At 41.0% G+C, this 72,089-nt stretch overlaps 1 protein-coding gene across 1 annotated transcript; it reads left to right on the top strand.

Annotated features, from left to right (window-relative positions):
* The first annotated feature begins 24,328 nt into the window (after positions 1–24,328).
* On the top strand, positions 24,329–46,261 carry LOC138107062 (hormonally up-regulated neu tumor-associated kinase-like). The gene is made up of 8 exons (XM_069008395.1): positions 24,329–24,580; positions 25,537–25,829; positions 30,234–30,289; positions 31,406–31,544; positions 35,463–35,590; positions 37,709–37,844; positions 39,355–39,532; positions 46,025–46,261. Exons 1-8 carry the CDS (start codon positions 24,329–24,331, stop codon positions 46,259–46,261), a joined length of 1,419 nt encoding a protein of 472 aa, XP_068864496.1.
* Positions 46,262–72,089: the final 25,828 nt, after the last annotated feature.

The following is a 72,089-nucleotide window of genomic DNA, read 5'->3' as shown; positions in this document are numbered from 1 at the left end:
CCAATAATAACCAGTAATGACCACTTGACTTCTTTTTTTCTTCCCACCATAAAACACTCAGAAAGAAACAAAGAAAAAAAAATACATATGAGTTCATGTTGTCAAAAGTCTGTAAGAGTTTCTGCCTGTCAGACCAGTGCTTTGTTGGCTTTCCCTTGAAATGCTAGACCCCTTGGCATAACCAGACTTGCAACTACTCCTAGAGCAACAAGTTCAGGAGATATTGAAGGGTACTGCCACTGACAACTATATAAACAACACACTTGAAAGTGAAACAGACCTGAGGTGGCTTGGGAGGGAGAAGCCATTGGTGAAATCTGTCTTTCTGTTTGGGTTTTGTTACTATGGTTTTAGGACTAGTTATAGTAGTTGGCCATCTAATACCTTCCACAGAAAGTGCTTATTTTCCAGTTATATTTTCCCTTTGATTTTCTTGTAAACCATCCTCAGCCCTCCCGATCACACCCCAATAATCTTGCATCATATGCACATTAATCCTTCTTTCTCTACTTATTCCACAGATTTTTCATTTGAAATTAGAAGTGATTCTTTTGTTGCTCTTTGTCATTTTTCACCTGAAATAAACCTATATGAATTTTCTATATGCTATAAATAGCAAAATATATTCTCAGATTGAATAACACGGTTATAATTCAATCTTGGAGCTTTTCTTCCGTTCGTAAAACCTCAAGTTGTACCCTCGTGGCTCCCCATGTCAGTAGAAGACCATGATTGAATTCTACCCGTGCAGTCAATCAGGGACCACATATTACACAGGGTGTTTCTATAACCAACAGGTTTTGAATGCCCTGAAATATAAGGCAGTGACAGAGGAAGTAGGATGTTGGTCATTATGAATATGGTTATTTTTTAATATATTTAATGAGGCTGGCATGGCTTGTGGTTTTTCTTTTTTCCTTTTCTTTTTGGGGAAGTAAATCATGACCTGCACATACAGAAATCATATATTGTAGATAAGCAAATGCTTTTCAGTTCACTATCAAGAGAGGAATTAGCAGAGGAAGGAAGGAAGGAAGGAAGGAAGGAAGGAAGGAAGGAAGGAAGGAAGGAAGGAAGGAAGGAAGGAAGGAAGGAAGGAAGGAAGGAAGGAAGGAAGGAAGGAAGGAAGGAAGGAAGGAAGGAAGGAAGGAAGGAAGGAAGGAAGGAAGGAAGGAAGGTTGGCTAGCAATTGAGATGTTTAATTAAGTTCTAGTTTTCTGTTACAAAAAAGTCTCAGTAGAGTTACAAACAGGAGGGCCCTGAGATGCCTGTTTGTTGTTCAAGGTAAGAAACATTTTTGCACATCTTTCTAGTTTTCAATGGCTGCACTGTGTTGAGTCCCCATGTCAGCAGGCAGATTTCAGGGGGACAATATCTGTAATGGGCTCTCGTAGGGGCAACTAGTCAAGCACTGTCAGATATTTCACAGAATCACAGGAAATGCTGAATTGGAAGGGACCCACAAGGATCATTGAATCCAACTCCTGGCCCTGCACAGCACCATGCCCAAGAGTCACCATGTGCCCGAGAACATTGTCCAAATGCTTCTTGAACTCTGCCAGGCTTGGTGCTGTGACCACCACTCTGGGGACCCTGTTCCAGTGCCCAACCACTCTCTGGGTGAAGAACCTTTTGCTAAAATCCAACCTAAGCCTCCCCTGACACAACTTCAGGCCATTCCCTTGGGTCCTGTCACTGGGCACCAAGGACAAGAGATCAGTGCCTGCCCCTGCTCTTCCCCTCACGAGGAAGTTGCAACTGCAATGAGGTCTCCCCTCAGTCTTTTGAAAGCATGGACATGCCCTGTGATGCACAAGTGGGTCCATCACTGAAACTTCAAATGTCAGGGCCTTTATAGAAGCACCTCAGTGATTCACAAGCCACATGGGTTTTCATTTGAAAGCCCTCCTTATTTTTATAGTGACAAAGAAGATTCACAGTTGTGTTGGGGCAGGGCTGTTTTTAAGAGATTCACTGGAAGATTGTCAGATGATTCTTTGAAATATAATCTGAGGCGTGTTTCTGGGAGCAGAACTATTGCACTCTTAGTACTTAGCAACCTAACTTCAATTTGGTATTGTGATATGAAGAAACATTCCTTTGTTTTTTGTTAGTTTGCTCAGGGAAAAAAAATCATACTCTTTCTGTGGCCTTCAGAAGTGACCTAGTCCTTTTTCAGGATATAATAAAGGAAATAATTAAAGTCCTGGGAAAGGTTTGTTATGGAATCACTGTTTCTCTAGAGCCAGATCAAGTAATAAAGTATTTTACTAGGATACAAAAGGCCCTGGTAATTTAAGAGAGGAGCAAACTTTTTTCCAATATAGTTTCAGATTATATCATCTCTCAGGAATCCTTTGTGACTGGTCTTCTATTTAAAGAGAAATAGCCCCAAACTAATAGGATACTTGACCCCCAATTATAAATTGTTCTACTGTCATAGACAGTACTATTTTTTATTACTGCTCATGTTTTTTTAATTTCTCTTTCAAATAAATCTAGTCTTTCCACTGTTTTCACCAAACATGGGCCAAAAGAATCATTTTTTGATTCCAAATTCCGAAAACCTGATGTCTCAGGAGCTGGTTCCACAAACTCTTCCTCTGTGTTATTTTTAATCTTGGGAAAAAGGATCTGCGGCAACAGCCAAATCTTCTGTTTCCTGGGGTAAGTATCCTCCCTCAATAGATCCCTACCCCTGCAGAGAACATTCAGTTACTTTTCTGTGTTTATGAAAAGCATTGTGGCAGATTTTTTTGTTTATTTCTGAGAGCTTTGTCAAACCTGTAAGGTATGGCCCGAGGCATAGCTCTACTATCACATGGATACATGTATTTATTTGTCTGACATTGCTGACCGTATTTATGAGACAGGTAGCAAGAATAATGTCACAAGAAGTTTGTGAGAGCTTTTTGCCTGAGGCCACCCATCCCCTGTAGCTCCCTCCCAGTCTCCCAGTTACACTCACTTTCCGTATGGCACACAGATCCAGGCCTTAAAACAGGTATTTGGGGGGAGGGAGGTTGCCTTAAATGTAGTGATTTTTCCTAGCTCTTTGGCTTAGTTCTTTGCAGCATTAACAGTTCAAATCATCCATTTGTTAGATGTCTGAACCAATGATGGTATGAAAGTTGTAATCATGATGTGCACCTAAACCTAACATAGCAGCATGGTCTAAATACCAGACCATCTTCAGCTGCTGAATAGGATGAATTCAGTACAGCACAGTATTAATGCAACAATTATTGCTTGTGGTCCAGGCATTATTCTATGTAATTCCCATATTCAACAGCATAATTGTGCGTCCTGCATCATGGACCAGCTGCTTCTGTTTCTGCAATACCCATAAAATGTCAAGGAATTTCCTGATGTAAAAGATACACATTTACTTTTTTCCCCAAATCTTTTATGTTATAAAATAATAATATTTACTTAATTTTACCTATGGTTGCTTTCTTCACCAGCAGAAGAAGAGATGTATGTTTCTGTTCTCAGGTCTAAGCAGAGGGCTGAATCAAGGCCTGTCCCCAAGCAGCTGGGGAAATGCTCATGTTGGGAAAAACACGCGTTGGGCCTCCTCAAGAAAGATCAGAGAGTAAATCCTGTGTCCTGTAAACCAATTCTGAACCTTGACATCACCAAGTAAAGCAGCTCAGAGCATGCTGCGTTTCAAGATGAAAAATCGTGGATTCTCATATTTAGTTGCCTTTATAAACCTAAATTTGACTGTTTTAATCCCATCTTCCTACTTCAACCCATTTGAGCCACTTTGGAGGTTGTTTTTTAAGGATTAACTCACTAGAGTCTCTGCTATATTACAAAAATACGAGGTGGCATCTCACAGTCCCTATGAAGGGAATTGACAGGCCTGTCAAGGATTTTTTTCTGCTGGGCTAAAAAGCTTGCAATCTGAGAATTAGTCAGTGCAGAACTATTATATACCAAGAGTCTCATATTTTATTTTTAAGTTGAATTGGTTTCAGTGGTAGCTAAGGAGACTCACAGCTATGCAAGAATAGGTGCTAAATCTACTTTGCCTACAGAAATTTTATTTTGCTTTGGAAAGCCCCAGTTGAATTTTGAAATTACTTTACAAGTTCACAGGCTGCATCTGTCAGTCTAATGTCTGCAGTGCTTTGCAGAAAAGTCTGTTTCTTGTTTCTTGTGTGAGTTTTCTGCAATTGCAATCTCATCTCCTGTAGCACGGCTTAAGCACTGGGTATTAGCTATAACAAGTGAAGTAGTAGCTACAGCTGCACCTCATCCCCATTGTACTTCACACTGGCTCACTTTACCTAGGAGAACCCTCCAGAGCTTTCACATGAAAAATTTGGGTAAAATGTTTCAAAAAAAAAAAAAAAAAAAAAAAAAAAAAAAGACTATTTAAAACCAACCTCGTGTTGTTGTACCATGTCCAAAACTGAGAACAGTCACTGGCTGGCCTGTCAACCAGAGCTTTGTTTGGGCTGGGTTGGTCTGGACAGTCTGCAGTGCTCCTCTGATAAATTTGCTTGTCAGTATCTTTGATTACACCTCTGTCTTGTCCACAGAAGGTATTTGAGGTAAGGTATTCAAAACTGCAGTTAAGACTGCATGTTCTTATTCATATTTATAGAGCTGTGCAGATTTTAAATGAACTTATCAATGTCTATGTCAGCTGGGAAAAGATCCTTGTATTACCATCAGCATTTCAGAGGTGACGGACGTGAAGTCAGAGGTGCTAAGACCTGTATTTCTAACTGTCTGAAGTTGCAGAACAAGACACACAACCAGAATTTTTAACAACCTTATATGTAAATGGCAAAATATTCAATGTTGCCGTTCTGTATCTCCCCTAATTTCAACAAGCATTTGGATAATGTCTGTGAGATTAAGGACTGTCTCTGCATCTGGCATTTGTTATAAATAATAAAAATACATTTGCAAGGAGCTATTAGAAATGATCAAGAAATATCCCAAATCTCTCTCTAAATAAGAAAAATAAAGTTGTAATATTAAAACTTTTTAAGGAGACACAAATGTTTCAATGAAAAAGTTGTCAAGAAAATTTTTGTTCTCTGGGATAGAATTACTCGGTGGAGAAACCACCTTTTTAAAGCCAAGATCCCCCACCTCACCTTGGATGGGGAGATGTCAGGTCAAGTTCCTCATCTGAACCATTGCCCTATCCTACTAGACTACTAAGCTCTTTTTTTAATATGCCTATTGTTTTATTTTCTCCTCTCACCCTTGAAAAAGAAAAAAAGGAAGAAAGATCTCATATTCTTTCTGCATTGGAATGAAAACAAATTTTGGAACCGCAACATTTTTCACAAAACAGAATTCTTGTTTTCTGGCCAGCCCTATTACTTATTATTATTGACCTTCCAGAGACTCCAGTTTGAAATTTTTAGCTAAGTTTCAGAGGGAATCAGTGCCAGAGCTGCAGTCAGCTCTTCAAAATCCCCAACTGCCCATTCTGCTAGCTCTCTCACACCAAAGATGCCTCCACTCCCCAAAAACAGCCCAGGAAGAAAACCACTAATGATCTTCACCCTTGCAAAGAAAACCATCTGAGTTTTGCATTTGGGCAGCAAGAACTTCTTCTGTCCTTTCCCATAATAACCTGCTCAGATATTTTTTAAACAGCTGTAACCGATGCCGTCCTCAATAAGGCAAATGAAAGAGAGGAAAAACACACACTGCGGTACATTGGACAGTCAGACACCTAGAAGAGAAGCTGGTTCAGGCCCCAGGGGACACAGCATCCGTGCTCCACTGCTTGAAACTCCCCACTCTGACTAAAGTTGGAAAGTGTCATGTTTTTTACACCTTTCTCTCAGAAATGCTCCTCTGAGGCAGATGCTGCTGCAATTAACATTAGGGAAGCTCAGGATGAGCATGACATCATTGTGATGTCATTTCTGCTGTCCCTGGGGTACCTGGGAAGCAGAGTTTCCACATGCACTGCAGCACCCACAAGCGCCTTCTTAAGTCAGTGATGCTTTTAAAGTCTGTCTCTCATCCTCTCACATCCCCAAGGTTGGCATGAGCATCCTATCCAGATTTACACTCCCATTTTATTAGCACTTCGGGCTGGGACATACCCTCTGGCAGAGACGTATGGAATGTAAGTGACTGTGTTACTTGGCAAAAGAAAAGTTCTCTGAGAAGCTAAAGATCTAAGGGTTTTTACAGAAAGTACTTTCTCCCCTCCCCCCCCCCCCCCCCCCCCCCCCCCGAAGAAAGGTCAGAACTGAAGCTTTTGGAACAGTCTAACCTTTCCCAGATCTGTCCAACATGCAGTCCTGTTCCCATCCTGCTAACCACTAGTCCTCCTCCACCTTATCCTTCGTTGGAAGCTTAAGGACATCTTGTGCATGTATACATAGCTACAAAGATGCTGAAGCCTTCAAAATTGTCTGTTGACTTGGAAAGGAATAGAGCAGGCAGAGCTTTTTTTCTTGGATCCTCTCCATAATGAGCATTTGATTAAAATGTTCTTGGCACCTCCCTTCATTTCATCCAGCAAATAAAGCCTCTTTGGAAAAGTGTAGTTTTCCTGTATCGAAACTCAGCATCTTTGAGGGAAAATTTTATTTGGTCCACCTAAATAGGTCAGGATGATGAAGCACACTAAGGATTTAGTGATAAGTGAAATTAGGGGTCATGCCCATTCCTGATGCAATAAAATTACCTATACCAACAGTCAGGGGCTGAATTCAACCTCTTAAAACATATAGGACTAGATCACTCTTGAGCAAGAGCCCAGAAAACTTATACCCTGCCAGCTGAAAGCAAATCTGGAGCAAAATTGTTCTTACTGCATATAGCTAAGCAACCAATGAAAAATAGTTGGGGCCCTCTTGAGCTGGCCCCAGGGAAGATAGATGTGGTGGGGTTTTTATAACTTTTAAGAGAAGTATTTTGTGAACAACAACAACAACCAAAAAAAAAACAACTAGAGAACCTGCCTGCAGACACTCTCAAGGAAGCTGAATCCTGGGCATCCATAACCAAATACAGATCATGCGTACCTGACCAGAACTCCACTGATGTCCATCATTTACCATGGGTCTGTCTCTCTGTAGGATCCTTGCAAGTAAACGTGGGGCTCAAGACCTGGATGGTTTTAAGAGATTTGTCACTTCCATAAATTATATAGTCCGAAAGAGAGATTTCTTCTTTCTGACAAAGTGGCTTTCATATCAAAGGGCTACTTTTGCTGTGTCATGCTTTTTAGTCAACTCAGAGGAGACACAACATCCCTGGCTTATATTTGGCAAAAGAAAGGTAATTCCCTGTGACTCACCGTAGCTGTTTAGAAAAGACAAAACATTTCAGTGAGCAATGGTCTGTTAAAAAGACTTGCCCTCTAGAGAATAGCTTTTCCATAAAGAGAAGATGGCCACTAGAGAGAAAAAGTAGGAGGAGAGGTGCTGAGAACTGTCAGATGTTGAAACCACACACTGGTTATAATTCACAGAGATATCCTTGGCTGTGATGAGGCTTGGACTCAGAACAATTCCCAACAAGGGGTTCTAGATGCATGTTATTTCAGGATCTTATCTTGATGAATGGATGATGGCACTTCAGTGGATATTGCATTAGCCATTCTGCACTTTTACTGCTAATTGGCTGTAGGGTGAAGACAAATTGTCTCCTTTCCCCTCTGAACAGTGTCAAGATTAAACAGTGAAAGGACATGGAAAGAATAATTGCTTAAGGCTCTGGCGTGATGTTTTCTCCTGTACAAACATACAATTAGGCTGTCTTAACCTCCCAATGTAGCAATAAACACCACTTCACAAACTAATTTACAGGCAAAAGTCAGAGACGGGGCTGGAGCTGTGCTCTGCAAGGCGAGGGCCCTGTCATTCAGCCAAAGGGGCAGTTCCACTAATTTAAGCCAGCAAAAATCCTTGTATGCTTTCCTCCAACTCAAATGAGGCTGAAATAAAGTCTATTCAATGATTTGAATCATTGAGCAAACCAGCTAATAAAAACCGCTTTTCTGACTGGTCATAAAAAAAGAATGTAATTGGTCATACTCAAGAAACTACTCAGAACAGGGAAGCAAGGGGAGCAAGGTCTTAATAATATTGACTTTTCTGACACTGACATTTTTCTGCCTCCATCACTATCTGTCAGTCAGTAACACACATGGACAGGAGCTGCCAGCACACATTTCTTCAGCTGGGCTGGTGGCAGGCCCAGGCTCGCACGAGATCCACTGCACTTTGCCTGTGCCCACACTGCTCTCCTCTCACTGAGGGGTCCCTCGAACCATATTCAGCGCTCTCTTTGCAAAGGCAAGACCAGCTTTTATTTCCTAAACTCAAAGAGCAGTGCAAACTGCGAAATATGAATGGACAAATCTTGGCATGGGTTCAGAAGGAAAGCTACTTCAGGTACTCTCCCGACTGGATGGAGTCCCACATCCATCCCTGTGTCACACTGGGCACCTCTTGCAGCTATAGGCACTGCCTTGACTGTATGGCCACTGAGCCACATACAGCTCTGTAAACAACAGAATTCTGAAGAGATCTGACAAGTTTTCTTGTCCCTAGAGATTTCTGTTCCATTTTACCTGACTTAGGTGAAAAGAGTCCAAAAGCCACCACAGTCTGAGCGAGCTGCTCCAGTCTCCTGTATAAACCTGGTGTTAAGACACAGGCATTGCTAAAACCCTAGTCATGTTGTTTTCCCAGTGAAATCAGATTGAAAGGGCAAAGTTGGGTTATCTAACCAGAGGTAGGAATGTACTTTATTTGGCAGTGCTAGACCAAATCTGTGCTAGACCAAGAAAACCACGGTGTAAACTTTGAAAACATAAATCATTCCAGTTGTTACCTGTGAACCCTGTGGCACAGATCCTCTGTGAACCTGACTAGAATCAGTGTCACTGGTTACACTAGAAGGAATCCAGTGCATCGAGTCCTTTGGATTCTGACTTGAGTGTGTTATAGTTTCAGGTTTTGGTCCTTGTCCCAGGGAGCGGATGGAGCTCCATTCGTCCCCACTGCATCTCCGTGCTTGGACTCCGCCAAGACCTGAGGTGGAGCTGAGGCTCTTCTCCAATCCCCTCTGAGTCACAACAGACTTCTGGGATGGTGTGAGGGGGCAGATGAGCATCCCCTTCCCAGAACTGGTATTTCTGGCCACCAACATTCATTGCTCCAAGATCCTTCAGGCTCAGGAGGAGAGAACCTAAGGAATTTAGTTTCCTGTGAAGTTGGAAAAGTGGCTGGACTAAACTCATTAGGTATTAGGTTCTCTATTTAGGAGAAACAAATCATACACTGTATAAAGAAACAACTCAAAAATATTCCCTTCCTCAAGGGGATCTGCTCACTGGCTTAGGCAATGTGCATCACGTGTTACACACCACGTTCATCACTGACTATTCACTGCAGTATCATCTCTTTTTTCATACACTCAGCCTGCACAATAGGTGTTTGCACTTTCCATGACAAGGCAGGACAATCGATAGTTTTGCCATTTACAAAGCCGTAAAGTACTGACCTTTGTCAGCTCTCTTTGTGTCAGCTTCACAAAAGCATGGGAAGCTTTATTTCTTTCATTTATTTCCTCCCATAAGCTGTCAGTGTGGCCCACTGTCCATTGTCTTTTCTAATGTGTCCCCTAAGGGTAAATATGACTCCGGTTGAAAATAACATTTTGCTGAGGCTCCTAACTCACCCTTTCTGTAAGGCTGTGCCTGGTTTTGTCAAAAACAGTATCACTTTCTTCAGTAAAGTATTTTTGAAAAGCAACAGCACCTCTGTATTTTCAAAGGTGAGCCAGCTCTAGCTGTGCCGCTGAGAAACTACAGTCTTTCCATTCTTCCACAGCCTCCAACAGTATAACAAATAATAAGGTTACCAGAGGGTATGCAGCTTAGTGTGTAAAAAAAACCCTAATCAGATATCTTTATTTCCCATAAACACTTACAGCTGCAACTTCTCTGCCAAAAATAAAGGGTGGTTTTTCCAATGGGGTTGCTAAATTCAGTATCTCACTGGGAAATTTCAGGGAAGGGAGGGCAAAAGATCATATGACTAATGAAGGCAAATCCCAGGAGGAGTGAAAGACCTATCTCAAAGTGAAAGCTACCTGTGCTGCTCTGAATTGGGGTTTTACCATGGGGTAAGCAAGCACTCATCCAGCAGCAAAGACATAACCTAAGAACAATTTTTTTTCCAAGAATTATAAAACTGATGCAGAGATCTTTTTCTCTGAAATGTAAGTAAAGGTCATAGGTGATGTCACATCATCAAAGTGGGACAGCTTACCGGTTTTCTCTTTTAAAAACAGCTCACATATTCTGGGAATTACTGTTCATCATCAGGTTCCTGGGACTGCAGAGGTTCACCCAAATCACACCTATGAGGGGTTTCAAGCTTTTGTATCTATTTGTGATAATCAGACATGTATTTTCTGTCTGGTCTCATAGCAAAAGCCTCCTGATGGAGTTTGTGTGAAAGGAGTATTTCAGCTCTGCAGGTGAGCTATGCGAGGACACAGGCAGCCAGAGTGAGCTGAGAACTGTGAGACCTCTGGGAGGACAACCCAGTCACCCTGTTATCCCTGGTGCAGGTGCTGGACATATGATCTTTCTGAAGAATAGAGCAATTTCCACAAAGAGACTCAAATCCCTTATCTGCCTCCTGCATCCATCTCACCCCACCCAAACATCAGTCATCTGGATGAAGCCACAGTGCAGTTGCCTATCTAAAAACATTGACTTGGAAGGTCAGCAGATTCTTTGAGGTCTTATGCCAAGCTGCTGTGGGAGATCCAGTCACTCAGCTTCCACTGTCTTCCCAGGCTTTGAATTAGGGGGAACTGCATGTTATTCTGGGTATCTGCTTTGCCTGGAAGCACGTGCCCTCAGTCTCAGCAGGGCTAGCAAGCTGTTCACAGCATGCAGTTTCAAAAGCATATGGGCCAAAAGTCAATGAGACTTTTTTCCTGAGTAATAAGACTGGGTTATCCAACATCAACATGCAGCTATTTCTGCAAATGTGTGACAACATGCCACAAAGCTACAGAGCAGTCTTCCCAAGAAATGCCACCAATGCATTAGGCTGTCTGCCATGATATTCTGGGCTTATGAACAGCAGCAAGGCAGCCTGGGATCAACTCAAGAGCTGAAGTGAAAGCTGGGGTTTTCCTGTGAGCAGCATTCTTCTCTAAAATAAAACCCTGATATTTTATACTATGGAAGTCAGTCTTGGAAAATGGAGGATTCATCAAGGTAAGGAACAATTTAGTAGTTTAATTATGAGCCCTTTAATGTCTTTTCATAATCAGTTAATAAATACCTTAACAATAAAATTGAATTTAAGCTTTTAATAGGTTGTGTTGGATTGAACCTAAACAAAAGAATTAGCAGCTCCAGGCATTGTGCAATAACTTCTCACTGCTTGGTGCCAGGAGAAACAAAGCATTTCAAGTACATTTTTTTGTACCTCACTATAATAAACGCTTGTAATATTCCCCAATTTCTGGAGTGTAAGATGCAGATCTTATTTATCACAGTATGTGACACATCTGGCACATGGATCAGGAAACAACTGTTTTACTTCATTTCTGTCATCACCTTCCAACAGATTTCTTTCACATTCCAATTTGGACGAGAGAACTTGGACTTTCTCTCCATAAGTTCTCCATTAACAGTTTCACAGCAACGAGCACTATTGGTTCGTTCTCCTTCCACAGCAATTAGTTGCACCAAGCTGCATATTGTGACTTTTACTGCAAGCAAACATGTAAAATCGCTGGTATTTACTCCTATCTGCTCCCAGTGCCTCCGGAGCAGGCAGAGCAGAGATGTTTGCTGACTGTCATTGCCTCTCTTCAGTGCCTCTTCCAAGTGGCATCGCTGCCCGGGCGCGCCTTGCCGTTTTCTGCCGCCTCCTGTCGCTGCTCGGAGCATGTGTTTTATTGACAGTAGGGCTTTTGTTGTGTCACTGAGTTGTTTCCCGGCTGAAGGGAGCGCTCTGTCTTCTGCTCCAGCAGGGGCGGGCGTATCAAACTCGCCGAGATGGGAGCTTTGCAAGCTGCACAAACGACTGTGCACTAATAAAGCTTGAAAAGCTTGAATTACACTGGAACCCACAAAAATTTTCAAATTAAAATTCCATATTTAGAGGCCCCCTGTGGGCTGTGATTTTATTTAGTTTAATCCCCTCTTGAGGCCAATTAGGTAGACACTCTTCTGCACATGCACACACTAGCACAAAAAAATAAATATATAAGACTAGTTAAAAAGGAGAGGGTAGTATATCACTCATCCATTCAAAGACTGAAATTCTTTTCCCTTCTGTTGTCCCTGAAAATAGCGTGGCTGTCAGAAATCAATAAAAGTACATTCAAACAGTACTCATTTTTTATTTCTAGGCTGTGCTTTAACTTTCCCTTGCTTCTTTCTGCAACATCTAGTAAATTTTCACTGTCGCATACTGTTTCACCAAATGTATAATAAATGCAAAACCTCCAGTGTTACTGGCAGAGAAGGGCTGGATGCCTTGTTTCTTAGCCTGGGAAGTAAAGAGGTGCTGTGAAAATAAATTCCTCAGGCAACTGATTGAAATTTATCATTGCTGCATAAAGTGCGTGCAGGGGGTGGGAGAAGGATGCACTCCACTCTCCCTAGCTGAATCCCATTAAGTGCAATAGGTTTGCTCCAGCAGGGAGCCCAAAGAAATTCTGACTGCATATGAACAGATTTAATTCACCCATCCCAACAATTTTTTAGGGTTTTTTGTATGAACTGTTGGGAAGGAGCCAGATTTCTCACTGTCGCTCTTTGCCCCAGAAGTGCAAACTTTGTCTTCTTTCTACCAAGTGGCAGACACCACGTGCCCCATATGAAAAAGGAGTTAATAAAATGCATGCTGAAAGTATAAAAGAAGGTCAGAGGTGATGTTTAGGTAATGAGGATTTCTCCAAGTGGGAAAAACAAAAGAACAAAGTTATAACTGTTACAGCTGTCTACAGCAAGGGAAAATAACAACTTGTGCATTCACTAACAAAGTAGGTTAGGAGTCCAAAATTGTAAGTTCTTTGAGCTTTGTCAGATAGTTAGCAACAAAAGCACCTTTCCCGGAGGTGGCACACTTGTGCTGAAGTGCTTACAGGAGAAGGTGTCTCCTGCCTGGATCAAACAGCCACTACAGTGTGTTCGGGATGGAGCAGCCTCCTGGCAAGGGTGGGGGGCTCAGGCCAGAGGCAGTGTGGGGCCTGCAGAGTGTCTCCTGGCATATTTTGGGAACAAACATGAGCTATGGCTAGGAGCTGCTGGCTGCCACTATGCTACAGGGAAAGCAACCCCCGGTATGGAAAAGGAAAAGCCACTTCATGAAATTCAGCAGCTCAGATGAATTTTCAGGATAAGCATCTTTCTGATTATCCGAGGAACTGCATGGGGTCTGTGCTCAGATACAGTGGCTTAAATCTTTGAGAACAACATTGTGAAAGCAAGAGTTAAGAAAATGTGCCTGAAATAAATGCAATTATAAGGCATTGAAAAGAGATTAGGGTGAAAAGTCTATTTTGTTTTGCAGAGTCTTATCCTGTGCTCATTGCTACAGCGTCGGAGCAGCATTTCGCTGCTCCCACATGTTGTTTATTCTCTCATCTGCCACACAGGGGCAATGCATCTGCAACAACTGTCATGTCTGGGGAGGCTCCCACTTTGCCTTTTTAGAGAGATTTCACAGAGGTGGGGAGGGGAGCACTTCTGCCTTCATGCTTTGTTTGGGATTTATGCTTGAGAAAGTCAGGTGCAAAAGAGAAAGCTTATTAAATAAAAAAAAACCCAGACACTGAAGCAAATTCAACTTCTTCTTCCAGACCAAGGGTAAAGATGCATGGGAAAATCCTTATTCAATATATACATCAGTTAAAAAAGACTCACCTAAAGGGAATAATCTAAAAAGAATAAAATTGTCATAACTTTGCAGATACTTTAAAGCATTCAACATACATACACAGAAAATGTATATATCCATCTCTGGATCTGATTCAAAGTCTGGGAAAAGATGTCTCTTAGGCTCAAACTGAGATATGGGCCAACTGAAGGAAGAAATTTTGCTGCAAAAAATGGCATTTGGGAACTCAGTCACTGTAGTGTAGCACAATTTTACCATGGTCTTTCATGAATCCATCCTTGCAGAGCACAAGAGGGAGGAGGAGAGGGTGGAATAGGCTAATGTGCCCCCCACATACATACACTCAAACCAGAGAGAAAATCATGGACTGAATTGTCAGTCTTCTCCTTTTCCCCCCAAAGAGCCACCATCTGCCTCCCATTGATACCTGAGATGGCCACTTAAAAACAGAGACTAGACAAGAATAAGGGAATAAAGGTAGGTATTTATTTGAAGGGCCTTCAAAGGTACCCCCTGGGCAGGCCAAAGGCTACACCCAAGATGGATGCTGGGTCACGAGTTCTTCACACTTTTATAAGTTTGGTTCATTTGCATATCAGGGTTAATTGTCCAGTTGTAACTTCAGTTCATGATGTAATTTCCCCAAGTTTGCCCCCCTCTAGGAAGCTTTTAGTTTACACATTTTGGGGCCTGGTGTCCTTGAGGTGGAAACTAGAGAGGTTTGTTATGTCTAACCAGCATGAGAGAACAGCAGCCAGCAAGCCACAAGAAACCTCAGAGCCACACACTAGGCAGCATAGGACTTGAAAAACAGAAAAGCCAAAACCTAAGGCATCACCATCAGACACCTTCATGTGCACAGGGCTGGGTCTGGGGCAGTCCCCAAGCTCAGTTTGTGGGCTGAAGAAGGTAGATGTTGCTGTAGTGATATGAATCAATAAATGCCACTATACCTCATCTGCACCAGATGAACAGGTTTCTTTAGATACTCGAGCAAAATTACACATCCCCTGTCTTTGTATATTTTCTCTAAATAGGCATAAAGCACACATAATATAGGGAGGGTTAAACCCATCCGGCATAACTTTATGGCAACAATGCAATTTTATTTTATTCAAAAACATAGCAGGCCTCACACTGCCTTTTAGGACTGCAAGAGCTCAAAGGCTGCAATTTACAGCCAAATACTGTGCTGGTGTGAAGGTCTGCCAGGTGCCTGGAGTGCTGCATGGACACAGAGCTGCCACCCCTCTTGTGCTAATGGCAAGGCTGGAACACACAGATTATTTGCCTGATGTTTTGTGAGGCGCACCTAATGACGACTGCAAAAACAGTCTGTAGGACAACTAACTAGAAAAGATGGCCCATCCATAAGCTAGGGAGGCAGATATTTATTTTGTTCCGTGGAGGATGCAAGCCCTGAGTGCTTAGCCACCCCCCTCCTATGGAGAAATGAGCAGGAAGCTGCATGCTGAAATTCATTGAGTTTCCTCTACCCTGCATGTGTTATTCCCCTGTAGGGGAGAATGGGGCCCTTTATACCTCCATAGCTCTGGGCTCTTTGAGTAATGAAGGGAACACATTTATTGGTACAAGGTTTTGGTGTTTATTGATGCTACCCATTTTTCACCAGGTTTAGCACTCTGTGGGGAAGGCACATGGACTTTCCAAAACACATTTTATAATCAAGCCATTTCAAGGTTTATGCAGTATAAGATGTTTAACTGTTAAATTGTAAATAAAAGTCACTGCCCAGTACTAAGCTTCCTTCAAGACATCATAGTCAGCTACATCTTTAATTATCTGATTTATAAGCAGCTCTGTTGCATGTGTTACATGCACATGTTATTTGTCTGGCAGATGTAGCATGCAAAATTACCCTTCTAGAAGAGGCTGGGGGCTTCACCCGCCACTGCCTCACTGTCCTGTAAGGTTTGCCCTCGGCTGCCGGGCGTGCTGTGTCCCCATGCCCTCCCCAGCCGCTGCGCTCCCTCTTGTGGCAGCTCGGACCCCAAGGAAACCCCACAGCCCAGGGGATTACTCCCAGAGAGCGGCCGGGGACACAACACAGCTCCGGATACACGGAGGAAAGGTGTTTCAGCAGGCAAAACCACACGCATATGCACGAAACACTAGGCACCTCCACCCCGCAGCAGACATTTCCCAGACTGCATTCCTAATATAAATCAGTGGGGACTCACCGTGCTGTGTGTAAAATGTTGTGCTGCAGTTCGACGCAGGAGACCCTGCTGCCCATGGCCCGGCAGGGAGCCCCGCACGCCCAGCAGAGCTCCCCGGCTCGCCTTGAGGCCGTGCAGAGGGGTCCGTCCAGTGAGGCATGAGGAGTATTAACCATTTCCAAAATCCTGCATCCAGTATTGATTTAGCAGTCTGGCCCTGGCAAACACTGCTCGCGCAAGGAAGGCTGGCAGGAGTCATTGCTCTGCCCGCATCTGCCTTTTGGCTGCCAGCTTAGCAATGCCTGTTCAAAGACCAGTCAAGTACTCCAAATATTTACCTAGTGTGTTATTCTCCACCAAAAAGCAAACCCTCTAACGAAGGAATAAATTAATAAAAACACAGCATCTCAGATTAAGTCTGAGAAACAGGTATCCCATCAGTTGTAGCTAGTAAATCAAAAATCGTCAAAGATGGTGAAATAGCCCTTTTTTTTCCAACAGCACACCCAGATCAAACACTTCTCATGGCAAGACAGAAACTCGCAGCAGGAAGCTCTCCTTTGCAGAGATTCATTTGCTATCTGGTATTGATGTGCTACTTAATTTATTGATCCACAGAGGGATGAGGACCTGAAGTCAGTACAAACTTCATTCTGCATGGGTTCTTCTGAAAAAAAAGGGGTTTAGCTTCTCTTCTTTCTTGTAACTATTTCTGGAAATAAGCATCTCTGTCATATTCTCACTGTATTGTGATGGTATAAAAAATTCCAGATCAGTTTAAAGCTGACAGCTTGTCAACAGGTTTGCACAATAGGCCTTGCTCTCCAGTCCATTCACGTTGTTCACTTTGTTAGTACAAAATCTGCAGATGTTCATTGAAAGAAATAAATAACTTGCATGTAAACGTGGTCTGTAGTCCTTACTCTTAAAATCAAAAACTCAATCAATTTAATGGAAAGGTGTTAAGGGGACAACCCATGTAAGACACATTGAGAATGTGTCTTTTTCCTTTTCTTTTTTACCATTTTAGTGCTGTTCAGAGATTACAAATCCATGCATGTGAATCTTACAGCATGGTACAAGGGATCCTGTGAAAGAGAGATGTGAGGATAAAGGATGGAGATTTCCACTAAGGCTGAGTCTTCCACAACTTTCATAGAGAGCTTAGTTTATGCTATGAAGGCCTCATGCTGTTATTTGGGGTGTTATGTTTTCCCCGAATCACCCAGACAGTATTGACATCTCTCCTTTTCTCGTCTCGGAGCAAGGACAGGTGTCAAATAAGAGCTGTCTCCCTCAAGACTGATTAACCCCCCAGTAAGAAGAAAACACAAAAGATGTGCACTCTTTTCCCATTGCAGGAACAAGGTGTCAGTAAGATCAAGGGATACATCCTTTCTCCTATTTTCTTACCCTTCAGCCAGGTAAAAGGGACTAGACTCCAGCTAGGTTAAAAAAATCATACCACTACAGGAGCCTGGCTATCACCCAAGCATGATCTCTCAATTTGCAAGATCACAGAAGGGAACTCACCCTCGCAGAAGTTGTGCAGCTTGCAAAGATCTCTGCAGCTTTCATTCTTCCCTGTGCTCAGTGACCATGCAAATGGTGGCCATCTGGCCTGAAAACAATGCCACTGTAGAAAAGAAACCTGTAAACAGCATATTACATTTCTTGCAAACTACAATTCAACAAACAGAAGATGCAATTTGATACAGAACTCAGCAGCAGATGGACAGCCAAGAACATGGTTACTGTCATATAATTATTTGTATTCTTGACATCACAAAAACATGCATTGATCTTGCACAATTTGTGACCTTTACATGTTCAGTATGTCACTAATCTTGGGTGCTGGACAGAGGGCACCACTCCTACTCCTGCATGCCTGAAATCTCTGGATGGTGAGGACTCAGAGAGCAGGGAATCAAGGAGAAATCTTACAATAACATGAACTAATGGCTCCCATTTGCCTCTTTTCTGCCAGCAGTATATTAAACCTCTGAACACAGGCAAAATGTCTAAGAAATTTTATTTTTTGTAATTTTCCACCCTTCTCTTGGTCTCCAATGATCATTATTAATTAGAAGTCCAACATATGTTTGCATTAAAGTCTATCAGGAAAAATGGTATGATCTCCGCCCATCTTCAGTGGGATTTCAGGACTATTTATTGCCATGAATCTGCTCCCATTTCAGTGAGAGGTAGTTTTTCATTTATTTGAGCGAGGACAATGTTAGATCTATGCTGAGAGTTTTAAGGGAGAAAAAAAATTGCTGATTACAACAGGCTACAGACAATAATAGTATCACTTTCTTATATTCAGAGCAGTTAAGCGAATATAAAACAAGCAACTAGAAACTGACCAAAAAAAAAAGGGAGTTCATTCTAAGTTCAGTTCATTAAGAGTTACAGTTTGATACTGTTGATTTCCCCTGAGTTCAATAAACACAAACTCACAAAAAAAGAACATAGCTATCCTTTTCCAAAAGACATGAATGGAGAAAGGTAATAATGAGATCTGACTTTATCTAATCAATGAATTGCCACAGCAATACAGCTTCATCTCCTGAAGTCATCAAGCTGCTGGCAATCATAATGTTACATGTAAAACTTCATGATGCTGCAGTGATAAAAATCCACCTCTAAATTAGCAGGCTATCAAGGGCAAAGGATTATCTTACACACAAACGTAGCGCACTGAGGAGTGGTTACTGCCTGAGATCAAATTTCCTCCATGGAAATCACTCAAGAAGAGGCTCAGAGTTCCTGCTGTACTCCATGGAGATCCTGGTACACTTGGAGAAACCTCAGCAGTGATTAATCTCATCCTTATCTTGGCACTGAAAGATCAGTCCCATTGTCTAACATAGTTGTCTAGTGTCACTTGAGACACTGCATGGTATCCAAGACACCCCCCTGGGGCTGGCAGATGTGACATGGGACCCTGGGGATAGCCATGTCTGTCTTAAGCAGGATCTGAAAGCTGACAGGATATCTGTGGGCAATTCCAACACCACTAAGTGCCTAAACTTAACCAAGAGACCCCCTTTACTGGCCCCCATGGGGACACCTAACTGTAAATTATCAAGTTACCATGTCTTATTCTTGAACTTTATTCCACCAAAGTCAGTTGGAAACACCAGAGGTCAAAAAGTAAGTCAATAACCCTAGCAATACCCCATTTCTGAATGCATAATAATTTTGTCCTTCCTTTCATCAGGCTATAGGTAAACAAGTAAAACAATCCAGGTGCTATAGTATGTGCAGCCACCTTGGTGAGTATCTTGTCCCAATCACAAAAAAAATGCCTCAACAGACCCAGCTCTTCACAATCTGCACTAAATGCTTATTATTTGAGGAGTAAAAAGTAAATTGAAATAACAGGGGAAAAATTGATATAGCTGAAAAAAAGAAAAGAACTCCAATTTCAGCAAAATCTTTGAAACTCTTCACTTCTATCAGCAATCTGAGTCCACTTCATGCCTCTGACCACACATTTTTAATACCTTAGTGAAAAGAGCAGAATGTCTCAGTTCAATTTCCAAAAGATTATTATAAAGATAATCTATAGGCACTTTTGGTGGCAGATGCCAAATCTGATTTGAGTTTGAGAAATTACTCTTGCTTCTACCATCACTGTTCCCTTCAAACCAAATTGGAAGTAGATTGCAGAGATACTTCTGCCATTCCTGATCCACAGGCAAATGAAGGACTAGTACTTCTCATCAGAGCATAACACTGAAGAATATGTTGAATTTAAGGATAAAAGCTGTGGGTATCCATAGGGTTTGAAAGATACAGTTGTAAATAGTGTTGCAAATAATCAACAGCAGCCACCTTTGGCACACGAAGTCCTCGAGTGGGCAAGTGGTGGAGCTGGGATGTGTTTCTGAGAGGTCAGGCTTCAGCTGACATGCTCAACTCCAGGTACCTGGTTTTGGCCTTGCTCAAAGGCTTGGGGATGCTTTTTGGATTTTGTATTCATGTACACATAGAAGAACCTGACACAATACTGAAACATGAATGAAAACATAAGGTTATCTCAAGGAATAAAGTAAGGATTGCTAGACCAAAGTTGACAATATATTTGAAAAACAGACACCCACACTTGGAGAAAATACATGTCTGACATAAATAGATCATCTAAAATATACCATGAACCAGTACTCATGGACAATTAATAAAATATGCAGGATTTCTTTCCTAGAAATGGAAAATGATCTTAAAAGAAGTATCAACATGCATGAGAAAGTTTTTGCAAATCTGGTAAGCATATATGGCATTGCAGAAGACAAAGACTATGTGCAAAGTAAACCTATTCATCTTTAAATTTAACCACCAGCCTAAGGAATCCATGCAGAATCAGATGTAAATTTAGTGGTGGTATGGATGGTGTAGTGAAATATGTTCACAAGTGATACCTTGGAAATACTCTTACATGAACTAAAATTTAATATGTTATGGAGAATAAAGTCTTTTGCACTTTAACAGCTTGATCAAAGCCCTGAAGACAAAAGAAAAATTCCCATTCACTTGTGTGAATGCTGGACCAGATTGATTCAGAGAAAATAACAGACCATATGTTTCTGATTCCACTGGTCTTTTGGTGGTGAAGAACAGACACTTCTTTGACTAAGGAAGTACTAGGACTCTCAAAGAGAGCAATCCCTGATTTACTTCATTCTGGGAGGAGAGTGTGACCTGCCCTTGAGTGCATGCTTTCTTAACTCCTTAACACATGGCAGTAAGTAAATCCTGCAGAAAAGCTGCTGAACTTGCACATGCAGTAACTTCTAAAGTAAACTCCACAGCTGCCAAAAAGTGTATGAGGAGTCAGAAATAACTTACAATATGGCAGGTGTTACAGTGCAATAAGGGCATATCTTAGGTACATTATAAAATGCAGACTGAAGTGGTTCCAGGACCTAAGAGTTATTACGATACAGACTGTGAGGTTGCTATTTAGATTAAATTCCTCCTACCATGTCTTCAAACCAATTTTTTTCCCCTTATTTGCTCCATTCACCACATTTAGATGCCACCATCTTCTCAGAAAAGGAAATCCCCACTTCTCAGCACGAAACCTGAAAAGCTTTCAGTCTTAGAAGGAGCTGCTGAGCCTACATCCTACAGCCAGGTAACCTAAGCCGTGTGGAAATACAAATGGTTCACAACCTTCAAGACCTTCACAGTGGGCCAAGCTCAGGACCTAAGCCAGCACCATTAATACCTCAAGCAGCAGACAGCACCAATCAGTGGGAAAGTAGGAAGTCAAGAAAGTGGGGAGCATTGCCAAAGCACTGAAGAATATGTGAGCATTAAAGCACCACTGTTGGAAAATGCTCCCATTAGTTCTGTGTGTGCTGGTACATCTCTGTGACAATGCTGATGCAGGAGATGCTGACTTTGTCCTGTGAGCAGGATGCTGCCTCCCAGTTAACCAGACCTGTCTCCAGTGGGATGCTGCCCCCTGACTAATGATCCATGTTTCCCAGCCCACTGCAGCATTGCTCCTGCTCAGCAACACGGACTCCACAAAGCTGGCATGCCCTCAGTGCCTGTGGAAAGCATATCCCTAGGTAGGGCATATGCTCTGCAATCCCAAAAATCCAGGTTTTGGGGGAACTCTTGAGTCAATTCAGAGGGACTTCACAGCTCTAAGAATCTGACTTTTTGGCCCTTTTGAAAAATCTCACACTAGATCTTACAAAACTGGCAGCATTCATGAGAGTATAAATTAGGAATTCAAAAATAATTCCTCCAAGAAATAAACCCCAACCTTTCATCAAGCCAAGGCTCCATCCTGCAATAGTCAAGTCCAGAAGCCAGGATCACATTGCCTCATCTCTAATGTAAAACAAGAAGACTGGAAAGAGCTGCAGGCAGGATTTTTCTTCACAGGAGGAAATCCAAGATGGTGGCTGCAAAGTGACAAATTCCTGCTTGTGCTGTTTAATTTCTGCTGAACCCAATGAGGCTGTTTAATGAGCCTGGCATTAGCATAAAGTGGCCTCTTGCACCCACATGGCCTTATGTTTTTTGGATCAGTAGCACAGGTATCATGAGAAACACTCCTCAATTTCCCTAGAAGGTAGTAAGAATATGGAGTGATAAAGCAAAAGTTTTCTTCTTAAACATGGAGCTAGTCTCCAATTTATACAAAATTTTTTTTTCACTTGTTGATAGCAGAACTGTAGACCTTATTCAGATCTGCAGGTTTGTTGCTTTGGTTTGGTTTGTTGCATTTCTCAAGGAAGCAGAACTGTCTCCCCTCCCACCACACCCCCAAATGAGTGCAAGGTGGTTACTCCACAGTGCTTGTTTGGGGAGGAAGACTGTTTGTTTTTTGAAGCCACTAAGGTTGTCATTCCTTCTATGGTGCTAACCCCTCCTCCTGGCTGGAGATTATTCCTTATTGGCACCTTTCTTCTGTCAGAGATCTGTTCTGTTTGGTCTCTCCTCACACTTTTTTCACGTTGCAATGCAGCACATCACATAACAGCTAAACCACAGAGCAGAGACACAACTAGCATTGGAGGGTGGCTCCCTTCTCATCCAGCATTTCAGCTTCATTTGGCTTGTGACCAGTAGCCATTGACTCCCTAACACAGAGATGGACTCTCTTATGCTCCTTCTGCCTTACCACCCTTTCTTAAATCCTCCACTGTGCCAAAAAAACCCCAACTTTGAACGGTATTTGGAAGCTTTTTGATTTCAACATTTTTAAAGGTGTCGGGCTGGGACTTTCCCCAAAAATAGCAATAGTTAGGTTAGCTAGCTATCATGTTTTAAATGTTTGTTATATTTTTTAAGAAGTTTTTTCCTTTCTTCTGAAATGTGCCAGAAACATGGGGTTTCTGTTCTATACAGTGGTTCCACTCACTTTTATTGTCCTGGTTTTTGTAGGAACAGTGGTTTAGGAAGACAGGAAAGAGACAGAGCAAATAGTAAGCACAAATCAGGGACAATTTCCTTGTTCTTCCCTTTAAAAAAAAGTCTCATTTGTTTCAGGCTTTCTGTAACGAATAGCTAAAAGCATCCTAAGTCCCATTCTAGCTGGGCAACAGATATATCTCGAAGTGTGACAACCTGTTCAACTTAGTGAGACTTTATCTTTTACTTAAACACTAAAAAAGTGTTTGCCCTGTGCCTGCAAGCAGCTGCATATAGATGGCGATGCACTGAACTCACCCAGGAAAGTTTGAACTGCAAAGCATACAGTAAATCCATTTGGGAGTATAAACACTATTTTTTAAATTCCTTCTAATTTTCACTCATCCTGGGAAATTTTTGCCCTTAGTAAGCTTCACAAGTCAAATCAGGCAAGCAGGACACTGCTTATTTTTCAACTCCAAGTGATGAAGGGTGGAGAAAGGATTTGTCATCACACTAAGTTCTGGGAAGGGCTTTGGGTCCCAAACATTGTAGTCAGTGGAGAGAGATGGCAACTCCCATCTCAAATTGCAGGTATGTGAAAGCACTCTTTGGAAAAGCTCTTTTCTCTCTTCATGCCTTTGGAAAGAACCCAGGTGATGAAGACAGATATAGATAGACAACAGCTGTAGGAAAGAAAAAGCCTCTTTTTTTTGGTTTTTTAATCAGTCATTGCTGTACAGAGGAAAAAGCTCACACACACATATACATAGACATGCAGAGTCCCCACCGGACAGAGAACAAGAATTACATCCCAAGAAATGCAAAAGACCTCTGTGAGACCTAGACTCAGATCAGTACTTAAATGTGCTACAAGGGCATGAATAGTTATATATTTTACACAGCAAATATATAAATGCTTGCACAGCATCAGGTACATAACTCAGCTTTGCATTCATGCTACCACAGTGTTTTTAGAGTAAACTTGTGTTCTTGCACACCAGCCATATGTGAGTCAGGAAAACTGTGACTCAGTTTAATTTGGTGCAACTTACACTGGACAAGTGTTTAGGAAACTGTTGTAGGAGGAAGAGAGCCTTATATGCCAGGCTAAGGCTGGGATTATGTGTCATCTGGCTTGGCAGGTCTGGGGCACTAACTGGCATCACATATCAGGTTAGGTTAATAATCTACCACTTGGTTCTGCTTGAGCAGACCCGTGTGCCCAAACTAGGGATCAGTTGACAAACCCAGAGTCTCAGGGGAAAAGGGTTAGTTGCTCTGTGATCAGCAGGATGGCACTTGCACCACGAGATGTTCAGACCTAATGCCTGGATCTGCCCTGAATCAGAAGCTACATCTGGAAAGTAGCAATACACATCCAGCTCTCCAGGGATGCCCATGGCAATGAAAGCAGGCTTGGATGACAAAATGATAGATAATGGCAACTTGGACAAGATATTACCAGAATGGGAGAAAAAGTTAAAGGGTATAAAAATACCTGCTTTGTTTAACAAGATACCCCAAGAGACTGGGAAGACATTCCCTCACTCCAAACAAGTCGGGAATTACCTAGTAGGCAAAATGATCAACAAGGGCTCCTTTGCCAAGGTGATGGAGGGACTGCACATCCCCACAGGGGAGAAGGTAAGCTCATAAGAAGAGGGTAACATGCACTAGGAATCGCAAGTAACCTCACACTAATTTACAGCAGAAAATTTCAGACCATTTAATCTGAAAACCACAGTCTACTCAGTGAATTATCCTCTGAACCTTATCCTCATAAATTAACCTCATAAATTTAGTTTATTGCTCATGTATAATCAATTACATGTGTGAATACATATTGAGTGCAACTATTTTCACAATTATAAAATATAGACAACAGAGATATCCTCCTGCTGAAAGAGAGAAGGATGCTGGCATAAAGACAATTTCCAATCTGCTTTGCCTAATAATCCTCATTTAGCAATTAGTGCCTTGCATCTGAACTTGAAAGTTATGGACAACACTTAGTGAAAATTAGCTGCTCCAACAGCAAATATTGATATCGCAGGACACACATAGCATCTGTTATCTCTAGTTCAGTTGGGATAAAATAATATACCACTAGATACAAGTGTGGAAAGGTGGGTTGCTCTCAAGTAACTTTTTGAATTTTACTTCTCTTGTGGCTTCAGTAGCTTCACTGTCTGAATAGCTCCCCAAACTGCAAAGAGTCCAATCTCAGCCCATAATAGCCAGTACCTGGAATGGCTTTTAGACTAAGTCAGAAGGGAGCATGTTGGAAAAAAATTGCGGTGTGTTTCAGATGCAATTATCAGTCAAGCATGTATGGATTTTTGCATTTCAGAATATTTTATATGTGCCTCTTTATTAATGAAGTGAGAGGGACAGATATGACAGACTTCAGCCATCTCGTTTTGCCCTTCAAGAGAAATAAAAAGCAGATTCTTCCATCAGGAACCTCTCCCTCTGTGGTACTGATTATCAACACCATGTCAAAAAAAGCCTCTCCCTCATGAGAGCTTACTCCATATCCTTCTGAAAACTAATCCTGGTTGCAAAGCTTGTTGCTAATTTGCAAATATCCTGCCATTTAGGTAGCCATAAAAGTCATTGACAAGAGGAAAGCCAAGCAGGATTACTATGTTTTAAAAAACATGAAGCGTGAGCCACGGATACACCAGATGATTAAGCACCCCAACGTTGTTCAGCTATATGAGACCTTGGAGACTGACAACTCCTATTACATGGTGATGGAGCTGTGCCTTGGTGGGGACCTCCTGGACAGAATTTGTGACAGAAAGAGGCTGGTGGAAGAGGATGTAAGGAGATACACCAGGCAAATTCTGTCTGCAGTAGAGCACCTGCATTGCCAGGGGATTGTTCACAGGTAAGATGTTTCTCCTCTTTCAAACAGTAAGAAAAGAAAGTGTGCAAGAATATAGAGTGTTCTTCTTCACCAAGAGAATTTCTTTATTTTTCCCTAATAAAAACAGGAATTGCAAAGAAGACTATGTACTCTCAGCTCATATTAATGAAGCATTTTATTCTCAGTAGTGGTTACTACTATTATAAGTTGTTATGAACTCCTTGCACAGTAAAGTTGCAAAGATACTTATCCCAGGGACAAGAGCTGATGAGCACAACAAACCAATTCTTTACCACAATTTTCTCAGAATTAGTTCATGACAAATGTCATGAACTCATTCAAATATTTTAGTGTGGCTACACATATAAATATTGTCCTTTGGTTAACCACAACATATTGAAATAACCATACATCACTCAGAACAGAAAACTGAGGAATCACAGCCCATGGCTTGTCGAGACGACAGGACCCACAAATCTGGGTCTGTGACAGGTTGATGACCCTCCATGTTGGCTTGTGCATTACAAGGACAGATCATACGTGGTGTCACTGCTAGAGGAACCTCAGCAGCCCATGCAGGGAGAGCTGATCATCCCCTCCATCAGGGATCTCGGCACATATGCCAAGAGCAGCAGTGTAAGGCTTGTATGTTAGGTGGAAGAATAGGCAGGAAGCAGTTTTTCCCACCGTTTTTCTGTTTAACTTAATGATTCACAGTCAATCAGATTCGTAATTTCAAGTGGTAAGTGCACTCACCAAGAAAGCCCACAGGACCTAACAAGTAATCCAGTTGACTCCATTGTTACAGCAACCATGAAACAAATAAGCTGTAAATGTGATGCCTCAGCATTTACAAGTGCTTTGTGACTTGAAATGCTTGCAATCCAGCACTTCATTATATTGGATTTTTCAATTAATAAGGAATGAACAAGAAAGAAATAGTTAGTATCAGACCTACAGAATTTAAACAAACAACAAAAACAAAAAACACCAGAAAATAAACCCAAGGGGCTTCACCCATTTAGTCCAGGCTGGCATCCCTGCCTTGCTGGTTCCCTAAGTAATCTATTTTACAGCATTTCTTCAGTGCTTACAATCATAACATTTATGTTCTTCCCATGACAACATTCACCATTAATTTCTCAAGTCCTGTTCCCATCTTTTTGTTTGGAATAATTGTTCACAATGAGCATGAGAGTAGCCTGACTTCTTGCCCTACTTCTTTCTTCTTCCATCATTCATGGTTTGCTGGAAAAACTTAGTGAGAGAGAAGAATTTTGCTGCACACCCTGAGAGTAGCCAGGTACAAAGTGGCATGAGCTCCCCTGGTGACTTGATTTACTATCAAACTACCCTAACCAAGGGAAAATTCATTCCTGGCAAAATTCATTCCTGGCTCTCCAGCACTTTGTTGTCAGGTTTATGAAGTTGCATGGTCTGGCAGGATCCCAGTCACAGGTGTAGGTTCAGTCAGCAGTACTTCAACTCGTGACCTGCTGCTAGCTTTGAGATTCAGACCTATAGTCTTGACCTCTTAGCAGAAGCAGATTGAGGAGGATCTGGACAGGCTTCCCTGCTCAGCTCCAGCTGCAGTGATTTATTACAACTCACTTCAGAGATTAAACCAACAAGGATAATTGTGGGTGTATCCTCTTCTGAAAAGAAGGCATCAATGTTTCCAGAAAGATGAGCAAAGAAGTAGGAAAGTTACCTCACAAATCCAGTCTGGTTTTCCCATCTAAGCACTGAGCAAAACTCAACTCCTTGCATTGCTTTAACCCAAGGAAAGGAGGGTTCCCAAGCTGCCTGTTGGGAGCAGCTGCTGATCTGTGGGGAAGATCCTGGTAGAACGACACCAATTATACATTCATGAGATGGATAATTGTGTGCCAATGCTTGGGTCTATGCCAAGAATGGAGGTGTCTGGTGATTATAAAGTCTCATCCCTAAGCTCATCACTTAGGAATGTCCTAATTTAATTTACTTTTCTCAAAAGTGTCTTATGGGCATTCCTGATTTTTAACCCTGCATATATCTCAGAAAAACAGTATTTTCTACCGCCTTGATAACGTACTTGATGAAAAACTGGCTAAATTTGTAACTGTTTTTAGTCCAAATTGATATATCTCAACAGAAATTTGACACTATGTTCAGACAGCTATTTGGTTTCTTAAGCTTTACTTCTCCAATTCATCATTAAAATCAGCACTGATCCAACAAATCCTTACAGGTTAAATTAAGTTTGAGTCTACATTTCACAGTAAAGGTAGTAACCTTTCTTCTCCATGCAAGATCATGGATGATCTTTTGCCACAGTTGCCAAAATGACCCAGAAGATGGAGCATTGACTTACTTGTTCTCCCAGCATTTTGCTGTGCCAGATATAAGGAGGCTCAGGCACAAGATCTGGCTCAACAGCTCCACAAGCTAACATTCATCAGCTGAGTTCTGCTTACTATCCCTATGCCTGCTCTGGACACGGCCAAGTGGTGAGGTAATGCATCTGAGCTTAGAAACCTCCAATAAAGACGTGCAAGCTAAATCCCATCACCTTGCAACTGGATTGGGATAGCGCATGCACACAGTCAGTTACCAACCCCTACAGCCGGCGCTTGTGAGGTGGCAGTAACTTGCTTGTATGTACAGTTCCTAATTTTTCCTGGCTGTTTTTCCTGGATATTTTCCCTTCTCTCATATAAAAATGTCATATATGCCTTTGAATCTCTACTGAACCAAAGTCCTGGAGAAACATCACAAGCTGCCCTCTACGCTCTCTCTCTCTGAAGTACCCATGGGAATGAGGGGGAAAAAAATCACAGTGTTACTTAAATTTACAACATTCCTTGGAAAGTTTCCTTTGGGAAAAAAAAAGAACATGAGGTATCTTTGATGTAAGATAACTTCTGACATTACATAAACTTTCATAGTGACCATTATCAGGTATTTCAGGCAAGAAAGTCTACATTTTTACTAACTCTGTGAGCAGTCAGCTCAGCCTATAGAACAGCGGTTGTAGCAATCTAATATAACATTATTTAATGGCAGTGAGTGAAAGTCATCAGAGTGCACTGTGGGGTGCTAAATCTGATAGAAATGTCAGATTTGCAGTAGCCTGAAACACAAATAGTTTTAAACTGCAGCACTTCAGTGCACAGAGTTATGACACAGGCAGGCTATGAACAAACTTACCTTAAATCTACCTCCCAGCTTTTGGGCACTGGCTAATTTTCCACTCCAAGAAACATGCTACTCGAATAAAACTTATTAAAGAGATATCGTTAAAATCATCCCCATTCCCATTCTCAGCCTGGGGCAGCAGAGGGTTTTGAATGTAATGCTGTCCCATCCAGAGCCACAGAGTTAAAAGGATGTTCCCCTCAACCCACCCATCATGACCACCTCCAGACTTGATCCCCTGCAGCAATGCAGTGCTGTTCATGCAGCACCAATCCATCCAGCCCGTGCTCCTTGTTCCCATCACTCCTTCTACTTTGTCCTCCTGTGCTCTCCAAGGTCTCTCTAAGAGCTGACAAAAGAACTTTATAACTTCAGAGCAGGTGGGAGAAAAATCCATGTTCCTGGAGTTGCTTCTGAAACTTGTTCTGTCCCTCTCATGGCCGAGGGAAGCCCCCAGCAGCAGACTTTGACAGGACTTAGCAAAGCATTGCAGGCTCTTCAACTGGCTCCCAACTCTGAAATTACACTGTCTGAGGACTCCTCTATGATGAAATAGATTTTGATTGCCACTTCAGGCACTCTCCACAGTGGGGCATTATTCTGGCTTGTGCTTTTACTTTGGAAATATGTAAAAGTTCACACAAGTACCCGAGCCAACATTTTTCTTGCAGCTAAAATTACATCCTCCTTGCAGGGGCAGGCTGACACTGGTTGACCCTGTTTTCACAAACATCACTGAACATGTCTCCACTTTCACAGTATCTGTCTCCAACACAGCTTTGGTACATCTCCCCTCTTAAACAAGCAAGGCAAGTCTCACTTTCCAGTTCCCCTCTCATTCTTCGCATCTCCCCGGCACGATTTACTTGCAGAGAAATAAGAAATATTCTGCAGTGCTCAGTGTTTCAAAAAAGCCAAAAGAACTCTGGTCCAATATGCACAACTTTTTTACTCAAAAGAAGAAATAAATGCAATTCATTAAAAAAAAGTCTATATTAGTAGAACAGATGATTCCTAAAATTAATAGTCTATTTAAAATATATATTCATAAAATATTCCCTGAAATACTGAAAGTTTCCATTTTCCTGACTGAAAACTTCAGGAAGGAATAAGGATCTTGTTCACAATTGTAGGCAGAGCTTTGCAGAACTATTGTTATAATTTCAATTAAATTTTGCCAAAAACTATCCGCAAATGTTTAGCTGGGACATCAGGCACCCTAAAGTTTGCTTTCTGTCTTAATTTCAGGGACCTAAAAATTGAAAATTTTCTTCTTGATGAGAACAACAACATCAAAATCATTGGTAGGTACACTGCTATCTGAGAAGCTTGTTTTCTGCTTTTTCTGTGTGTGTGCAGCTTCCAGTGACAGTTCAGCTACTATTCAAACACCATACTTGATGAGTGAGATTGTGATTATTCAATAAACGTATTTAAGCTTTTAGAATAAATAAAAGTTATGAATTATAACTTAACATCCTGTTTGTTTGAACTTTAACTGAAACATACCTTTAAGAGAACAAGGAAAACAATTTTGCCTATTGTTTTCCCTTGTGTTTTGCTGGAGAAGCAAGAAACAATTACAGCTTTTACGTGTAGAAAGCTGCTCCTAGCAGAAGTGATTTGTAGACAAAGAAATAAATCTTCTGGGGTGAAACACAGGTACGGACACATTAGTTTCTGTGGAGTCATTACTTCAACTAGAGACCTTATCATTTGGTATGTGTTTAAAAAAAAAGACTGTTTTGGTCACTAATAGAAATCTTGCTAGGGCTGTGAAGCAAACATTTATAAAAATGAGAGAATTTGCACCAAGCAGTTAACACATCTCAGAGAAACATTAATTTTATTCTACGGGAACCTCACAGAAAAATCCCCACAAGGGATGCTAAATCTTAGAGAAGCCACATGTTTAACCCAGTGTTTCCCAAACTTTTAAAAGCTTAACACCTCTGAGAAAAAAAGGCACCAACTCTTCACCCCTGTTTTATAGCCAGCCAGTCCTTTACAATCACACCTTTCTCTTTCCTCCCCCTTGCACACATGCACATACACAGAGAAAAAGGCTTAAGTTAGCACTTTTTTCCCCACATTTACCATGGGCTAAAGCACACGGAGCTGAGCCCAATGTCGTAGCTCATTAAGCCAGGCTAATGTGGCTGTGTTGTTAAGCTCATGCACTCAACAAGGGCAAAACAAAATAGTTAAGCCAAAATCAACTAAACCAGGTCCATGGCTGGGTAACTTTACTGTAAGTTCTCTGCTAATTCATAGCATGTTAATTCAAACCCAAATTGGCATCCACAGCTGAGACATCAATAGATGCTACAACTATTTCTCCTATTTTTGGACAACTGGTAAATTTAAAGTAGTTTAAAAAGAGACTAAAGCTTCTTTGCCTTTGGCTTTGTGACCATTAGATTTTGGACTGAGCAATACTACAAGGTTTGAGGGTGTCTCCCAGGAGCTGTTACATACCCAGTGTGGAAGTCCAGCTTATGCTGCCCCAGAACTGCTTGCTCATAAGAAATATGGTCCAAAGGTGGATGTCTGGTCCATGTAAGTAGATCTAAAAATGTACTTATTGAAACACTCTCACCACTGAATGGTTTAGATAAGATTCTGATATAAATGGGTTGGTGGCATTCAGCTTTGGGGCATTAAAGGCAAAAGCAGAAATATATCAGGGAAGGGTTGCCAGAAAAAAAAAAAAAAGAGTATTTAGAAATGTGCCTCCATTTCAAGACACTGGAGAGAAAAAAAAGGCATAATCAATACTCATGCTATTCTGGAGAAACCCTGTGCCAAGAGAAGCCAGCAGAAGGTAGGGTATCTGCATATAGGAACCTGTCCTGAGAAGTCAGAGAAATAACTTGTACATATCAATCCCCTCAAATGAACCCCCTGCCTTCCTGTCCTGGCAGGCAGTTTCAGCTGATAGCTGAGTACCTTCTGTCAAAATCAGACTCTGTGAAAGCCTTGGACTGACAAATGGCCATTTTCTGTCTAAGGCATATTTTGCCAAAAGAAGAAATCCATACAGAAAAACTGAGTCTGAAGGACACAGAGGCCAAAGATGTGTTTATAACAGAGCTATGAGATCTCCACCCATACCTTAGCAAGGCCCTTTATACTGAATTATGATAATAATGTGGAGTTATTTTCCGTCATAGGTGGCACAAACCTTCATGGACTCAATTTTCCTTTTTTATTACATCTACAGGATACATCTCCTGTAACAAGCAAGAATGCAGAAGCTGCCAGGAGAAGAGCAGTTTCTCACATAAAGTATCTCAGACTTTTCAAATGCATTTCCAGTTTGCAGTTCTAGCAGTCAGGTTATGGGGGTATTTACATTATTTTTCTAAGTGGGGCTGGTAAAACAATAATATATTAAGTTGATTTTCGTATTCTTTAATCTTCATGGATCTGGACAGGAGAACAGCTCTCCATGTCCATCATTTGTCCAAAGGCAGTTCATGTTTTTCTGTATGTATGTATGTTTATATATTTATATATATATATATATATGCAAGTGTATCACCTTCTCCTCAGCTTTTTCATAGTAACCAGATGTCTGTGTGTCCACCTAGGAGACATTTTATAAGCCAATTTCTAGCAGGTATGATTCAGGGTATGGCAAGTGAGCATGAATAATACAGACTGAACTGAATCTTTGCCTAGAGCATTAAGATGGAAAAAAAAAAAAGTGGCTCATCAAATGCACCTTCATCCAGACTCCTCCCACTTATTTACAGTTACAACCATAATTCCTTGCAGTAACCTGACTGACAAGTGTTAGAATAAAGATCCAGCTATTGAAGCCAATGATAAAGTCCCATGGATTTCAAATAGCTCACAAGGTTTCTGAGAGTAATAGCACTTTTTGGTTTAGAAGTGCCACCTCCCATCGCACCCCACAAGCATACTGATTTAAAGGATGTTAATGTTATGTTTCTAGAACAGGTTGTCTAGAAGAGTTGTAGATGCCCCATCTGTGGAAGTGTTCAAGGCCAAGCTGGATGGGGCCTTGGGCAACCCGGTCTAGTGGAAGTTGTCCCAGCCAGTGGCAGAGGGTTGGAACAAGATGGTGTTTAAGGTCACTTCCGACCCAAGCCATTCTATGATTGTGTTCAACACACAATGCTGCATTTGATCTAAACCACTTCGTTCAGGACACCTGCAAAAAGGAAAGGAAGGCCTGGATGTACACAGCTGCTCTGAACTGGGATGTCACTCTTGCCTGTCCCTCTGTGAGAATGAGGAGTCTCCTTGAGGAGTTCTCAGCAGTCTTAAACTGTGTTCTCAAAGGATAAATTGTTTTAGTTTGCTCTACAGGATTGCTGGTACCTACATAGAGACATCTGGTTCAGGTGCCTAAAGCAGAAAATTAGTTTTCCTATATGCTCAAAAGATAAAAAGGATTCATATGCACATAGTTATATAAAGTATATTACTCCTCTCAAGACCTGCTCTGGCAGACATATTATATATTTGGGGTTTCATCTAACCATGACTCCTATACCTCAGCTTCTTCTAAATTTACAGGGTATAAATGGTACACAAAGTTAAGGCTGAAGGGACACATGCTACCAAACTACTTCAATATATGTCTGATTTTCAAGAGTGCTACTCTGAATTTATGTAAGCATAGCACAGATTAATCAGGTCTAGAGGATGCTGTCAGCACTTAAATAGGATAATACTGATTTCACATTTCAGGTATCTGAATGAGGGCAAGGCAGTAATCTTAGAACCATTTACTGAGCTCACTATGTTAATAAACAGCAAATAACAGGTCAAGGTCTATATAAACTTATATATGGCCCTTGCTGTTTAATACAGACAGGTTCTGCACCTCAGGCATAAAGCATATTTAAAATTTAAATTGGAAATGTTAATATTATCATAATGGGAAAGGGAATTCTGATGGACTAAAATATTAGTTAAAAAGATAAGTTACTTCTGGTGTCACAAAATAAGTAAACGACTACAGATCGACTGGACCTAGAATCAAAAGATTTCAGTGTAGTGCAGAAAGACTGACTTTATGCAGCAGGACCGACAAGGAGTCGTTACAACAGGAACCAGAGAGCCAGTCAGCCAAAAGGACACTCACAAACCCAACCAGATCCAACTGCAATACAGCCAAGACTCCTGAGATGCAACAGTGAACTGCAGTGCCTGTTTGCCTAATCATGACTTCTGTGCAGAAGATTTTAAAGGTTCTTTGAAGGACTGCGAAGTGATTGGCTTTCATGCACCAGCTGAATTGAGGAAACAGCTGTTGTATTCATACAAATCCAGGTAGTTCAATAGGACAGAGGAGAAGCAGTTTGTATGGCTAATAAACTTTCAAGTTTAACATGCCATCAGATTCCATCTACAATTAACTACCAAGTGTGTTAGTGTTTGCTAGCTATGACTGTGTGCAGCTCCATCTCATGGTTTTTCAACTGTTTGAACACATTAATAAAAATCATAGTTGAGCACATCACAGATTTGCTTCACAGATATCATTTGCACTAGTGTACCAACCAGGTCAATTAAATTAGAGTTGCCTGAACTCCTAAAATTAGTATCTCTGCTGAGCTCAGTAGAGAAATGGTAAAGGACAGTCAGAGGGAACTCTGAACAACCGGGTCTAGAGAAAGGCATCACTGCCTTCAGCAGAGTGATTGGAACTGCATGATCTCTAAGATTCCTTCCAACCCAGGCCCTTCGATGATTCAATGATTCATTCTATGGTGAAGAACAGTGCTGCTGTGGCAGTGCAGTTCAGCTGGAGCAAGGAAGTACCATGGAGAGTGTTCAAGGAAACCTCCCTGTCCACAAACTCAGGACAGCTAAGCAAGTTTTCCAAATGTTGGTACTTCTCCAGACTGAATGGCAAACCTTCACAAAGTTTGCTGGTCGCTGCTAGCAGACTGTTAGTCTTTCGCAAGAGTTAAAAAAAGTTTTAAGTCTTTAGCCAACAGCAAGCTGTTACCAAATGAATGCCTTCTGGGCATAAGTCACACCTAATTTAGCAATTTGAGCAAAGCAAGAAGAACTTAATTACTACTTGGAACAAGATCTATTGCATCAGTCCCAGTTCTGTGTTGTCACTCAGCCTCCAAAGCAAAATGCTTTATTCTGATGGGCTGGGTACATTACACTGTCACTCCAATTAGCTTATTTTTAAAATAAACAGCAGGTCTCCACTTTCAACACCACAGGCTTTCCAGTCACTCACTGTACACTCTATTTTATACACACTTCCCACACCATTCTTTTCTAGATAAAATGGCATTTATGCAAAGAAAAAAAGGCGTAAAATGTGTATTCAGTACGAATTTCTGCTTAGAGGTGATCTGTAACCTCATTTGTGATGCTGAAGGCAACTCTCTGAAAACTGACTCATAGCTTTGTGAGATTTTTAAATAAGTACTTATTAGCATTATGTGGAGCTCTGATGTTTGTCTTTTCTTTTGACAGAGGTGTGAGCATGTTTGCTATGCTAACGGGCACATTACCCTTCACAGTGGAACCTTTTAATATCAAGCAACTACATCAAAAGATGTTAATTGGAGAAATCAGCCCTATTCCATCAGATATTTCCACTGGTAAAGCAGTTCAGTCTTTATAAAGAGTATCAATGCAAAAAAGTTTTAACCCATGTAATAATGTGGATTTAACAATAACTCAACCTTTTGGAAATTAAGATGTACCTTTTCCAGTTGCTGTTTGCATTTAGAAATAACTTTTTTGAGGCTATGGCAATATCTCTTTATCTCAGGCTACAAGAAAAATAACATTGTTGTCTCTTCAAAAGGCCATTATTCTTGGTTTTCATTTACAGAGGGAATAAAAGGTACATTGCTTTTACATAAGTGGAGTAGCTCTGCAATAAATGAGAACACTGCCGTGTTTAGTATGTCCCATGCTGTGTGTCACAACCAGGCATTCTTTCCTGTTTTTCCCACAAATAAGTTATCTAAACCTTAGATATATTTTCCTGGAGACCTTATCTTTTGGCTACTGACAGGGCCTACACTGAGATTATTAAAGACATGGGAGGGCTATTTTTGCGAAGAGTCCGTTCATATTTTTTGAGAGAAAGAACTGAAATGTAACATTTTCCAGTTAATTTTACTGACAATCTTTAATGAGGTACAGTCAGTGAAGTCTTTTAGGACAACTGGGAAAGATAGTTCTCAGAAATTCTAGCCTGAATTACAAACCATGGCTCTAAACCCCAGAATTCCTGTTGGTGTATATATGCTTTCAGTCAGCAGTACAAGGTTTACTTCCTCAAAGTTAAAAATTCTGCTGCTTTACAATGATTCTTATACACCTCTGGCTTTAATCCCCATTTTCACTCCACCTGGAGTAGCATCTTCTCTGTTGACTGTCACAGGCTCGGGCCCCTTCTCACAGCTGTTACGGTAAGTCTTCACTGACCAAGTCAGAAAGCAGAGCAGAGTGAGACATGTTTTGCCCAGCTATCTACCAGCAAGAGTTCAGATCTCCCCATGGTTTTGAGAAGCATGGCTATGATGTGAGGCAAGAATGATCCTAGGAACCAGGATGAGCTTCAGTGGCTGCCTGCAGCCAAGCACTGAAAAGCAGCAGACAGTTCCAGACTAAGCTAGCTGGATCTAGTCTGGAGTATTAAGATAATGTGATGATTCAATTTCTTTCTCTCCCCTAGTAAATGGAATAAGGATATCTACCATAGTTGTCAAGAGTGTTTGTACATTAGTCTCCCATTTCTCTTTCTTTGGAGATCAGTTGCCAGATAGCAGTTTCATTTTTGTAGAATCCTTCCATAGCTGCAATTATTATATTTCTAATCTTTCTTATTTGTGTTATTGTTATGGCTTCTACTAATAAATGCATTATCTCTGCTTTTCTACAAAGCCCACACAGTTAGTGGAAGATTGTGGGTAACTCCATTGTTCTCTTGCCCACTGGGAATTCAGTGAGAGAGCAGTAATAAACTAGCTTTGCATACTTTAGATCTAAACTCTTCTGAAGGAGATTACAAGTGAAAGGAGCAGTATGTTCACTCACTGCTCACTTGCCTTTTTGTTCACTTCAAAATTTCCCCAAGGGATATGGAAGAATTCAGTAAAGTTTTCCCAAGAAGAAAAAAAAAAAAACAGGGACTTTGTGCAGTGTTGGAGCTGAGTGATTGACAGACAGGAATGTTTGGCTCCAACTCCAGGGAGCCAAAGCACAACACATCATGTGAGCACAGAAGTCCATCTCCAAACCTCATTACAGAGAGTTTTATTGCTGTAATTGGCTTCTTTGGGTGAGGAACATAACTCCTGTGTTGTCAGCTGGCACAGAAGTGCCCCTTCTCAGAGGCCTGATCAAATGCTGAGTGGGCACAATGCTGAGATTACTGCTGATGGCATAGGCTGCATTCACTGGGGTAAACCAAGCAAATTAGGAACTGAGTTCCAGTACTGTATCTACAGCAGCATCCAAAGGTCCCTAGCAGGCATCCCAGCATGGTTTGGCCACTGCTGCCCACCCTCCCCTTGGGGGAAAAGTGTCACCCCATGGGACCACAGCAGACTCAGAGAAAAGCCCTAGAGACTGAATTTTAGCTGAGGCTCTTACAATGTCTTGAAGCAGGGCAAGTGCCACATTTCTGCAACAGGAAAAATATGCAGTGGTCAGATAGTGAAATATTACTAATAAACAAGCCATTTTACTGGAATACTGCACAGGAGCTGTACAATTCATGCAGTCTCTACTTGAGCCCGACCCTGCTAAGAGGCCTGGAGTCAAAGAAGCAGTAAAAGACAAATGGTTGAATGAAGGTTTCACCAGGAAAATACTGAATGCTGCTGCCTATGAGAACAGGTAACAGTTTTGACATCTGTCTTCTACCTTGGGATTTCTGGATTGCAGATTTGGGAGGGAAGTGTTTTTAGAATTTTGTTTGTTTGTTTTAGAAGATTTTTGTTATCTACTATGGGCTCTTCCAAAATGACAGAGTTTTACTTCAGAAAACACCACATCATCATTCTAACTGTGGATAAATTTTATTTAAGAGGAAACATCCTTATATAACTGTTTTTATCTATTGTATCAATAATTTTGTTCTTAACATGCCTCACAGCTGCCACTAATTTCAGTGTCCTTCTAATCCTTTCCTACAAAACTAGGTCTCGCATGCCCACCTGAAGAAATATTTTTATATTACACTAAAATTCTTGTTATTCTAATGATTTTTATTCTCACCCATCTTTGTAACTGGTTTTAACTATGCTCCATTTATTCTTAGCAGGGCACTTTATGGTTTAAGATTATTATAAAAGTTTGAAATAGTTATGTGCAATATGACACTTCACATAAACGTTGCCAATTTTCAAGATGTTATTCATCTTTCATATTGGGATGCTGCAAAGCATACTTTGCATGTCTTTAAATGCCTAAATTCAGTGATGGACCTTTTACATCATACTCACTGATTAAAGTAGCTAGTAATGGGTCACATATTTTATTCCCAAATTGTTCTGTAAAAGTCAGTATTTCACACTAATTGAAAAAGAGAATAATTTGGCCTGTGTAATCTGCACCATCTGCATCGGTGTCTAGAGGACTCTTAGCAAGTTCTCCTGCCATGGTGATCCACTACCAGTCACAGCCAGAGCTGTTAGAAATCTACTTGCAATTTCTGTGAGAGTTGCCCACTGTTTTTACCTTTGCTCTCCTTCCTTCCCTCACATGTCTGTGTTCATACTGAAGTTTGAAAAAATGTCTTAGGAGTCTCATAATCCAAGGCTGATGTATTTCTGTAATGCCTTTGCTGGACTTTTCTACTCACAGAAGCCCATGAGTAAAACAATTATCATTACAACAAAACATGTTTTATTTCACAATCTGAGTTATATAAAAATTGGAATCCTACTGTACTTTCTTTAGTTCTTTTTTGTCCTTCAAGACTTTCCTGCCTTTGCTACTTTTCTGTCTTCTTACATACATGCACACACACTATCTCCCTGTTAATCCGTTTGAGGATTAACTACTGTACTGAGAACTGAAACACACACATTTGATTAAAATGAGAAAATGCTGTTTTCCATATTTTAATTTTTCAAGCTTAATCCTGGTGGGTGTCCTTTCAGAGTAATCAATTATATCAACAATAGGATGTTTAATGATGCAGTAACAGAGCCCCAGCCCGGCAGTGAAGTTAGCGTAGCCAGACAAGAAGCTTATTGCACAACTGTGTATCATAATTTGCCTGTAAAATCAACTTAGCCAATTCCAGCTGCATCACAAGAAGTGTAAAGTCTGCTTACTGTAAATTCTGACATTGTACCTGGCTGTGTCATTTGTATTAAAATAATTTTTCCTAATATTTCAGATTTTGCCCCAGTGAATTGAATCCTGTTGTTTTAAACTACATGACAGAAATTATGGGGTTCAGTCTTTCAGAAGTTATCAACACTTTAATAAATAACAGACCCTCTCCTGCCATGGCTTCTTATTGCTTATTGCTGAAGAAACTGTTCAGGTACCAGAAAGACCACAAAAGAGCTCAGGTAAGATATTAGGATCATGAGAGGCATAAAGGGCTCCCTGGATTCTTATACAGAACAATCCAGCAGCTACATAGCACACATGAAAAAGGTGGTTGTCCAAGGAATGGGGAGAAGTTCATCAAAAAATAGTCATGAAATTGCAGATCCAAGTGCAGTCTCAAGAAACCTACATTCTGGCATTCTCAGAGGTGATTAATTTATGAGATTTTTTTATTCCCAGAGATAAATATACCTTTTTTATGACTAATGAATTTTTAAAATGAGCTGCTGGTTGTAATGGGATTGAGAATTATTTTGTTTTACATATAAGATTACTTTTCCATTGGGAAAAGGAGCATTAGCATCTCAGTGACCTTGCCATCCCTTTCCTTTCTGACTGGTCTGTGAGGGTTTAATCCAAAGTCTGGGGAGGTGAGTGGGAAGCTGTGAAAGTTGTAAAATCTTTTCCCAGCATCTTTTTTTTTTCATACTTTTACCCCTGTATCCTATGCTCACACTCCAGCTCCAGCTCACTCAGGGACATGGAGTGAGATCAGAAGGGACAAACATTTTAAAAATAAATTCAAAAAATTATGGTAATCATTGGTAAGGCCACAATTAGTCAAAAAAGGCTGTAAGCTTTTCTTTTACAACCGTCTCCACTAAGGGGTTCACAGCTCAGCCATAAAAATTTTGCTTCAGGCAGAAACTAGGCAGACAGGAAGCCAAATTCCAGCTTCCAACACACAAGTGCAATGGGAAAAGTTTCAGCTACAAAAACACACACATTAGCGATTAGCCTCCCATTCAAAGCCTTTGCCCTGGAGAAGCTGTATTTTGAGAAGGTCCAGTTGACTCCTCTAGAAATTATTCAGATGAGCTTGAGCAGATCCAGATCTCCATGCCAGCACACAGCCCCAAGGTCACAACAGTCTGTGCAGTGTCTGCAGACAGAGCCATAACTCAAAAATATGAGTTGGGGAGTGTGTGTGTGCATGCTTAGGGAGAAGAGACTTTTCTTCACATATGTGAATTTTTTCATATTACGATTTTAAGCAGGATCTGCTAAATCATAAGTCACTCAAAAAGACCCATATTGTGAAGGCTATTGACCAGCTTTCTAATACCTCTGGATGTCAAGCTGATTTACAGCCAGCAGAGATCTAGCCTTCCAGGCAAGTCATAGTGTTTCACATTTTGTATGACCTCTTTCAGCATCCTACCTGGGAGGAAGAGGGAAGTGATCATGTACATAAAGTTGCAAGCTGATTAAGGGTCTGTGATACTTCCTGCCACTCCTGACATCCAAAATGCCCTCTTAAGGCAGAGAGTCAAGCTGAATTCAAGCACAGACCCTTAAAATAGCTCTGATTGTAAGTCAATACACTAAAAATTATTGTTTTGAAGTCCTAGTAAATACATTTTCCAGGCAGACTGAAACCTTTGGTAGAGCAAGGAGGAAAGGAGAGGGAGTTTAACAAAGGAGTGAGTGACATCTTCTTTCTCTGTGTTGACATTTATTCAGTTAAAGGTTTAAACCCAAACCAGTAGTGACTCAAAATAATATGACCTGTTTCCAGCTCAAAAGAGTGACGACTTTCACAAAATCACAGCATCACAGACTGACTGAGTCTGGCAGGGATCTCTGGAAGCTGTCTGATCTAACCCCCCTGCTCAAGCAGGGCCACCTACAGATGCTTGCCCAGAACCATGTCCAGACAGCTTTTGATGGTCTCCAAGGATGAACACCAGCATCCCTGGGTACCTTGTGACAGTGCTTGGTCACCCTCACAGTAAAAAAGTGTTTCTTGATGTTCAGAGGGAAACTCTTGTGTGTGCTCCAGTCTCCTCTCTGTGGTGCAGAAGTCTCTACACTATGTCCATGTCTCTCTTGTACTGGGGAGGCCAGACCTGGACTCAGAACTCCCGGTGTGGTCTCACCAAGGCTGAGCAGAGGGGCAGCATCCCCTCCCTTGACCTGCTGGCAACACTGCTCCTATTGCAGCCCAGGATACCATCAGCCTTCTCTGCAGCAGGGCCATATTGCTGACTCATGGCCAACTTGGTGTTGACCAGGACCTCCAGCTGCTTTCCAGCCCAGTGGCCCCAGCATATGCTGGTGCCTGGGGTTGCTCTTCCCCAGGTGCAGGACTTTGCCCTTCCCTTGCTAGACTAAACCCAGCTGGGACATGTCTAAGCATGTAAACTGGATATGCACCTTGGGGTCTGTTCAGTTGTGTCATATCACAACTCCCCATTTCTACACCTTCCCCATGTCCCCTTCCACATAACTCCCAGTGCTAGTAGTAGTGCTTTCTTCTGCACCACAAAACAATGCTGATCTGCAAACTTTTGCATGATCAGTGTGGGAAGTTCTTAAGTTTGCAGGCAGAATCTCCCTTTGATGGTTTCACAGGGAAACTACTCACTTTTAGTAGGACATCTTTGCTGAGAACTTGAAATACAGGCACGAGCTAAATGTCTAAATTTGGCAGAGTGGATTCTACCACAAATAATACCTTCCAATATCTGCTACTAAGACACATAAATTAGGAAATTAGAACAGACCAATTCATACCATCTTTTCATGTCACTAAAAGTTTGTTTCCCTTTTCCCTCAGTACAAAGTTCATAAATGCTACCTTTAAACTCATGAACACAAAGCCTGCTACTAGCACAGTTTAGAGATCATTCTGTTATCAGACTGTAATTTCACTGTTTTTTCCCTAGATAATCACTCTACATAACTTGTTTCTTATTTTTGTCCCTCTATTCCCTCTTACATTCTTTTCTATTATGAAAATTGATATTTCTCCCTTGCTTGTTGTTAGGCTCTGCTACTTTTTGCAGTTAATACTGGTCTCTTGATTGTTTCTTATTCCAGGCTTTTCCATAATTAACCTTTGCAATCACTCCTCCCCAGGAGCTCTTTCAAATCATGACTGTTAGTGCTACCACCTTTTAACAGTTTCTCCAACATTCAATAATATTCGTATTTCTCAGCAAGAATTTGGGCAAAAACAGGGAAGAAAGAGAGCAAGGCTGGCTAAGAAATCAAGCTGGGCATTCTTACTCAATCAATGCTCTTATTTTTCCAATATCCTCTGGCCTGTTCTTCAGCAAAAGCTACTTTATGCACATACTTGCACAATGGCAAAACTTAGCCCTAAGCATATGTGAAGTATATAGGGAAAAGAAAAGAATGCGTCTCTTGGATCCCAAGGCGGAGCCCCACACGGGTGGCATGACGTTTTTGGGCAGAGGCAGAGCCAAGAGCAGCCCCCAGCTTCCCTGGAGACTGGCCCATGCTGTGCTGGCACAGCTCTCGAAGGAGGCAGCTGGCAGGGGATTATCTTGCGGGGAGGATTCTCTGCTTTGGTCTAAAAGAGGCCAAATTCAACCACCTCTTTGGCAGGCTGTGATGCACTTCTTTGACCACCCAGCCACAGAGAGCTGAAACTGAGGAAGAAGAGTAAAGATTGTTAACTGAATGCAAGGGGGAAATTTCTCACTTTTTATTCATCTTCTTGTTGAGATCCTGATGTTACTAGAGCTTAATTGCAACAGCATGGGTACTTTATATTTGTGTTATAAATTATGCCAAGGATATTTCAAAATGCATAGATAGATATTCTCTCTATTCTGTATAAAGCCAACTATTTGCTATTTATTACTAGCAGTGTGTCATCCGTCTTTAAATCACATAATATCCTTTCAGCTCTTCAGATCTTGCAAATATATGCATCTGCTTTAACTTTAAGGATATGGATAGTTTCACTGAGCTCAACAAGACAGCTTGTGTGTATAAAATTAAAGCAAAAAAAATAGAATTTGCATATAAATAAGTGGAAATTCAAATCTAAATTATGGAAACAGATAAGTAACAAGTAACAGTCGCAGGTAAAATGAAGAAACCTGAAAACTAATTGCTGTTGATTTACATTATTTCTTTCTATGACTATAAAGATTGTTTCATATTTCTATCCGCCTATGAAAAGAGATATTTACAGGGAGCTAATATTCATAAAGGAGCAAATTTATGGTAAAAAAATACTCCAGTATTTTTGAGCAAATTAGAAACCTCCTTTCCTCTCAGTGACTTGTAGAGAAAGTTGGCATCTGACTCTTCTGAATATTCTGTCCAAAAAGAATGAAGCATATCAAATATCAACACAAACAGAAAAGTAATTGCATTCATAATAAGGCCTATGAATAACAAGCAATAAAATATTCTACCAACACAATCAGCCCAAGACATTGTTTGGAATTCAAACGCGTATTCACAAAACAGTGCATTCAACCCATTCCAGGCAGCAGAATATGCCATGATTTTTCAATGCCAAGAAATATACAATTTCCTGAGGAAAATTTTTCAGCAGAAATTCTAATCGAAAACTGAAAGAAAAGGCCTGTGGAAATTACTTTTCATGTACAAACCCCCTGCATTTGAAAAACCAGCGTGAGTCATTGTATTTGCACCCTCTCCTTGTATACAGAAGTTTGTACATGCAAATAGTTTTGTTGGATGCAAACAGATGTGATTCTCATTTTTCTGGCTGCAATTAGAAAAGTCTGTTGAAAGCTTTAACCTTAAAAAAGCATAAGATCCTTTCCATGTTCAAATTTGAGCCATAAGTCATTGGATAAACTTAAAACACAGCCTGTCCTTTTATGCATAGTAGTTTCTCCAAGCAATGTATTTACATTTTATGTGTTCTGCTGTAGAAGAGGGAGCCTTAATGACTACAATTTGCCATCCAGAACTTTATAGCTGGTCCTTGCAGAAAATAGCATTTCTGCCAAAAAGCTTCCTGCCCAGGTGCTTAACCAATTAGCTCTTAAGAGGTCGGCAGTAAAACCAGTCATGGCAAGTTTTCCGATATACTGTATATAAGGTGACAGCTTGCAAAATGTAAGATGAAAATTTGTTTTCTTAACTAGCAGTGTGTAAAATCCTGGGAGACTATTTGATTGCATAGCCTAAAATATTTATGACATCTCAAATTCCCAATTGATCTAGTGTGGTTTTAGCAATATGTTGTCAACTTAAATGTACTTTGTTTCTTTTTATAAATAAAAAATTTATTTTAAAATAATTTCCCTAATTGTGATTGGGTGCTACAGGTATGTAGGAAGGATGCGGTGACCCCACAAATTTGAGGTTTAGGGTCCTTCAAATTTTTCCAAACATTTTTGCTATCTCACAAAATACATTCAAGCTATCAAAAGTGCCTTTTGTCCACAAATTGCACCCACATTTTAAAATGGCATGTTAGATTAAAAACATATTTTTCACAAGGGGAGTACTTTGCAATGCAAAGATTAGGAGAAAACCACGAGAAGGATGAATACACCATAGTAAACTGAATTACCTCTCTGCATATGGAAGCAAGAAGTTTGTATTATGTGGGGATGGCAGTAAAAAGATCAAAACTCACTACAGATAATCCTTGAAGTGATAGCCATGTAATGACAAAATGGGCCTGTCAGAGATGATATGGAGAGCAGCAAAAAAACAGCTGGGTGTTGCACTGGAATATCCATGTTGGTAGTTGTCTTGGTTTCAGAAACTCCATTTCAGAAATTCCTTTTTCAGGTGTGCCAGACCTGAAAGGAGATGTTCTATGACAGAAGCAGCACACAGAGCAGTCAGCTCATCACAGGACTTAGTTCTGTAGGAAGGGATTTATTCCCTCTATTCTTTGCTTTGCAAAGTTCTCCCCTTGTGAAAAATATGGTTTAAATCTAACATTTTATTTCACAGCTCTTGCATTTTCACAAGGTTTTGATAACTGAAACTCAGTGTGCATGAGGCTGACACAGTGAGGACTCTGAAAACTTGGATCATAGCTGATTTACAAGTGACCTACATATGAGAACATATCCCTTGTGCATGGAAGATGCTTGTAGGAGTGAGGGAAGCGGCACTGCAGCAAGCAGTGAGTCCTGAAGCCCATGTTCTTGTTGGGATGAATGGTCCTGTTACCACAGCTCCATGGACGTCTTCCTGCTGCAATTCCACTGCAGAACCTCCCCAGATGTGTTCTAGTCTCATGCTGACTACCTGCCCTCACAGCAAACAGCAACAGTCGCATGACATGAATCTTCCTCCTGGATCAGGGAGTGGCTCACAGCATTCTGTAATGTTTGTGCTTTGCAGCAGGATCTCTGTGGTACTCTGACCTTCCTTACACATCCTAGGAGACTCCGTCAGCCGTAAGCCTCGAAGGAAGTGCTATGGGCTCTCCAAATGCATTCTAGCATCCAGTGGATTTTCATGAAAACTTTGTCCCTACAGCCTCTGTGGTAAAGGGAAGAGTCTGCCAGCCCATGTACAGCTGGGTTTCTGGAAGAACCTCTGGCATAGGGTCTGTTCAGATGGAATGTTGATCTGTGTAACTAAGGCTTGTGTGAAAACAAGATTTCCCATTACACCTTATAGAGGGATTTCTTTTAAAGTTTGAGGTGCTTTTTTGTTCCCTGCAAAACAAATGGTGTCTGATCATTTTACAGAGGGAATATGAAGCAGAAAAACACAGTATTAATCCCAACAAACAGCGGAATAAAGAGTCAGAAACTAAGATTTCCCAGAAGGCTGAAAAGGACACTCTGGAAAACCTCAGAAATTATGGCAATACGGCATTTCCTACTGTACTAACACTGGCAATGCAAAATGCTATTCAAGAAGATGATATCACAATTGCATTGGAAAACCAAGAAAACTTCTCAAAAGGTACTGTTCTGAAATAAGTCTCAGCATGTTAGTTCAAAAGGGTAAAAGGGTATCTGTCTGAGGAAAAAAAAAGGGAACACAGTCCCTGAAAATGCTATAGAAATATCTTTGCATTTTGTTTTGAATTTCAAGTATTTTGAGCAATTTTTCCCAGGCCCAAATCTGGTGATAGATTTAATTTTGATCAAGTGAAATAATTTTCAGATAAACACCTGACCCAGTGCAAACTCTGCAGATACTGATCACAAATAACTGTTCCATGTCCATGTGTAGGTTATTTCCTCTCTGAGTCACCCTGGGACAGTACTAGTACCTCTAAGGCACTTCCAAGAACATAAATTTATGAGTTAAAAAGGGCATTTATTTAAATTCCCGGAATGAATGTGAGCATGGTGCAAGTATCACGACTTCACTATACTCAGTGAGGGGTTGTACTCATATCCATGACATAATTTTCCACAGTCTCAAAAATATAGAGGATGCACAGTACTGAATAATCAAACTCTATATCTGAATATATTCTTGTTCCAGTTATTGCACCCCCACAACTATTTACTTATGTGCCATGTTTAAAATGATGTGATAATATCCCCAGAAGCATAAATGACTATGTTGTCCAGAGAAGCTGTGGGTGCTCCAACCCTTTAAGTACTCAAGGCCAAGTAGGATGGAGCTCTGAGCAACCTGATCTAGAGAATGGTGAATGGGGATTGGAATGAGAAGATCTTTAAGGTTCCTTCCAACCCACACTATTCTATTATTCCTTGATTCTGTAGTACTCACTAAAATTAAGCCAGACAGCTTTGTGCTGAGAGGCTCATTCAAGACTGTTCACCCATCCAAAAAACTGACAATTGCCTACCTGCAGATCACCATCTGCCTGAAATTATCACTGCAAAATTTCATTCTGTGTCAAGGTTTACTTTTATTTATGCCTTTACAAATACAGATTTTATTATGGGATGAAGCTGGTGTGATATTAGCATGTTATTTTCTTGAAAATACCACTCCAGGAGAAGCTGATCTGATTTGTTCTATATTCTATTTAGTTTCCAAGTTTGCAGGCAGAGGGTTGGTCCACTGTGGGCCTCCTAAGTCATCAAGCAAAAGTAGGCCATGTGAGCCCATTTATCAGCCACTTTTGGACTCTCAGAACAGTCAGAATGATTTTGAAGACTTGACAGAGGCCAGAAAGCCATGTCTTCATGAGAAATCCTCATCCACACCAGCAAATAAGCAACCTCCCTTTTCAAACATCCAAGAAATGACAAGTACAAGAAAAGTACCTGAGCGGTCCCTGATGGAAAACAGAATTATTACCAGAAGTCCTTTGCCTCATCAGGACATGAGGTTTAAAGATCTTCTAAAGGCAGTATATGACAATATTTACACCCCAACACAGAGGCAACTTGATAAAGACGGTGCTGACCTCCTTGTGATTGACTCTCCCCAGCTGTCACCTTTCCCCAGGCTGCAACAAGCTACCCTGAGAGAAACCCTACCTAGAAAGATTTCCTTGATGGGGGCAACACAGGAACACAGAGATATCTGCCCTCTTGTTATAGTAAATGGTTCAAAACCACCAGCTTTCCCCATGCCCCAACAGCAAAAGTTTACCATAAGAAGTATGAGGCAATTTAAAGAAAACTCAACTCATTTTTTCAATAAGAAAACTAAGAAAAACTTTATTCAGCTCAAACACATACCTACAACTACAGATGTAAATCTTCCAGTTTTACGCCCGCCGTACCAAACCACCTTGGGGAAAAAAACAGAGATTCTGAGGTTAAATTTTGCATAAATAAATCACACACAAAACATCAGAAGGAAAAAGGATGAAGGAGCAGGTAAGAAACAAAGGTGGACAGACAGAGAGAGCAAGAAAAGGAAGGTGGGAGAGATTAATCCAATCTTAAAATGAGAATCGTCCAAACACAAAAGAATTATATGATTAAAACTGTGTATCCTCTGACATCGACCAAACACCATGCTACAAATTTTGTGGAGCGCAACAAAGACACAGAAAAACAGATGCCACTGTAACAGAACAACATAATGTGAATTTAGGCACAAAAGTGGACACTGAGGGCAGAAGATGTGATTTTTAATATTTTGTACCAATGCATGTCCTAAACTTGTGTTACTATTCCTTATGCATTTCATTAGGGAAATAAACCTGGGCAGGCAATTTTCATTAAGCTGTGAACATAATGCAGAAGGTAAAAAGCCAGCAGCAGTGAGGGAATAAGCAGTTTTGAGGGGATTGCCATGATACACAAAATAGTCATTGCACTGATAAATTATTTGTTTGTTTCTTTGCTAGTTTATTAGTTTTAACTGTGTGTATTCCAATTAATGGAGACCATGCAACTTAACTCCCCTGAGAGTTAGTTGCATTTTCTCTGTAAATTTAACAACTTAATTAGTATTGCCTGTTTGTCACTGTTTGCCTTTGCAATGTTTGTACCTTACTATTGAAAACATGAATTTTCTCTCCATTTCAATGTATTGTGGTTCTCAGTTAGATTGTCATAGTACTAAGCTTTAAGCCTTTTTCTGTCCTCAAACAAGTTTTATATCAGTTTAAATCCCATAAGTTCAATGGATTTGAACTTGACTGACACCAACAGAGGTGAGAACACAATGGGAGTCTTCATATTTGCTGCTCTGTAGGATCCCACATAAAAGGGGAATGTTTATAATTTAGGAAATGTTTATGTCTTGAATATGTTTTAAGCTTTGGAGTGCCCCTAAAAACCACTTTTCAGTGAATATATGTCTTGAAACAAATGGATTCAGCTGTAAGTTTACATTTCAATTCACTGTTTCCTTTCACAATACTGAAATGCTTCATTCTGGACGTAAATCATGGCATCATAGACTTACAGAATTGTTTATCTTGAAAAAGACCTTGAAGATTATCAAGCCCATCACTAAACCATGTCCCAAAGAGTCATACCTAGACATCTTTTAAATACCTCCATGGATGGTGATTTAACCACTTCCCTCGGCAGTCTGTTCCAATATTTGACAACCCTTTCAGCAAAGACATTTTTCCTAATTTCCAACCTAAACCTTCCTTGGTGCAGCTTGAGACTATTTCCATTTGTCCTGTCATTTGTTATCTGGAGGAATAGACCGACATCCACATGGCTACAACCTCCTTTCAGGTAGTTATAGTGAGCCATACAGTTCCCCCTGAATTTCCATTTCTCCAGGCTAAGCAATCCCAGCTCCCTCAGCCACTCCTCAGAGGATTTGTGCTCCAGACTCTTTCCCAGCTTCTTTGCCCTTCTCTGGACTTGCTCCAGCACCTCAATGGCCTTACTGTAGTGAGGGGGCCCAGAACTGGACACAGCACTCGAGGTGGGGCCTCACCAGTGCCAAGTACAGCGGGACAATCCCTGCCCTGGTCCTGCTGGCCGCACTATTGCTGATACAGGCCAGGATGCCATTGGCCTTCTTGGCCACCTGGACACATGGCTGGGTCATGTTCAGCAGCTGTCAACCAGCACTCCCTGGACCCAGCACTTTGCCTTGTGTACTTTGAACCTCACACACTTGGCTTTGGCCCATCTCTCCAGCCTGTCCAGATCCCTCTGCAGAGCCTTTCTCCCCTCCAGCAGATCAGCACTCCTACCCAGCTTGGTGTTGCCTGCGAACTGACTGAGGGTGCACTCGATCCTCTTGTCCAAACTGTTGATAAAGATATTAAAGAGCACTCGCCCCAATACTGAGACCCGGGGAGCACCACCTGTGACTGTACACCACCTGGATTTATCTCTATATTGTATTATTCACCACCACTGTCTGGGCCTGGCCATCCAGCCATTTTATCCATTGAACAGTATACACATCAAGCCATGAGCAGCCAGTTTCTCCAGAAGAATGCTGTGGAAAATGCTGCAAAAGGCTTTACTTAATAAGCCTTTACTTAATAAGCCTCCAGATATACAACATCCACAGTCTTTCCCTCCTCAGCTAAGTGGGTCACCTTGTCATAAATGGAGATCAGGTTAGTCAAACAGGACCTGCCTTTCACAAATCCCTGCTAGCTATGCCTGATCCTCTGGTTGTTCTGCACATGCCATGTGATAGCACTCAAGATGATCACCCCCATGACCTTCCCCAGCACTGAGGTGAGGCTGACTGTCCTATAGTTCCCTATATTCTCCTTCCGATCTATCTTATAGATGGGTGTCCCATTTGCTAAGTTCCAGTCAGCTGGGACCTCCCCAGTGAGCCAGGGCTTCTGGTAAATGATGGAAAGTGGACAGGTGATCTCTTCCATCAGCTTTCTCAGTACCTCTGGGTGGATCCCATCCAGCCCCATAGACTTGTGCATGTCTAAGTGGTATAGCAGGTGGCTGATGATTTCCACTTGGATATAGGGGCTTCATTCTGCTCCCCATTTCTGTCTTCCAGTTCAAGGGGCTGTGTACCTGAGAGTGACTGGTTTTACTATTAAAATCTTGGGAAAAGAAAGCATTAAGTACCTTAGGTTTCTCCTTTGCCCTTCCTCTCCCTGAGGACTTGTGGAAGAGCTGGAAAATAGCGGAGAATGAGAGGAGCTTATGCTTCTTCATCCCCAACTTAGTCCAGGCATGTCTGTGTGTGTGCCAAGCAGATGACAGACACAGGGGAATACCCATTCCCCACTAAAACAAACCCCAGAGAGATCAGCATTTAGTGGCTGTGCATCATGACCCAAGTGCAGAAGAGGTAGCTCTTCCTGGAGGAGCTCTGAGTTATGATGCCTCTTGTGGCCTCAGCTGTCTCCAGTCCCATCTCTTCTCTGTCTGTGACAGAGAACAAGGGCTTCCAAGGGGTACTTACCAGAGGTCAGAGAAAATTTCAGGTCTTTGTGGGGTCCTGCCACCTGCTTATTCTTTCCACATTCAAGGTAATACAATTTTCTAGTGGTTGAGCCTGGCTGGATGTCAGGTGCCTACCAAAGTCACCCTACCATTTTCCCTCCTCAGCTGGACAGGATAGAGAAAATATAATGACAGGCTCGTGGGTTGAGATAAGGGCAAGGAGGCATCACTCACCAGTTACTATAATGGGCAAAACAGACTCAGCTAGGGGAAATTAATTTATTACAAATCAAATCAGAGTAGGGTAATGAGAAATAAAACTACATTTAAAACACCTTCTGCCCACCTCTCCCTTCTTCCTGGGCTCAATTTCACACCCAGTTTTTTCTACTTCCTCCTAGTGGTGCAGGGGGGCAAGGACTGAGGGTTGTGGTCAGTTCATCATATGTTACATCAAAGGGAGGACTCCTCATACTCATCCACTGCTCCAGTGTGGGGTCCTTCCCATGGGAGACATCCTTCCACAATCTTCTCCAACATGAGTCCTTCCAGTGGGCTACAGTTCTTCATTAACTGCTCCAGTATGAGTACCTTCCACAAGGTGCAGTCCTTCAGGAACAGGCTGCTACAGTGTGGGTCCCCCATGAGGTCACAAGTCCTGCCAGCAAAGCTGCTCCAGTGTGGGCCCCTCTCTCCACAGGTCCACAGGTCCTGCCAGGACCCTGCTCCAGTGCAGGCCTCCCGTGGAGTCACAGTCTCCTTTGGGCATCCACCTGCTCTGGTGTGGGATCCTCCACAGGTTGCAGGAGCATCTCTCCTCCCCCATGGCCCTCCATGGGCTGCAGTGGAAGAGCTACCTCACTGTGCCCTTCCCTACAGGCTGCGGGAGAATCTCTGATCCAGCACTTGGAACACCTTGTCCCCTCCTTCTTCACTGACCTTGGTGTCTGCAGAGCTGCTCCTCCCACGTATGCTCACTCCTCTCTCCCAGATTGTTGAACAGTTTTTTTACCCCTTCTTAAGTCTCTTATCCCAGAGGCACTGCCACCACCACTGATGGGCTCAGCCTTGACCAGCTGTGGGTCTGTCCTGGAGCCACCTGGCATTGGCTCTGTTGGACATGGGGGGAGTTCTGGCAGCTTCTCACAGAAGCCACCTCTGCAGCCTCCCCCTACCAAACCTTGCCATGTACACTCAATACAGGTTTCTTATGTCTAGGACTGTTCCACTAAAGAGCGAGGGATATTCCTCCTTCTGCTGTCTGTCCCTTTAAAGGTAACAACAGGCTCCCAAAGAGACAGTTTCTGAAGGAGTATTTAGCTATTTCATTACATAAATAGCAATTCCTTGCACAAAATAACTTCACATAGATTTACTGCTGGGATGACACTGGATCAGTCTTCAGGTCCTTCAAGTCAGTCTCTATAAGTGGATCCTGCTACTTTCACAGTCTGCCAATGCAATCACAAGAGATTCCCAGACCTCAGTTTCATAGGTTTTCCATTTACACATAGGAAATGGCACCTTTTACTTCTATCCTGTTTCTGAGTCATATTAATAAGTTCAACTGCTTTATGTATTACCAGTTTCAAAGCTGTTCTGTTTTTCAAATCACAACTGTTTTCATGTCAGCAAAAGAATTTCAAACCACAGGAAATTCTGAGGATGAAGTACAAATATACACTTAGAGCTATCAGGAAGCAGAATCAAACCTGCAGTTGGAAAAATATGAAAAGAATGTCACTGCTTTCATACTCCACTTTTAATTTCATCATGCTTTAAAGACATAAATGAACAAGATTAATAATTCAGCCAGTAAAGGGAAGACTCTGAAAACCCTGAATAATTCAGAAGTACTGCCATTATATAGCCTTTGTCATACTGATCCATCCACCCTGGGTAAGATGATGAAGAGAGAGTGAAGTGACCGACCCATTCTCTCACAACCCTCTCATATTACAGTTTATGAACAACAAAACTCTGCAAATCAGAAGGTCACAAAAAGAGAAAAAAAGCAGCTCATGTTCACCAGTGGTCTGTGCCAGCAAGATGATGAGAAAGGGAAAACAGGAGCATGATAAACACAGTGTTAAAACTACAATACCTGACCTGCAGCCCAAGAAAATCCACTCCTTTGACTTACCCAGGCTCTAAGCATAAGGTATGTGAAAGATTTAAGAAATTCAGATAATATCCATCATACAGAAAACATTTTAAAAATAATCAAGGTTTGCCAAACTGAGAGTGAGCCTGATACATACACATATATTTCTTTCTATAAAGCAGCAACTAGAATTTTTGTCTCCTATAAATAACATGCATTTGCCTCATCCATCTAACTAAATTAAAATCTTTCTGTATCATAATGATAATGAACCATAAATACCTTCCTCTCTTTCACTACTTTTTCAGTTATGGTCATTGTTTTGGGTCACAGGTTATATAGATGGATACTACAGAGAAATGTAAGTTAATGAACTTAAGAAACCTTGTCTTCTTAAGAATAAATATTTGAGATTTCTGCTAGGACTCCTGGCATAAAATATTCCAGAATGAGAATCATCCACCATTTGTCTGGCTGTAGAATTTGGGCTCCAGTCCCATATACACACATATTTTGTGGCTACTCCTTTAGAGAGAAAGCCAGAGGAGGCTTTCAGAAAAGAGTTATTTCCAGCTAGGAAGGCATCATCATGAACTTTAAGATATTTACCACCACTCAGGACAGTGGGCAGAGGGGCAAAGCGAACAAATAGAGCTAAACACCATGAGGCATACTCAGGCTGAGATTTTGAGGAGCAAGGAGGTCCTGTAGCAGGACTTTGCTTACCCAGCATTAAACAGAGGAGGCATCTCTGACTAAGGTGGTTGTCCAGACTCTTTTGTAGTCACTTGAGTTTATGAATATCTGGAAAAGAGGGAAAGTAAATTCAATTTGGAGGTCCTTGAGCAGACTCTTCAAAGGTCGCCCAATGGCACTGCCATAAGGATGACTTGATCCAATATTTGGGGCTTTGAGCTTCCACAGACCGAGGAATAAGAACTGAACATTCATATCATCTAGTGAACCATTTAGATACAGGACTCTTTCCTGACCTCTGGAGGAGCACAACAGTAGGGCTTTAAGTCTTTATCTGGAGCATATATCAAAGGCTCTGAAAGGTAGAAAGGAGGATCAAATAGGTCCTTAAACACAATCAGCTGCTGCTAGGCAGGCAGATATTTCACTTGGGGCATCTGCATTAATAAAGGTAACAGCCTTCTGAGGCCAGACAGAAGACTGAAAACCACTTTTTACGAATCCTTTCTTAGAAAGTAAGTCCTCTATAAAGCACAAGTAAGTGTTCCTCTAGAAAAAAGAAGGATTTGAGTATCAAACCCACCCATTGTAACAGCTCAAAAAGGCAATGAAAAGCACAAGGGACTATGTTAGACAAGTCTTTTCTATGCTAATAAATACTTAACTCACATCAACAGTTTCTACAGAACACTTAAATGGGACCAGAATGGAAAGCCAGTGTTCCCCCAGCAAAGGAGGAGCTCTTTGGTTCAGGCCTTCAGAGTGTCTTCCCAGTGCAGTTCTGCATATGAACTCGTGTGGGTATGGCAGTATTTCAGACTACCGAGAGGTCTCTTTCACAGAACACAGTCTGTACATCTGCCAGACATCCACTCTTGGCCAGCCTACACCCTTTCCTAGCAGGACTGTGAATTCCCACGTCATGGAGACCCTTCTCTTCCCAGGCATTTCTACTTGCTGCTTCCCATATGCTTTAGTAGCTCAGCAATTCTTCTGCAACTAAACCAAAAGATAACTCCCCAAGATGATTGACATCCAGTCATTGGCACACATTTACAGGCCTTTACACATAGGGTGCCATAGAGAGGTGCAGAGGATATGCTGTTACATGATGGATGTGAAAGATCAAATGACACTCTGTGTTTGTTCATAATGCCTCCCTCTTATTGCCACAAGACCATCCCTTTCCTCAGACATCAAGTGAGACAGACAAGCCATAGAGATGATGATACAGTCTTGTTATTACAACCTTCTAGAGAAAGAAAACCATGTTCCAGTCACTTCACTATTTTCATCAGGAGTCAATGACCCAATCCTGCAGCTGAGAAGAAAATTTATGTTTCAGAAAACCCACCACAAGCTGTTGGAAACACTGTAAGTATACCCTGCTCCAATGTGCCTGGTTTTCTTCCAATAAGTTAATTATCTTCCTTCCACAAAAAAAAAAACAAGCAAGCATCCCTTGAGTTCCCAAAGGCAATCCTTTGAGAACAATGGACATTTGATAGACTTCTGTGCTCATTAAATATATAGTAAAGATGGAAAAAATTCCCATAAAGCCTGAAAAATATTTAGCAGTGACTGAAAGTCAGTAAAATTACGACCATCATATAGCTGTTATGTTATCCTGATAGCTCTCAGTATGCAAAACTATCAGCTATCGAACATCTGAGCTCAAAAGTACAGCCTCCAACTACAGATCATATATTACACATCCCTGTGCAATACCAGAAGGAATTCACACGCTGCTGTTGCTGCTGTCTCTGCAGGAATCCCTCTGCTTCTATGTCTAATTCTGCTTTTGTCCTGTGGATGTGATGCAAGAAATGCCAAGCACAGCTCCCAGTGCATAAACATATTATGTGGCGCGGTAAGAGAAGTACCTCACAATAGCCCAGTTTGGAAATATTGACCAAAAATTTGCTTCCTAGTAACAAAGCGCTGGGACTTTGACCCTTCTACAGAAGCAGGGAGAGCAAACCATGACTTTAGGCTTAACCAGTTGCATCGAACTTAGCACCACTCCAGTGACTGGGCCACATTAGATATGATTTATGCCCTCGTAGCCTGTGCTCTCTACAGATTTGTTCACTTTGACTTACCTTTCGAAAAGGAGCGCCTGCTCACCGCGTCCTCACTTTTGCTTCACCGTGTCTATCGCTGACTCAGAATTTGCATGTTGGAAAAACCAAGCTCAGTTCAGTGCCTGAAATAAAAATAAAACCTCCCTTCAAATGGCGCAAAGCTGCTTAAAAATGTTAATCTCTCTCATTTTTATGATGTGTTTAATATTAAATGTTCCCATATGGGTACAACACAGCAAACCATGTCCTTCCATTTAAATAGCCTGTTTACTTTAAAATCTGAAACTAGCTACAAATTTGAACCCTTTTTGTTTTTGTCCACCTGGAAAAAATTATTAAATTCTTAAGTGTGCATTGTAATAGGAGCAAACACCAAAGAGTGTGAATTCTTAGGTTTCAATATCTATTTTTAAATTGTTTTGCATGTAAGCTTTTAATTTAGATTTAATAAGTTTCTAATTGCATTTTTTTAAAAATACCAGTTGATTATTAAAGACATATTTCTTTAGGATTAGCTTACACAGTTTAGAATTTTAAAATATTGTTTTAAATAATAATTTAGTATTCTGTGATTTATGCTACTAAATTTAAATATAGTTAGTGTAAAATAATTACAGAATGATTGCAAGAAATAAACTTATTGAAGATTAACCATTTCATGAGAAATGCACATCTCCTGTACAATTATTCAATGTCCTTAATGTCATCAGAAAGCTGTGAGCAATTAACGTATGAAGAGTGCTTAGTTATAATTTAACATATTGTGCAATTGAAGCCAATCAAAAGTTTTGTCATTTTCCATATAGCTCAGAAACAGGAAGAAAATGTATTAGAATGTTAACGAAATGAGCTGTGTAATTTCAATTCTCAGATCTGTCTCAGCTGCTTTTTGCCACTTCAGCAGTGCAAAAGAGCCAGAGACCCAGCAGTCTTGCTTTCCTGATGGTCTTTCCTCAGGGGAAATACTTGGTAATTCAAAGCAGGAATAGTGGCTGTATGCCACCTTCCCTTCTTCAGCTGGAGGGTGTAGTATCAATACCACATTCCTCTCTTGCTGCCAGATGTACTCTTCAGGGTCACAAGTAGCCAAGATTAGTTTATAATAGCTTTACAGCAGCCTAAAGATCTATAAAGTAATTTTTGCCTCGCTAATCTGGCACTGCCTACTATGGAATATCTGGGCCTTTAAGCACAGGAAGGTCTTAGTTAATTGTTGTCTTGGGCTAACTGTAGGCTTTAGACCTGGATTGAAAAGCCATTAAAGTTACCAGGAATCCATTGCTCGCCCTCACTGGAAGCTGCGCAGACCCTCAGCGTGTTGCATGCTCCATGGAAACACCACTAACACCGCTCTTTTGGCAGGCAAGCATCTCCTAGAATAGTTATTACAACAGATATTATGGAAGAACTGCACTAGCAGGGAGGTTAATGAGATAACCTCTTTCTTCTTTTTCACCAATTTATTTTTACGTTTTCATAAACAATACTTCTTTTTCCATTAACTATTGTCGTGACACCCCTCACTGTACCCCCCCAAATATTACTTAGAACATTCTCTTTAGGATTTTGAAGGTAGAAACTGTCTTTTGCTCTGTTCAGATTAAGTCACATGTTTCGATTTTTGCCATTAACTTTATGTCTAAAACATGAGCTAAATCAGGCATCCAAGAGCACATCCAACATTCAAGAGGCACTGGGCCTTGGAAGAACCACTAAAGATAACATCTGCCTGTTCTGCCCCAAAAAGAACAGCATCAGAATTACTTCCCTTAAGTGCTTCTAAATATGTTAGAGGCACCTTCTGTACCACCTTCCTTTAGTGCTAGTTCATAAGAGAAATGTAATATTTGACATCTTTATTTGACTTAACACCACTTCATGTCAAAAGTTAAACTTACAAAACTGCTGTATGTGACAAGTCAGCCAAGCACATATCCCTCTGCACACCATCAGGAACTTCCAAAGAGCTGGAAGACTTCTGGTGATCCACATCATCACAGGCTCAGTAACTGCTTGAGACCGCACTGATGATGGAGCTGTGTTCCACTGCCATGAATCACTCTTCAAGTAATTAAAACCATTATTCAAGTCAGAACACAACAAAGAATAAAAGCCTGGAACCCCTGGTTTTGATGCTTGATCAAAGCCCTTGCTTCTTGTGCAACGTGGTGGCACTAGCCTGCCGGGCTGCTGAAGGCAGCTATCAACCACTGCAAACATGCCAAGAGCCCAGTGCAGGTTGGTAATGGCAACAATCCTTCACAAAACAGAGGTTTATTTGGAGTTGAAATACGATTGATGTCATTGTTTTCTGGGCTTTTGAAAATTAATGAAGACTAAGCTAATCAGCCCCCTCTGTCTTTATATTTACTGAAGAGTAATATGTCCACTGGGGAAAAGATTAATGTGAATGTGGACATGTTGCTCAATGGAGTAAGGGACTGAGTGACAACAGGCATGAAAAAGGCAGAGGTATTCCATCTCTTTTTTTCTCCTCATTTTTCAATGGGAAGATATGTCTCAGGCATTGTAGCCCCTGAAGGCTACCAGCAGAGTCTATGGGAATGACTTGGAATCTGCAGTAGAGGAAGGCAGGGTCAGGGGCAACTTCAGCAAACTGAGCATATGCAACCCATGGGAGCAGATCAGCTGCATCTAAGGGTGCTGAGGGAGCTTTCTGACATAATTCCAAAAAGAGCTGTCATCTTTGAAAGGTCACTGCACTCAGAGAAAAATATGTCAACAACACACCCATCTTCAGAAGGGGCAGGCAGAGTGACTTAAGTCAAATAGCCTTACCTCAACCCCTAGGCACAAATGGAGCAAATAATCTGGGAAGCCGTTGCTGATCACATGAAAAGCAAGAAGGTGAAGGGGATCTAGCAAGGGCAAATCACGCCCAGCCAATCCCATAAATTTCCATGATGAACTGACAAGCTCCATGGACAACAGAAGAACAAAAGTTGTTGTACATCTTGACCTCAGCAAGGCTGATACTGTTCAGTCTTAACTAATGTCTGAAGACACTCAGCCTCTTTGCAGGTGATACCAGGCAATATGGAGGAGCGCAGGCTGCAGTTCAGAGGGACCTGGACAAGCTGAAGGAATTGTACTGATAGGAACCTCATGGGGGCTAAGGCACATACAAAGTCATGTATCTGTGAGGGAATAGCTCCAGGCAGCAATAAGGGCTGGGGCTCAAGCGTCTGGAAAAGCTTGGCAGAAAAGGACTGGCACATCCTGATGGACAATATGCTGAATGCAAATTGGCAGTGTCCCTTTGCAGCAAAGAAGGTCAACTGAACTGTATTGGCAAGAATTAATACTGTTTCTGTAAGTCAAAATGTTCGTCTCCATTTGCCCTTGTGAGACTGCACCTGGAGTAGTGCACCCAGTTTTAGGCTGCTCAGTACCACAAAGACATGGACATGCTAGAGTGAGCCCAGTGGAGGGCCAGAAGGATGAGCAGGAGACCAGTCCCCAGGATGCACAAGAAGAGGCTGCATCAACTGGGTTTTTTCAGTTTTCTGAGCAGAAGGTTCGAATGGACCTTACTGTTGCCTGTAGCTAGCTCATGAAAGGGAATATGGAAGACAGAGGAAGCCTCTCCTCGGAGGCCCATAGGCACAAAATAAGATGTAAGAGAAGCCAGTTGGAGCTCAATTGTGTCAGAAATTCTGATCACATAAAAGGAGAAAACTTTTTACCACAAGGCAGATCAAACCCTAGAATAGGCTTCCCAGGAGATTTTCAAACAGCAGGCTGGACAAGCCCTGAGCAACTGGCTTGTCTTTGAGCCAGGAACTGGCTTAAATGTACTCTAGAGTTTGCTTCTAACCTGCACCACTCTGTGGTTCTGTTCTAGGAAAAGGCAGGTACAGATGCATTTGCATGGCTGGGGATGCCCATTTTTTTCCATCAAATATAAACGGAAATGAAGCTGACTAGCTTAGGTGTACACTACCCACATTTAGATGGGGTTAGTTACAAGAGGGAAATACCACTTTTAGAAAAGAAAACTTCAGTAAAATAGAGACACTGTGAAGCATTAGAGTTTAGTATGTACTGCTACATACAGTTATCCTTGAAAAAGTTCCTAGTTGAAGGAGATGCTTTAACTATTAGTTTCTTTCCTATCTCCTACATCATGCTTGAGATAGGAGAATTCAAAGGTGTCATGGGCTTACAAAACCAGAAATGTATTTGAAAGATATAACAGATTATTATATACTTTAAATGTACATATACAATCCACAATATAGAGAAACATACATCCTTAGTTGTGGGTTTCAAACAATTTGAGTAGTGTAAAACAATTTTCTATACTGTTCTCAAGGTCATCTTTAAAAATTAGGAATTCCATCACTAACATGACTAGATCCCAATTTAAATGAGAAAGGATCATATAAGATGCAGGACACTTTGCATAAGAAAATCTTGATTCTGTAGTTTTCTTTCCTCACTTTTTTTCCCAGAGTCTAAGTTTACTGCTTTTTAGGTCTATTGTAAATCCCTTTCTCCAAAATATCCTGCAGTGAGGCTGACTGGGAAAGGGCTGTGGGAGTGTTTCAGTCTGTGTGATTAAAGCAGACTACTAAAGTGTGCATTTTAGTTTAGTTGGTAAATTGCATTACTTTTTCTAATTTAAATATATATTCAGGTTTGATTTGGGGAAGGAAGCAGAATTTTTGACTACTAACACTACAGTTTAGACTCAAAGACCTATATTGCCTTCTACTTGTGTCCATCACTTTCCATATTCTGTAGATAACTTCCTGAAGAACTTTTCTCATTGTTTAGGCATTTCAGCTGAGTGCTTAAAGTGAGGTAGTGTAAACCAAGTCCTACATGGTTATGTGGCAGTGTATTGTGATTTTCTGTTATGAAGTTGTGCCATTTTACTGGATTTCCTGTGTTGTTATTTTTAAAAGGAACATCAGGAAGGGTATTGGCCCACACTCTTGACATATTTAATGACCTTATTCCTACTTGATAGGGACAAATTCCAAAGAATTTCTTTTACCTATTGCACCCTTCTCTGAGGCATGAAGTGTTTCTTGTATGTTTTCTGGGAACATAATCTGGAAAAAAATTCCCAGGCTCATCCACACAGAAGATATTAATATTAGGTTATTTATGAGCAGCAAAGGGCAAGAGGGTATGGCATGTAATTATTTGAACATCTGATTTCTACAATAACCACACCTCATACCTGAGAAATTGAGTACATACTTTAAAACTGTTACTTATTCATCAAATGAGTCTGGTTTTGGATAAGAATGACCCATGTGTATGTCTGTACTACATTTCCTGTAAATGGTAATACTTATATGGAAACCGGAATACTTCTGAGACTTTTGAAAGATGTGCTATATTTTGCTTTGAATATCTAATTTGGCCAATTTCCCAGACCACTAAACACTTTCTAGACTTGGGTAGCATTTTCTCCATGATGTCTCCCTGCATTTCCTGACACTACCTAGAATGTGGAATTGAAGTATCAATAAAGCTACAAATCACTTGCAATGTATTTACCCCCTCCTTCCCCCCAAATAATTTAGCATTCTAAATATACCTTAAATAGAAAGAACTTCTTACAGTACTTCTGGGGTAGTTTTGCAGGCTTTACATCTTGCCCTGTTATTTTCATCTGTTAGAACAGTTTTTAATTGATAGAATTTTACAAGTGAAGTTTAGTTAGTTCAGAGGAAACTTTGGGTACACATGTAAAGAGCTGGTGCAAAAATTATACCACAGTTCTGTATTTTTCAAACAAACTCCGTCTACATAAATCACAGACCTTCAGATGCTGCAAATCAGCACAGCACTACTGCAATCAGCTTTATCAACATCTGGGTCTCTGGCATGGATAAAGCCTTTCTTGTTGAATTAATAGTACTTCTTCTTGTCAGCATCTCACTCCCAGACAGTCATTCTCAAGAGCACTGATTATGGCTGCTCAAATATTTTGTGACTAGAGAAGTAGATTAATAATGACAGGCCACACAGTAATGATATCTCTTTCATGTCTTCTTTTTTTGTTGCAAGGAACAGGTGGACCCAGGTCCCAGCCCCATATTTCATCAATTTTGTAATTTCAAGAAGCAAAAGGGCAACTTTTAATCAAACATCAGTATTATGCAGGTTGAAAAATAGAAAAAGCCTTCTAGTGGGATTACTTTGTAAATACTGAAATAGATTTTCTGTAGTAATTACAGCCTCTTTAGTGGACACACATAGGAAAGATAAACTCATCAGGAGCAACAGAGCTATACTGCATCCTACCCCTAGGTAGGATAATGGATGAGGTGATGTCTTAGATCCTTCCAGACTTATTTTCCTGAATCATTAATACTACCAATTATCCTTCAGTGTATGTGAATACTACATCTCTTTCCTACTTGCCATGTTAAAACATTTGCTCCATTTAGATCTCCTTCTCTGATATTGCAGTATCACATTCAGTCCTTATTTGCAGTTGGTCATTATGAAAATCTGTGATCATTAATTTACAGCATCTCTTCTAAAATGTCTAAATACCATAAATTTATTAATTCAGGCTTTCAAACAGACCAAAATGTTGTTCTCATTTAACCAGAATTAAAGACATGTTAAAAAGCACCAAATTATCAGAGGCAAGGGAGCAACCCAAATTGAAGTCCATGGCTGGCTGTGTATGTGGTCACAGATACCAGTGAATGGTGAATGATTCAGCCTCCCTCTGGAGGGATTATATGCAGGACTTTCTGCACAATTCTGGGTACTTTAATACCAGAAAAAGGCAACAAAAATATGGGTATGTGGAAAAAATAAAAAAGCCATAAAAATAATTGAACAGCTGGAGGGTTTGATTTATGAAGAGATGTTAAAGGAATGATGTTTGATTGTCTGCACAATGTACAAAACCCATATGTTAAACACTTCAAGTATCTGAAGAGTGTAAACAACAAGCAAGGGAATAAATAACTGGGCTAGAACAAGAAGGTGTAACTAAAAATACAGAAAATAAATATATTAGGGGAAATTCTTAACAATGAGCTCTGTTAATTACAGATAAGTATCTGAAGAAAAGCAGCAGGAGTCTTCTTGTTCCTAATAACTTATTTTCTCAAATAACAATCTCAGTGATTTCTCCAGTTTAGAGAGTAAACTGGAGAAATCACTGAAAAAAAATTAAATATCTATTTGGGGCTGGCAAGAGAGCTTGACAGCTATTATTGCTTGATAATATCTTCCTTTATGATATTTATAAATCAAAATGCAAAAGACAAGTGGTCATTCAATGAATTGAAATAACCATTTACCTCAATTAACCCTACTTGTTTAAAATGTTAGAGCAAACAAAATACCACTCTTCTGAAACTTTCCTCATAAACACTTCCTGAAGACATTTTCTGTCAGATATTTTTCAAAATAATAAAACACATTTAAACCAACAAACAAAATTGTTCCTACGCAATTGTTTAGGACACAAAGTTGGAACTACTAACAGGAAACCAGTATCTTCTGCATTTGTAATCCAGAATTCAGGGATTCTTCTTTTCCTATGCAGCTTCAGAAATGTTCTTTTGTACTTCTTTGCTACTCAGCCTTGCTGTTGTAAGAACAAAAGTTTGTTCCTTGTCAAAAAGCTGGAATTCCCATTTATTTGCAAAAGAGGAACTTGATATTCCCACTCCTCTTACACAAAGCCATATCATTATTTACTAATTCCCTTAGTCTTGCTTCTGTGTTTTAGAGATGGATTAGAAGGTGCAAAAGATAAAAATGTACTCTGGGTGAACTCCAGGGAAAATTCTCCTCAAAAAAAAATCTGCTTTGGAAATAATTAGACCCAAGCTCAGCCAAATAAAGGACATAAGAAACACACAATGGGTTGGAAGAAACTGTTTGGGTTGGAAGGGACTTTTCAAGGTCATCTAATTCCCCTGCAGTAAGCAGGGACATCTTTTACTAGACCAGGTTGCTCAGAGCCATCCAGCCTGGCCTTGAATATTTTCAGGGATAGGGCATATACCATCTCTCTGGGCAACTTGTTCCAGTGCATCACTATGCTCACTGTAAAAAATACCTTCCTTATATCTAGTCTAAATTGACCCTCGTTCAATTTAAAGCAATTCCCCCTTGTGCTATTACCACAGGCCCTTGTAAAAAGTCCCTCTCCAGCTCTCTTGTAGGGCCCCTTTAGATACTGGAAGGCACTATAAGGTTTCCCCAGTGTCTTATCTCCTCCAGCCTTAACAACCCCAACTCTCTCAGCCTGTCTTCCTAGGAGATGTGCTTCAGTCTTCTGACTGTCTTCACGGCCCTCCTCTGGAGTCACTCCAGCAGGTCCTTCTTATGTTGGAGGCCCCAGAGCTGGATTTGGTACTCCAGGTGAGGTGCCACAGGCGCAGAGCAGAGGGAGAGAATCAGTTCCCTTGACCTGCTGGTCACACTTCTTTTGATGCAGCCCAGGGTACAACTGGCCTTCTGGGCTGCAAGTGCATGTTGCCAGCTCATGTCCAGCCTCTCATCCACCAACACCCCCAGCCACTCAGCCTGGTGTTCATCTGAAAACTTACTGAGGGTGCACTCAATCCCGATGTCCATATCATTGATGGAGATAAGAAACAGTCCTGGTCCCAGTACAGACCCCAATGGGACACCGTTCCTCACTGATTTTCACCTGAACGTTGAGCTGTTGACCACTACACCCTGAATGTGACCATCCAACCAATTTGTCATCCGTCAAACAGTCCACCAATCAAGTCCATATATCTCAAATTTAGAGAGAAGGATGTTGTGGGGGGCTGTGTCAAAGGTCTTACAGAAGTCCTTAGGGGGGTTGACTTCCATGCTAGTCAATTAGCTACTCAACAATGCAGGAAAGGAGATTATATCAGCAGCTGTCTCATTGGAGAAAATAAAAGCCCAGTAGTAAACAAGTGCCTCAGCTGGGAACCAGGGTCCACAGCCAACAGTGGGTACAAGCCAAAGGAACTTTGCTGGCATGCTGATACAGCCTAGAGTACATGCTCACAGATTCGGCAAAGGGGTACAGACACCAAAATGCAAAAGAAGAGTATCTAACACAGAAAGGGAAAATCCTTTTTCCAAAAAACAATTTGAACATAGGTTGAGAATTGTTGCCTCAGTCCACTTACTAAGATTGCAGCTACCAACATTCTCTATTCAAAGCATATCTAAAAAGAGGAGGCCTCTTTGTCAAATTGAAGCATTTTTTGTATTCACAGTGTTCTTACTTTTTAGCTTTTCTTTTTCTTACTTTCTAGGCCATCCCAGAAGGAATTAATCTAGAAAGTAAAAAAAGGAAAAGTGAGAAGAAAGGGAGGAAGAAAGATGTGAGAGAGAAGAAGAAAAATGATCATGGAAAATATATTTCAAAATATCAGAAATTTTTTTTAAAAATCTGGAGAACTCTCATCAGGATCCAGTGAGGGTCTTTCAGTTTACTATCTCATCTCCTGGTGAAACTACTCACAGAAATCTACCAAAACTTCAGCAGAGCAACAAGTCAGCAAAGGAGTAAAAAGGTGGAAATCCAGGACTGTGAGAGAGAATCCATCCTGCCAAGATGGCATCACCGCCATGACCTGCTGGTGGCAGCGGTCTGCGTGGCTTAATGCCCACATCCTTAAAAACAATGTACTTAATAGGAGTCAGTAAAAATGAAGCACCTACATAAAGGTTAGTCACCTAAATATCTTTGCAGATCCAGGCCTTATTTCAGTGAAGGGCACAATAGGGCACTATTTGTCATGGAAATTGAGATTTGCCACATTACCAGTGACAGAAATTGCTAAAGAAGGTCCCAAGCTGATCAGCTTTATTTGGAAATGACCACGTGTACAGTAGCAGCTGAGTAAATGTGCACATTTACACTTGGTTCCCAGGGAAACAATTACAAGAACACTGAAATATGGAAAGATTTTTGCTGTATCACGTGTTTCCATAATAGAAAGTTTGTCCACAAACATAGTCCTCCAAAAAAAAAAAAAGAAATAAATAAAAAAGAAAGGAAGTGTGACTCAAGGAAAAAAGCATCCAGGGCAGAACAGAAAGTAAGCTGACAGCCCTGTGAACCCAAAACAGCCCCCAAAGAAGATGTGTCTGCCAGCAGAGCCAGCCACGGCGTCAGCCAAAGAAGTCAGCCACAAAGCCAGACACGGCTGCTGGAAAAACACATTCCAGGTCCTATACACGGCTGCCAAGTCCACCTCATGATTATAGCCATGGACTTTGGAGAACCCAGAGGAAGAAGGTGAAAAGGAATAGGATCAACACTGCCTACAGGGAGAAGAGGCAGTGCCAAGGCAACACAAAAATTACTGGTTAGTCCCATTTTACTTTGTTCTTGCCCTGTTTTAATGGAGAGTCTAGCTACAGTCTTTCAAAGTTTAAAGGGGACTTTGTCATTTTTGGCAGCAAATCTAGCTTTCCTAGCAAACATGATAATGGCCTGACATTATGTGGACTTATGGCCCAAAGGATTCCAAAGTATTTTACAAACTTCAGCTGATACCTGGCCAATGTACACAGGGACCTCTTCATCCCCCACTGAAATGTGCTCAGCCTCTAAGACAACCGGTCACAAATGCTCAGCAAAGCACAGGAGCTCTTCACAGTATTTTAGGCCCGGATATGGTGAATGCTTTGTGCTACTGAATCTGAATGGGAAGGTGGAACAAAATTATATGAGCAGACGTTCAGCTGCATACACTTAACGCTCATTCTGCTCTACACCTGCTCTTAAACTCTTACTACAGTGCCTTTTAGTGTTACAGTTTGATGACCTTTCTTTTCCAAAGTCTCTTTGGTTAATGTCCTCAGCTGCACAGTTGGATTCTCCTTCCCTTGTGACTGATGCATCTATTGGACTCACACCAGTGGTTACCCCTCCACATACATGTCCTACCAGCACAGCTTCCCAACCAGCTTCAACTTCTTCTGCGACAGAAATATATATAAAGGCAAAAAAAATTCTGAGTGGAGCCTTGCAGATTTCTTCCCCTTTGGTTATTTACTGCACAGTGATAATTTACCACATATGATGTTTTTTATCATAAGCACTGATGCAATTTAACTCTTTCCTCCACAAAAAAAAAAAAATGAACAAACCAAAAACCAACAACAGCAACAACCCAAACCACCATTTCACAAGCAGTACAAGGTTTTTCAGGCCCAATGTCTACCTGTCAACATGAACATTCATCTTAACCACAATTTGATTCCCTTCCCTAATTCTATAACAAAATTATCATTTTTACCCTAAGATCTCTATTAAACGAAAGCAAATCTTGTGGCCTTTCCAAAGTCAAGAGATAATCAAATTATTTAATCCTTTTATAAAAGCTTTGTATAGCTAAGCAGATTTGTGCAATATCTAGAAAGTTTGATGGATTTTGAAATGCAACAAAATATCTAATGCAGATTTTCAGATACAGCAACAACAGTATCCCAGATATTCTAAACAAAATAAAATCAAACACACTTTTAAACTTCACCTCCAAGATAGCATTATAGGCAGGTATTTCTTTTCAAGGGATGTTAGGGAAAACAATATTTCTAATTCCAGCTGTTTTCAACTTTCTTTTTCTTCTCTCTTTAAGTATTTTCTCTGCTAACAAGGCTGAATTTACAGCTGTCACCCACACTGCATCCAAATCTGGCCCATCCAGTACCACCAGGGACTCATGTCAGGATAGTCATTGTGAGAATATCAAACTCTGATTTTTTATTTTTAGCTTTTGAAAACAGATGGTATTTTCTAAAGGTAAAATATTTCTGGTCATGTGTGAGAAAAATATTAGCTGTCTGTGTGACTAAAAATTTCATCCTAATACTCAGCGGATGGTCCCACCCCTTTCAGTTCACCTGAATGTGTCACACAGTCCTACATTGTGCATCCAAGAACAGATTCGGGCCTTCTTCATGTGGTAGATGTACTATTGCTTCACAAGGACCATGAAGGAAATCTGTTGCAGTCTACAATAGGTGATAAATATATGACCAAATTGACTATATTTGCCTCAGAACACTTCTACAAATCAGGTGCATACTAGCCTTGGGAAACTGTTTTCAGAAGCTCATACACTTTAGGAGACTTGAAATAAAACTATTTATTATACCTCTTAAATATGTCACTACACATCTAGTAAAAGCAAGCAGATGTAAAAGTCTAGCCTGTCAATCTCAAGCTGGCACGTATCTAAATACACTTATTTTCCTTAAAAAGCTTCTCATATCCAAAAAGTGAGGAGAATGTGCTAGATCTGGATCACATGGTCTGACTTCATGGGTCTTTAAATCATACACAGTTACTCCTGTGCTGGGCTCAGCAGGTTGAGCTTGGCTGACTCCTGTGAGTGCAGCACACCAATCTGGCACTGGGGCCCTGGTTTGATTTGAAGATGTCCAGAGATGGAGACACCAACATTCCCCACAGTGGTATTTTCTAAAGGTTAGTCTTTTCCCTTTAAAAACTTGTGTCTTATTTCCAATATGACTTTGTCTGGCTTCAGTTTCAGGCCATTGGTTTTCATTATTCCTTGGACAAATAAACCTGTTCATAATCATACACATAGATATACAGCCCTGACACTCCTACCCTCCTTTCTCTGCAGCTCCCAGAGATCTGAACAGATGGCAAAGGCAGACTAGCTCGTGTGTTAAAAAGGGGAAAGCCTAGCTAGGGAAAATATTGCATTTAAGCAAGTTTTGTTGTTGTTTTTTAAGAAGACAACAGCACCCACAAATACATGCAGCATTTTGAGACTACAGTCTTTTGTTGAATTCTCACCACCAGCTCCTTGCTGGAGAGCTGTCCTCACAGAATCCCTTCCCACAGCAGGTAGTGGTGAAAATACTTTTCCTGCTCCAAGTTTTCTTGATGGGGGATCCAAACTTATTCCTCTCTTTGCCACATTTCAAAGGGAATTATACAATGCCAATCTCTTCCAGTGCTTCTTTGTTGGACTGCTACTCTTAGCTGAGGTGGCTGCAGAAAATCACACCAGCATTTTAATGAGGAATTCAGAGAAGTTAAAAGACCTTTCCATTGGTGTTTAAATCTCACACAAACACCAGGCTGCAGCTGTAGCCTTTGCTGCTTATGGATAAATGTATTATTTTAGAACATGGCCAAGACCTCCTTCTAGGAGGTCCTGCAGGAGTGGAGCCAACAAGTGATTATGAAAGCCAGCCTAAAGAACATTTGACACTGTTTTCTGCCTACGTTTAACAAGCACCTCGTAGTTCGGGCTGCAGTTTGCACGATTTTGGCTTTTAGAAAATATGAAACACCTTAGTAGATGGATTTTACGTCTAGGAGATTCCATCTGAGGCACTGAACCCACCCAGTTTTATTACTTTCAAAAGGTTGGGAAAAGCTTCAAAGTCGCATCTGACAAATTCATGAACTTATTCTAAAAAAATATCTGGAACTTTGGCATCCATGCACTTTTTAAAAAATAAACACATACAAAAAAAATCTACACTTCAAATAAATCTCACTAGACTTATTTTCTTAATCTAAAATCAATGAATTTGTTCATTATTATGTATTTCATTTCCTTTGAATAAATAAGCCTTTATTTACTACTTTTCGAGATACTACTCAGTATGTCACTCACAGCCCTAGTCTGCCTTATGATCCAGTCACTGGGATGGGAGAACCACCTGGCAACTGAGAACATTGGAGTAAAACAAAAGCAAAGAGCAGAAGCTGCAGACTGGGCAGAGCTACAAAGGTGAAGAGAAGGGCATCATCCATTCTGGGAGAGAATCTGGGACCACTGTTAGGGACAAACTTCTTTCTGAGGAGTGCAGATGGATTGCAGACTCTCCATGCCTTTTCCCATTATTTTAGTAAGACACCCAAGACTTTACCCACAGAGGGACTTGAGTAGATGATGACTATCTTATACACTGCACAGCCACTAGTGTCAATTCCACAGCACTCAGCAGCCACTGGTGCTCTCTACACTCTGCACAGGGCTGTCAGGCAGGTGGAGATTGGATTGAGAAAAGGGACCATACTGAGAAGCCAACAGACAATGCTACAGAAAAGTGTCTTATACCCTATCCACTTGCGATTTTAATTTTGGGTAAAATAGTGTAGAACCCTAAAAGACTTGATTAGAGCTCAGCTCTGGTGTCCCTCAAGTAATGTTCACTTACTCGGATACAAAGAGCCCCATCAAGTTACATGACATTTTCATTTATTTCTACAGAGCAGTCCAGCTACAAATGGAAGATTGGAAACTGCCTCTTATAATGTTAAGTTGGTCGATACCCTTCTCCTTCAGAGTTCTGCTGAGGGGAGAACTGACCTAGGTTTCCCATTTCCTAGCAGAGAATAACAGGATATTTGTGAAGTAGTGCTGACTGCTGGGTTATTTGTCCTGACCACACTAGTACTGGTTTGTGCTGGAGGTGTTCATCAGAGGAGCACCACCAAATCTGAGAATGCCCAAGTGATGGAGGTGGTGTACCCTGATAAGAAAGGTAGGAAGGTTGCCAGTTTTGACTACTGCAACAGTATGAACTCTGCTGATGTGCTGTCTTATGAACTACATTTAAATATGTTGTGGCTGTTTGCAGAAGTGTTTTCTGCAGCATTGCCCGCTGCTCATGACTTCAGCCCAGAGGGACCAAATCAGAGGAATAGGAAGGAAACAAAAGCCTTTTGCAACATCCAACCTTGGTGTCTCAGAAAAGCAGGTGTTCATCCACAGGATGAGATCAATAGAATTATGGGGGCAAGGGGCAAAAGAGAAAGAGCAAGCAGAGGAAGGCAGTACAAAGTAGGAAGAAAGGGGGAAAAGTGAACAAATGACAAAAGGATCATGACACATTTCCACACAAGCTTGAAGTCACAAATGAGAAAAGAAGAAATCAGAAGATCCAAATAAGAAAAGAAGAAATCAGAATCTCCCTTTGAGACCATTAAGGAAGAGGGAGTCTGGACAAGCAATCTAATACACAAGAGGCAAGGCTGGACTTGTGCGGGCCTTCAGCATTTAATTAGGAATGGAGCAGGCTGACTCTATCCAAGAAGGACCTCAGAGACTAAAAAAAAGAATGGAGGACAACATATACCAAGGAATCGTGTAGGGTTACTAGCCCTCTGTTCAGAGATTTGAGCCTGGCAGCAGACATCCAGTGACTGAAACACTTCAAAGACATGCACAAGAGAGGAAGACCGCTGGAAGGCCAGCTACTAAGCAGAACTCCAGACCAAGAAAAATCAGCAAGCCAGACGATGATGTTAGGAAAGAGCTCAACCTCGCCCACACAATAAAGAAAGCAGTAATACCACATTTTGTTGGGCCAGTCAGCTTTCCAGCATTCCAACACTTCTTGTCCACTGGCATCTGGTATCAGATAATATGACTAATTCAAGAATTTCAGGTAGAGAACAATTGCACTTGGCACTGTTGTGTTTCTAAAAAATTGTGTTGCTAAACTAAAAGTGCACAAAGTCTCAATAAATTTGCTATGCTACTCTACCTTCAAAATTAAGTGTTATAAAACTACCTGCAGGAACCAGGTAGTGATTTCTACCATCTTACTCCAAAGTCTGCAGTTTTCTGGGCCTAGCTCAGTTATTCAGGACAGCCTAGGAACAGGTTAGCTCTAGACTGTTTTAAATCCTCATTCTTGAATTCAAATACAAGATTCAGCAATTTGTCATCAAGCTGCTTGAGCTTTCACCCTTCTACTCTGCTAGCCTTGGTTGTGTAACTAAACATATTACAGCTGAAAATAAACCAAAATGATTGGTAGATTGTGGCAGTGAAATTAGAAGTAACTGAGCATGGCTTGCAACATAAGGTGAATAATATATGAAGGAAATTAGGACAAGTATGCTTGAGGATTCTCAGCTGGGGTGTCAAGACATTTATTTATTACACTGTTCACAAGTAGTTGCTGGCTTACTTTGTTCTCTCGTCTTTATTTTCTTTTTCCATTTGATGTGGAATATCAGGACAGGTACTCTTTTCAAGTTTGGAGAGGAGGATGAAAGTGTTGTTTCTTTAAAATGTTCTGTCCTTTTTGTTCATGTACGTAATGCCTAAAGCAGGACTGTAATGGAAATTATGGTTAAAATATTTTCTAGAGGAAAAGGTCAGCCTAAGCA

Source organism: Aphelocoma coerulescens, chromosome 3 (assembly GCF_041296385.1).
Source record: "Aphelocoma coerulescens isolate FSJ_1873_10779 chromosome 3, UR_Acoe_1.0, whole genome shotgun sequence".
NCBI lineage: Eukaryota > Metazoa > Chordata > Aves > Passeriformes > Corvidae > Aphelocoma > Aphelocoma coerulescens.
This window is presented reverse-complemented; position numbering and strand designations above follow the sequence as displayed.

Bases quoted from the DNA above. Each gene is read 5' to 3' on its own strand.
- LOC138107062 (XM_069008395.1), top strand. From the start codon at position 24,329: ATGCCCATGGCAATGAAAGCAGGCTTGGATGACAAAATGATAGATAAT. The intron at 24,581-25,536 runs GTAAGCTCATAA...CCTGCCATTTAG, and splicing joins ACATCCCCACAGGGGAGAAG to GTAGCCATAAAAGTCATTGA. The intron at 39,533-46,024 runs GTAAGATATTAG...ATCATTTTACAG, and splicing joins AAGACCACAAAAGAGCTCAG to AGGGAATATGAAGCAGAAAA.